This window comes from Megascapheus bottae, chromosome 7, assembly GCF_031878675.1.
Source record: "Megascapheus bottae isolate mThoBot1 chromosome 7, mThoBot2.hap1, whole genome shotgun sequence".
Lineage (NCBI taxonomy): Eukaryota > Metazoa > Chordata > Mammalia > Rodentia > Geomyidae > Megascapheus > Megascapheus bottae.
In genome coordinates this window covers 43,590,372-43,662,460 of record NC_143515.1, presented here as the reverse complement: position 1 = coordinate 43,662,460, position 72,089 = coordinate 43,590,372, and positions in this window count along the sequence as shown.

Genomic DNA, 72,089 nt, shown 5'->3' with positions numbered 1-72,089 from the left:
GGTATGTGGTGGGTGCCATGTATAATAGAGGAACTTTCAGCTGAAAATTCAAACCATTTTTCTCTCATCAACCTCATTCTAATTTTCTCTAAGCATTAAGAAGAAATCTAGTTGCCATTTTCTGGTGTCCAGTGCTCTGCTCACTGCATAGCACATTAAAAAGCCCCACCTTCTCTGATTTTCACATGCCTCTGTGGACTTCTATAACCGGTCCCCTCGAGTTGCCAGGCTCTCCACACTCTGGCTACTTTGTGTTATTGCTGAGCAGACTACAGTATTTTTCCCCCAGACCTTCTTTATTGCGTAAATGGCTACATGATCACTGTGTACACATTAGGACAAGCCAATGAGCCCCTTAAGGCAAATAAGGGTTCAAATAACCCAGACAAGGTAGCCCAACTGAATTGAGGATTCACCCTTGTTACAACCTTATTGCTTTATGGCACATAAGCTAGTGGAAGGGACAGAGTGCTTCAAGTGTGTTTCCACTGGTCCTGCTGGCAAATCACAGCTTTATTACAGTAATGAGCCTGACCATATTTCTGTGCTTATGCATATTAGGCACCAAATGCATTTTCTGGCCTGCCAGCCTGTGGTAGTAACTAACACAGCAATTTGTCCTGGGTTACAGTGTGTGTGCATGCATTAGGTGTGAGCATATGAGTTGCTCTGGGTTATAAAATACTACATGTTTTTCACTGTGCACATATTTTTATATGCACAACTTAACTATATGCAAAATAGCCTGGCAATTAACCAACACAACTTATTAGTTGACTGTGAGATTATTGCATAAATATGTAAGTTGGAGCTAGCCACAATTTCAATTTAGTAATATTAAACATTTCACAGGATTATTAAATATCTCAAAGAAATGTTACCTCTTCCCCCTCACCCCCCATGGACTAAGTGCTAAGATTCTTTAAAAATACAATGGTTCTGTTCTCAGTTTCATTTTCATAAATAACCCTGAGCAACATTCTTTTTTTTTTTTAGGAGGCAATGGTATTTTAGACTATGTATCCTCTCCCCCAGTTGTGATCTGGCATTTGGCTTTTGACCGAAAGAGCTTTTAGGAATAGGTGAATGGTTTTAACCTGGGATCCGATGACCATTTTTTAAAATGACATCAGCTTAATTCAGCTTCATCACTAAAACAATGTATGTGTATTTCTCCCTCTTTCTGTTAATCATCGGAGCCATAAAGCTTGGTACTATCTTTCTGAGTGTAGAACAATATAGGAGGTGTGATAATTTATACCAAAATCATCATATACAGGTGGAAATTTGTTCCTTTGACCTCTTAATTAAAATTAACTCTTTCTTCTACTCCAATACAAAATCAGTCATTAATAGATAAGCAAAATAATAATAGATTGGTAAAGAATCAGCACCAGTGAGAAAGCCTTGGTAAAGGAAGCATGGCTGTTACTTCCACACCCGTCACTAGCTTTAAGTTGTCAGAGAATTACTTTCCTCATCCAGGTTGGATTTATGTAAATGACCACACAAGCCAGTTGCCTTTATTTAGTTGCTCCCAAAGCTGGAATCATGTTGTACAAGAGCTGATAACATGAAATCACACAAAATACGCGTGCTTATCCCTTCTGAAGCTTGTTTTACCGTAGTGGTATTTCTCTTCAGCAAATCCTGCTGCGTTTTTAAGTAATACGATAAAACAACATAAATGTCTTTGTGGCTAAAACTGATTGTTTCAGAAAACACACGGCTGTTTTATTCTTGTCTTTTATCTCTTCTCCATTGGATTTTTGAACACATGACCAGTTTCCTGTGCCTGTGTGTATATCATGGGTTATTTCCTTATGTACCCCACGATTATTCATGCACCAAAGAAAAGCACAGGAGGAAACTGGCAATAGAAACACCCCAAGTAAACAGAGAAGTGACACTGAAATGTAGCTTTTTGCAGTCCTGTCACAGATTAATATGGCTCATGATAGATACTTAGTTCTCTGACAGTTTCCCAGGCACCTTTGCTGGGAAGTTGAGAGAAATTACTCCAGCTGAATGCTTAAAGCAGATGTTATCCCATTAATTAGCTCTGGACCCCAGTACACTCGAGACTTTCCCATTTTCAGGCCGAAAGGAATTGGTCTCAGTGAGCCTGCTCTATATCCACATTTAGTATCATCTCATAAACAGCAGTGAAAACACAGCAGGCCCTTGATGAAGATACATTAGCTTATTTCTAATTTAAAGTTATGTTGCTTAACCTTAATGTAATTGGTCACCGGTGGCCAACTGTTTGTATAGCGTGTTGATGACCAAAGAGATGTCATAAATTATAAAACTCTCTGCTTAAATGGAGGGAACGACTGTTTTGTTAAAAGCCTTGCATGTAATAATGGTAAAATAATTACACCTCAAGCCGAATAACTGTGAAGCTGTTAATATTAACAACAGAGTTGTTCTCAGGATAGCTCAGTGCATCCCATTTAAAGCAAGTGCACAAACCTGGCTTGTGTATTTTGCCACAGAGTGGCTTTGCAAGTTCAGTCTCTCATTGTTTAAGATGCATAGGGTATCCTGTTTTCTCACCTAGGGATGATCATAAAGGGAAGTGAGGTGCTGGTGTTAATAACATAGGTTACCTATCACTATAGTTAACAGGGAGCAAACAGTGCACTTCACAATTCTATTGTATATACCATTGTTCTCTGTCATACACACACACACACACACACACACACACACACACACACATAAAACTTGATTAGCTGGCAAAATAACTGGGATCATAATCCAATATGAAAGTAATTGACACAATTTTCATGCTTTGAAATGAATAGTGTGCCAGGAGTAAAGAGGGGTGGGGAAGGGGGGAGGGAAAGAAAGAGGGAGAGAGGGAAGAAGGGAAGGGAAAGAGAAAAAGAGGGAGGGAGATAGAGAAGCTATCTCTTTTCTATGACTGAGTTAAAGCTTAACATTTCTTAGACAAAATATAGTGATTCCTTGAGATTTAGGATCTCAGGATTATAGTTAAAATAACCAATTTAGCTAAAACTTAAAACCCATTGAATATCAGTAGTCATGTTATTGATGTTTTGAATGTCATTTCCCCAATGTATAGGCATTGTGACTTGAGTTAAAAATGAAAATAGAAATAGAATAAGCATATTCATACTTTTTCCTGCTTTTTTTTTCCTGTTTTGGTTGGCTCACATTCACCAGCTTTGCTGTAACAAGTACAAAAAGTACAGTATTTGCTTTTCTCAAAAGATAGTCCTTTCTTCTAAATGTTTGCATTCTGAATTTGGATCACCTCCAAAGGGCACTCACTTTACAATAGAGAAAAAACATTCCTCTCCTTTCTCATGTTACATTTCTTAGAAAGTCCTTCCAATAATTTAAACTATTTACAGTACCTCTAGGTTATTATTTCCCCTGACTCCATCGAAAATACCCTGGGACAGTATTTACGGCTGACTTCTGAGTTACCTCACTGGATCAGTTTACAAAACGGAGACTTCGCCATATGAAAGTCATTATTTTGTTTAACACAGCTTGCCCTGTTAATTTTCTTCCTTTCTTGCATTTTTCTTTCTTTTGCTCTTCCTTCCTTCCTTCCTTCCTTCCTTCCTTCCTTCCTTCCTTCCTTCCCTCCCTCCCTCCCTCCCTCCCTCCCTCTCTCCTTCCTTCCTTCCTTCCTTCCTTCCTCCCCATTTACTTTCTCCTTTTTTTGCGCGCTCTCTCTCTCTCTCTCTCTCTCTCTCTCTCTCTCTCTCTCTCTCTCTCTCTCTCTCTCTTTCTCTCTCTCTCTTCTCTCTTTCTTGTTTACCACTTCTATATAAACATGGGCTTGGCTGGAAGCATGTGATATAAAAACCTCAGAAATTTCGCGTGAAGTTATCAATCTCTCTAGGGCCAATCTATCAATATTAATTGGAGCTGAACATTCATTTAAAAAATACTGATGGGAAATAATATGAAATAAATATTGCTGATGGGAAAACAGATTTTTTTTAAAGGGGATTTCTTATGCCAGAAAGGGAAAAATGAAAAAAAAAACCTTTGCAACTGAAAATTATTTGTTATGAATACTAACCCAAGTGAAGTTCTAAATGATCAATTGTGGGTCATCCCAAGAAGACCACACTAGTTGCGGCTGCCAAAGAGAATGCTGTGAAGTTGGTGGGGAGAATAGTGGGACTCTGGGAAGTGACTTCCTAATGGAAAAGTGGCTCTGTTGCTATTCCAACTAAAAATCAATGTGGCTCACAATTTTAATAAGGAACATGAATCTGAAAACGTGTTTAGTATCAGGTTATATAAACATACCCTAATGAGATACCATAAAATCCATCACATTAAAGGCTGGTTTCCTGCAAGGTATATTAGCTAAAAATGCTCCATATATTAGGTCACTTTATAACAGTACACATAATAAAGCAGCTCTGTCAAGATAAGATGCATGCTTTGCCCCTTAAAACTGTTATGTTTTGCACATTTTATAAGGTTCCTTGAATACATGAATAAGATAAGTTATCCCCATCTCTTTCTTAAGCAATCTCAGAAATGGCTATGACCTGAAATTGGAATTCTTGTAAACACCCATCCGGAGAAAATGTGTGCCGCTCTGTCTTAAAGAGACGGTACATGTTTAATTATCCCAACTTCTTCTAGCAGAATACTATTAACATGCACATTAGCATCATCTCATCGGCTCTCCCTGCTGCTCCACCTCGGGGGCAGCAGTAGGAGCTAATCTTATTGCTCCCATGCGCATAATAATGAAATTTGGTCTTGTCTCAAGGCAGCGTTCTTTGGTCGAAAGTACAGCTGGAGACATTACTGATCTGGAAAATTTCTGACCAATTCATGGCAGAAAGAGGAAGAAATGCAATAAAATGTCGTCCTAAACAATGCTTGTGAAACATTGTTTTACCTTGAGTCTCAAATATGGAGCAATGGAAGACACAGATGACTCTATATGTGAAGAAAGACAGGACGTGGAATCTGTGTATGTACCCATAAAGATGTTTCACATATAGACCTCAGATACGGGTGCATATCTTAGGAAAGTTCTGCTTCTGAGCATTACCTAGGGCGGCTTATGGAAAAGAGAAAAATAAACCCAAGCCCCAGAAAAAGTCCTTTTCTTATGTCTTTTTCATCCATTTCCCAAGAAACAATGACAGGATCTCATGGAATATATAATACCTTTCTCTTTCTGCATGCGATATTGGAAAGCGTTAATAAAAAAATACTCTGCATACATCGCAGAGCACACACTGAAATACATGTGAATTCAAGGCTACTGAATTAAGGGATGTTGTTCCAACATTTCCCCCACTGTACATTATTTGTATTCAAGGTTTTTGAAATGACATTGTAATCTGATGATGCACCAGCCTATTATATTGTCTAGCAGGACAAATATCCTTGCGTTTTCTCTGTAGAACTAACACAATTTTTCCATGTCAGAGGTGCATAATATCCTGGCGGTCATAAGGAATGATGCTATTAATCCTCTTGGGCAATCTCCAGGTCTGATTATTAGGGAAATAAATTTGCATGCTGCATATGAGCTAGGTGAATCACTGAGAGCACAAATTATATTTCCTGACAGCAAGTTAGAGAATGGAGCCGTGTCGCTTTTTTATCTTCCCCCCCTCTGAAAGCTATAGAATTTCAATTCATTACATGAGATTGGTTAGAATTCAAGTCTCTTTTTAAGTTGATATTAAGTTGAGTCTGTTATCTCTGCGAAGGCTGGTAGGTTCCCCAGAGTATCCACCTAATCACTACTTAAAAAAATCGAAACGTATAGTTAGTGTCATGATTTAGGTACCAGAGCTTCTTTATTTATCAGCACGGAGTGAGATAATTTCAATTTGAGCCTCCCTAGCCCTCATGAATTTAACTGGCCTGAAAGCTTTTCACCCTAACTCCTTGTCTCCCTCCCCGCTTTGCTGCATATTGGAATAATAGTTATTCTGGGCACCTTCATTGCTGCTATGTCAAGCATCATGCTAGGCTCCTTCCTCTCTCCTCAAGACCTGATTCTAGCCAAGCTTCTGCAAAACATCCCCGAGTTTCCCTCTCCACATTTGACTGCCTCTTTCCCAGCAGTACTGCCAGCCGTGTCTGCATTCAATATCCATGATGAATGTATTTTTATTATTTCCAGGGGTTGGCATCACAGAAACCTTTTTGCATTATTAAATTTGAGCAGGGAGAATGATAGCAAATAAGAGCATAATAAATTGCTTTATGTCCTAATGTATTAATTAAGCAGACATTTATTATAATGGTTGTTTTATAGACCCATTGTAAAAATGTATGATTGTGTGGTGATACCCTTAGCTAAAGCCACAGACGGCAACTTGGGTGAATGGGTTGTGACGTGTGTCAGACTGGAAAGGGTTCACCAGGTCTAATGTGCAGATTCACAAGAAAGCAATGAATCTTGTTGGGGTGTGAGTTTGGTGAAATAGTATTTTGATGGCTAGCTTGCAAGCAAGAATCCTTTTATTATTATTGTGATTAGACAGAGAAATAAAAAAATACACATACTGTGAGTGATAAACACCTTATATTTGTGCAGCATGTTACAATTTTTAAAGTAGGTTCACAGATAAATGTACGCACACAAACACACACACACACACATACACACACACACTCACACACATAACCCTAGCAGCTTATAGAGGCTTCTTTCATTTCAGAAAGGTGTGTCATTTTCCATGCCTGAAAGAGAAACATGTATACATTTCAAAATAATAACAATAATGGCAAATTCAAGAGGTAGACACTTTTGGAACTGTAAATTTAGAATATCTAAGTGTTGTACATAGTATTATGAATTCAACATGAACCAAAAGCTCCACAGTTCCCACGGACACATTCTGGCTTTCTGAATACTTAAAACAAGCCTTCTTTAAGGAGACAGGGTCTCATTACATAACTCAGGCTATTCTGGAACTTGCAATCTTCCTGCTATAGTCTCTTAAGTGCCAACATTTAAAGGCATGGCCCACTATGCCCAACCAACAATTCTTTCTTTACATTGATTCCTCCCAATAGATCAATGACCCATGCATGTTGTCAAAACACAACACAGCTCAACTCAACTCAGCCAGACTTTACTTTTCCGTGCAGTCAAATAGTGTGGGGCGAGTCTCAGGACTGGGTACTTTTGAATTGTAGGTACACCCTGTAGACACATAGCTTGGGATTCTACATAAGAAAGGGATCTTCTTTACATTTAACATGAGGAAATTAGGATCAGTAAGAATTCAGAGCATGTTTAGGAGATGGACTGTAGGATCCTTAGGGCTATTTCCTGTATCTTACTAGAAGCCTAGAGCTATGTTTGGCTTCAAATGACAGCACTTCTCAGCATTATTGACTGATTCTTGTCCAAGATGGGACACTGAGGCTGATAAGAGAAGTGTTTGATAGCAAGATCAGAAAAGCAGATAGGGCTACAATCTGAGAATGCCTGAAACGAGTCCCTAAAAATAAAGTAAACAAAATCTATCCTCATAACAATCTTGAACTTTCTCTGTAGGAATCCTGTGCTCTGCCAGGCTACCAAGAAAGTATTGGAGTAATTAAGGAAAGGGTGAGGAGAAGAAAGTAGTGGAGTCAACTGAGCACTGAGTGCACTGGAGAAGTCCTGTGTCTCACCACTGGCCAACCGTAGAAAAGAATTGTAAAGGCCACAAGACATGCACTTCAGAAAGCAATAATCAAATGACATATGATGCAAAAACTGAAAAAAGGATAAAGAAAAAAGAAGGCTGCTTCTCTCAGCACCATGTCAAAACAGTCATTGATTTCAGTAAAAAGAAACATCAGCTTGACAAGCACGTTCACATTTAGAACATAAATTTGGAGTAATTTGAGTTTGTTCTGATATTGAGGGTGTTTAGATATGATGACTAGCTTGGAGGAAGCCATTTCCATTCCTATATGACACATGTTTTTCTGAGCTCCACATCTCTGATATTTTCCATGAGTTCTAAACAGCGTTGCAGTGGAAGAGGTGGATGTTTATTTCAGAAAGGATGGTATTGTGATCAGAGTGGTAAGTCAATGTTAATACCCATGGCTGAAAGTTTATTTGAATTCGGGAAGGAGAACAACAAAATGAGTAGACAAAGGGCAAAGGGTGAATCAATATAACAGTGATAATCGCAAGACAATATGTTGGAAATAAACTTTACAACTTGGGGAGGGGAAGGGAAAGTGGGAGAAAAACATGGGAGGAGGTAACAATGTTTGAAAAGAACTACCTCATGTATGTAACTGTAAACCCTCTGTACATCCTCTTGATGATAAAATTAAATTAAAACTATGCAGCTCTGATAGCTCAAGTCTCTTATTGTTAGTATTGGGTTGATCATTGTTTTAGAGAAAAGGAAGTGTGATTGAGATGAAAATGGGGGTAGAGCTTGGCTGAAAAAGGTAGAGTTAGTAAGAGAGAGAGAGAGTAATAGAAAGATTAACTGGGAGCTTGGGAGAGAGGGAGAAATGGAGGGAGGTAGATAGAGTTTGAGAAAACTACAGAATTTATTTTTATTTAAAAGAAGAAAAGGTAAGTATGGTTTAAAATATGTCATTTTTCCCCACCAGTGGATTCAAACTTGATAGTAGGAATCATATGTTCTGTTAAAAAAATTGCAGAATGAATATGGTGTCTGGAGATTTGTCAAGGTATAGACAGAGTAAAGGCTTAGGCCTCTGGATTATACTGTTTGGACACAAAGTTAGAATAAAATTAATCCTTGACCCTTTATTTTCTACGTGTCCTAGAGTAAGCCTTTTAACCTCTTTGAGTGCTTAATTAGTATTGTTGTCATTAGTACTTTACTTAATAGACTTAAATGTGAATTTCGTGAATATAGTAAATCCTCTCACATCTCTGATCAAAATGTAAATTTGCATATTACAGACCATAAACTAGACCAGATTCCAATGCTCCTGGTTTGTTATCTGCCCAGTATAAAAAAAATCCACTGATTGACCAAGAGACTGAATATAAAACTTATTCAAAGATGTAATGGCCATGATTAGCTTTCTACACATCCTAATTGTGCACAACTTGATAATGCATTTGATTATAATAGTAGTAATTCTCATGCCTTATATTTTCTTGGCCTTTGTACGGAACACGAAATATTTACTTCAGTGTCCTCTATGTATCTCATAATTACCTCAAGAGATAAACAGTATTTACATTGAGCAGATGTAGAAACTGACTTTCACTGATTTGAAATGACTGACCCAATGCCGCGAATACAACCCAGAACAGGACCCGAAGCTCAGATTTTCTACATTTTTTTCCCTTCCTATGCTAAATACTGAGGCTTGAACTCAGGTACGGCATGCTGTTTCTTAGCTTTTTTTTCCCCGAGATTAAAATAAATAATACCAATAGAGCCACAGCTACACTTCTGGCTTTTTGGTGGTTAAGTGGAAATGAGAATATCACAGATTTACTCACCCAGGCTGGCTCTGAAATGCAATCTTCAGATCTCAGCCTCCTGAATAGATAGGATTACAAGCCTGAACCACTAATGCCAGGCAAGCTGTTTTCTTGGGGGACTAAAATTTTGAATCTGAATCATGAGCAAGGACTGTTTCCAAGAGGGACTCAAATGTACACCACCAAATTATTTTTGCACTAGAAATGCAACTGAAGGATACTTTCTGTTCAGGATTGCCTAAAGTAAACCTTTTATAGGGCCTGAATTCATAAGGCAAGTTGGCTTGCAAATCTTTAAAAAACTGCAGTTACAATACTAATACCTCTCACATTTATTGAAGGCTTGGATCCCAGCATCATGCTTGTCCTGGAAGCAAAGGCCAGCTTTTCAGGATTTTGCCCAGGGCCCTGGCTTACACCAGGGAGATGGCAGTGTACTCTGAGCTTCTGTACAGTGACCTATCATGACAAAGGAGAAATTTCACACAGCCCAGGCAACTGACAAAACATTTCACCTTTCAGGGAAAATGTAATATTTTCTGATAAGCAGCTTATGCTAGTTTTCCTAGCAAATAGCCTGGAAGCATTTCTGTCTGTGGCATTTCTAGATGTGATAAGTTGAAGGGAACCCATTCTGACCATACTATAGTAAGGTGGGGTCCCTTTGCATTCAGGGGACAGCTATTTGGAAGGATGTAAACATGAATCAATTTGAAAAATGATATAAAATAATTGATCACAGAGACATCCCAGAGCATTCATTGTTAACAGAAACACATGTCCCCTCTTTATGTAGTTGTAAACAGAGATGGGTGTATTTATTGTTGGACTTGGAGTCCAAAGCCTGGGGCAAGGTGAGGTCAGAATGCTGCTGCTATTGCACAAGGCCACGCAGAAGAGCAGCACATATTCTTGGTACCAATATGTTTTTGTTTGTTTGTTCACCAATGTGTGTTCAAAGAACCAGGGACAAAGTGCTAGGTATTCCTCTTCTAGAGCTCATTTGCTCATCGCAGAGATAAAATGAGGCAAAAATCTCTGCTTTTGTGGGGTGCAAAAAAGAGCATCAGGAAAATTATTTCCTTTCCATCAGAAAGCTAATTAATACTGGAGTTCACATTTTAACCCATTTCAGACTCCAAGTCCAGCATCTCTATCTTACTACTTACTTTTTTCTCCAAAAGTGAAAAGGGACAATGCGTTAGGCAGACCTTGCTTCTTGCTGTGGAAGCCCGGGGTTATGCTGTCAGACTGCTCCGAAGACAAGGGATCTTAGTATTTCCCCTCTGTCCAATTATACACTAAAGAAAACCAAAGGAGGTGCCATACCTCCTCCCATAGCTGAGTGCCAAGAGGCTGGTCAAGGACTGGTGAAAGATGAAGATGATGCTTTGGGGAAATTTCCAAGTGACTTACAGCCTTTGTGTAGCAAAGAACTCTACTGTGCCTACAGTTTGCTTTCATAAATTTGGTTGCAGGCTATTTTGAGGGAAAATACATCCCATCTTCCCTTTACCTTGCAGGTATTCGGTAACTATTAGACCACATTTTAAAATGAATTGTGTGCACTGATGTTAGAGAAGGTTAGACTCTCTGAGCTGCCACCAGTGACATATGACTACAGTGACAGACAGTCAGCGGTATTCAAACTGAATTAATCAGAAAACACAGCCTACTTCAATGTGACGTTTAGAGGGAGGAGGAATAGCTACTTATTTACCAAAGGGATGTCACTGAACCATCTTTCTATGTGGAGATAGCCTATGGCTACATAATCCTTTCAAACCAACAGCAGAGCAATAAACTATACTGTGAGCCAGGTCTTTTAGGCCTGTTCCCTCTTGTTCTTTCCTCACATATCTCAAGCTTGCTCTGGTTATTTTATTTTTGGCAAGGCCACAGATGGAATGGGGGGGGGGTGGGGTGAGGTGGCAAGGGCCTTGTGTGAGGACCATAGGGACTGAGAGATCCTTAGGAGATGAAGGTGTTTCCTCTGATCCTTCTGGAAAATGAACACGCCTCTGTATCAGCCCCTGGCAGGGAAGAAATATGGTAATCACGGTGATAGTGGTACCTTAATTTTACAAATATGTAATGCTAATTATGTAAACAGTGGAGAACTCTGAAATCTCTTCATCATGTGTGTCATACAATGGAAATATTATGCAGCCTAACTCGACATTATACAGTAATAATGTTATTTCACATTGGCTAGTTGACAAGTATAGGCCAATGCTGTCTATCAAACAAAACTGTTGTGCCAGATTGTATCTTGGCGATAAGTAGAGGAAGAGCCATTCGGAGTCTGTTTATGTATTAATCAAGGCATCTGATTCAGGCTGCCTCTTTAGACACATCCTCTTAAAAATAAAACTGAAAATCTTCCAGTTACCAGGTGCCTTAGCTAGGGCTGCCATGGCAATACACCTCACACAGGCTGCCTTAAAGTGTGATAGGATATTTTCTCACAATTCTGGAATCTGAAAGGTCTGGGAACAAAGTGCCAGCACAGTCAGGTTCTGATGGAAGCTATCGTTCTGGCTGGCCTTGTGCTCTCAAATAGTAAAGAGAGATAGAGAGAAAGAAGAGAGGGACAGGGAGAGGAAGAGGGATGGAGAGAGGGAGGTGAAGAGGGTATCTCTTGTATAAGAATACCGATACTAATAATATAAGGAAGACTCCACCCTTCTACACCCAACTAAACTTTTATTTTCTCCCAGAAACCCCTTTTATCTTCAAGTGCCATTAGACCAGGGGCTGGGGCTTTGCCATATGAAGTTCAGGGGAACTGCAGTCCACAGCTACAGGTTGTAACTGGAGATTTGCTGTTGATGGTTGTCAAACCTCAGCCCCTCTTTGTTTGTGAAACATTTATTTCAACATGAAATTAACTATATTAATGAGATATTTTATGCGTAATATAATTGACAGATAATAACTATATATTTGCAGAGCAGAAAGTAATATTCTGATATCCATTCATGAGAGCTTAAGAAACAGTCTTACTGTAATTCCCTGAATCATAGTATTTCTCACACTGAGACAAGAACATAGAACCACTTGAATTCTACCATGAAAGAAAGCAAATGACTTTGCATATAGGTACAGTCAGACTTGTTAAGGCTTTAGGGAGTGACATAATTCTTTGGTTCTAGGATAGACTCATCTGGTCTCTCTTCCCCCGCCCCTCCCTCTCACACACACCCATCATATGCACATTTTTTTTTTAAACTTTCCTCATTTTTACCTAAAGCCTAACACATCTTGTTTCCATAATAACCATGATAGACTAAGGATATCCAGGTCTACACTGATTTAGGGCACCAATCTGAAGTCAGAATCACAGTACTAATATCCATTGGAAACCCAAAAGCAACACCAGTTAATTTCTTTAGATGAGTTGTCAAAATGCCTTTTGTCCTTACTCCTTATGATATATGTTCTACCCGAAATAAAACGTCAAATTCTTTATTCTTCCTTTTTTATTTTCAGAAGCTGTGGGGGGGGGGAACAACTGGAGAAGCTTAGACCATTAAAAAAAGAGATTGTTGAGCAATTTCCAGTCAGGACAGACTTGTCAAAAGCCTGGTGAAACTTGGAGGCTGAGACTACATAGCATCAAATGAAGAGGATATTTGGTAATTATTATTTAATTTGAGCAATCTTTGCCAAGAGGTCCTTTTACAATTAATTAGTCTTCATTTAAACACAATTTCATAAGTGGACCTCCAAGTATCACCTCAGGAGAAAAATGTAGTACCAATAATGACTATTTCAAGAAATGTCATGAAGGAATCTGTAACATAATATAAATAATTATCCATGAGCCAAACAAACCAGTTGTTAATGCTGAAAATATTTGCTTTGTAATATTGTATTCCTCTCTCTCTGAAAGAACAAAATTAAGGTACTTACAGAAAAAATTATTTAGTAAAAATGCATCAAATGATATATACTAATTTTGCTATGTGATTTTACTTATGCTCTTAAGTAAATGCTTCAAGATTTATACAATAATTTCTTCTGTGACTTTATGACTCAATCAAAGGCTGTTGCATTTGATTTGGAGGTGAGGCCAGGATAGGAAAATGTATACACTTATGATTTACATATAATGTACGACTTACATATATACTTATTACTACAGTTTTCATAGTCATATATGTGTATATTTGTACATGTGCATATATGTTAAATATACATTTAAATATAAAGATAGGTATAAATTTACCTGGATTTAGCTTAATTGCTTATAGAGTACACATACATAAGACATATATTCTGTTCTACACACTTTGTTTTCTGCTTAATGAGCTCTTGTTAGATATCAAATATCTCACAGGCAAAGATCAAATCGAAATAGAGATTGTATCTCCATGCATAGTACTGATCAGGATTTGATCACAGGTTTGAGAGAAATGCTGCATAGGATAGGACTGAATGATAAGAAGTGTCATGGTAGTGGTACTAGGTGCCAGAAAATAAAGGTACTGAACACAGTCAAGAGAGAGACCAAAGCATATGCCTGAGTTATATATTTTACCTCACATGTATTCTTGTCATTATCCAGTACAGTGTTTGCATTTGCTTTTGATGAAGAAAAACAGTAAATATTTTAGTTTATGGGTTACAAAGCCTTTGTTCCAGCTCTTCAAACTTGCAAACATTATGACAGGGGAGGAAGCAGCCATAGAAAACGTATTGGCATTTGTCCGCTGTATGGTTGGTGAAGATCTTCTCCCACTCTGTAGGCTTCCTAATTAATTTACTAGCTATGTCCTTTGCCATACAAAAGCTCTGCAGTTTAATGCAGTCCCACTTATCCAATCTTTCTCTGATTTGTTGTGATTCTTGGTCCTTATTAAGAAAGTTTCGACCTGTGACAAAGAGGCCTAGTGTATCTCCTATTCCTTCTTGTAAAGTTTTCAGTGTGTCAGCTTTTACCTCCAAGTCTTTGATCCATTTGGAGTTAATTCTAGTGCAGGGTGACAGAGAAGGATCCAACTTTAGTTTTCTGCCAGCACAATTTGTTGAAAAGGCTACATTTCTTCCATTCTATTTTTTTGGCTTCCTTGTCAAAAATTAGGTGGCCATCGGTCTGTGGTTTAATATCTGGGTCTTCAGTTCTATTCCATTCGTATTCAGGCCTGTTCTTGTGCCAGTACCAAGCTGTTTTGATAATTATAGCTCTCTAATACAGTCTAAAGTTTTGTATTGAAATTCCTCCTGCTTCCTCTGTTCTTTCTGCTAAGAAGTGTTTTTGCTATACAGGGTCTTTTATTATTCCATATGAAATTTTGAATTGCCTCTTCTATTTCTTTAAAGAATGACATTGGGATATTGATGGGTATTGCGTTGAATTTGTAGATAGCCCTTGGAAAGATTGTCATTTTCACGATGTTGATTCTTTCAATCCAGGAGCATGGGAGGTTTTTCCATTTCCTTAGTTCTGCTTTAATTTCCTTTTTCAGGGTTTTAAAGTTTTCATCAAAAAGGTCCTTTACATTCTTAGTTAAGGTAATTCTTAGGTACTTTATTTTCTTTGAGGCTATTGCAAAAGGAGTTGCTTTCCTGATTGTTGCCTCGTTCCTCTCACTGTTGGCATAGAGGAAGGCAGTTGATTTTTGAGGGTTAATTTTATAGCCTGCTACCCTTCCAAAGTTTTGAATCAGCTCAAGGAGCTTGGGAATAGAGTACATAGGATTCTTTAAATACAGAATCATGTCATCTGCAAAGAGGGATAGTTTTACTCCCTCTTTCCCTACTTGGATCCCCTTTATGCTTGCTTCTTGCCTTATTGCACTGGCTAGAAATTCTAATACTATGTTAAAGAGGAGTGGAGAGAGTGGGCATCCTTGTCTCATTCCTGATTTTAGCGGGAATGGCTTTAGATTTTCACCATTAAGTATAATACTAGCTGTAGGTTTGTCATACACAGTTTATTATATTGAGGAATGTTCCATGGATTCCTAGTTTCTCCAGAGCTTTTAACATAAAGGGGTGTTGAATCTTGTCAAATGCCTTTTCCGCGTCTATTGAGACAATCATGTGATTTTTGTCCTTGCTCCTGTTGATGTGTTGAATTATATTAATTGATTTGCATATGTTGAACCAGCTTTGCCTCCCTATGATGAATCCTGTTTGATCATAGTGTATAATTTTTTTGATAAGTTGCTGTAGAGGGTTGGCCAGTATTTTGTTGAGAAGTTTTGCATCGATGTTCATGAAAGAAATAGGTCTCTTTCTTTGACGAATCTCTGTCTGGTTTGGGGATGAGGGTTATACTGGCTTCATAGAATGAGTTTGGTAAAGAACCTTCATTTTCAATTTCGTTGAAGAGCTTAAGGAATATTGGTGTGAGCTCTGCTTTGAAGACTTTATAGAATTCAGCTGTGAATCCATCTGGCCCTGTGCTTTTCTTAGGTGGAAGATCTCTTCTTGTCATTTCTATTTCAGTGATTGAAATAGGCCTGTTTAGTTGGGTTAGTTCTTTTTGGTTCAGTGTGGGTATGTTATTGGCTAGGAATTCATCTATTTCTTCTAGATTCTCGAATTTATTGGCATAAAGGTTTGAGAAGTAGTCCCTCATGAAACTCTGGATCTTGGTAATTTCTGTCGTGATATTACCATTTTCATCTGTGATTTTGTTTATTTTGGTATGCTCTCTTCTTTTTTTGGTATGATTTGCTAAGGGTTTGTCAATTTTGTTAATTCTTTCAAAGAACCAACTCCTTGTTTTGTTGATTCTTTCTATAGTTTTTTTGGATTCCAAATCATTTAATTCTGCTTTGATTTTAATAATTTGCTTCCTTCTACTGGGATTAGGGTTGGTTTGTTGCTCTTTTTCCAGGAGCTTAAGGTGAGACATTAACTTGTAGGTTTGCGATTTTTCCAACTTGTTGTTATAGGCACTCAGAGCTATAAATTTTCCTTTGAGTACTGCCTTTGCCATGTCCCAAAGGATCTGGTATTTTGTGTGCTCCTTATTGTTAGAATTCATAAACTGCTGGATTTCTGTTCTGATCTCTTCGATGACCCATTGATGATTCAACAATGTGTTGTTCAATCTCCATGAGTTACAGGGTTTTCGTTGGTGGAGATGTGTGTTCAGTTCCAATTTGATGCCTTTGTGGTCTGAGAGCGTGCAGGGAATAATTTCAGTGTTTCTGAATCTGTCCAGGTTTGTTTTATGGCCTAAGATGTGGTCTATTTTGGAAAATGTTCCATGTGCTGCTGAAAAAAACATGTGTTGTTGCTGGGTGGAATATTCTGCAGATGTCTGTTAGATTTAATTGGTCTATATAGTTGTTCAATTCTAAGGTTTCTCTGTTGAGTTTTTGCCTTGTTGATCTGTCCACAGGTGAGAGTGGTGTGTTAAAGTCACCAACAATCACTGTGTTTTGATCTATGCATGGTTTCAGTGAAAGTAAAGTTTGCTTGATGAAGTTCGGAGCTCCGGGATTGGGAGTGTAGGTATTTAGGATCGTTATGTCTTCCTGGAGGAAAGATCCCTTTAGTAGTATGTAGTAACCTTCTTTGTCTTTTCTCACTAATTTTAGTTTGAAGTCTATTTTATCTGATATGAGGATGGCAACTCCAGCCTATTTATGGGGGCCATTAGCTTGATAGAGTTTATTCCAACCTCTCACTTTCAAAAAATGTTTGTTTTTTTGGGTAAGATGTATCTCTTGAAGATAGCAGAACGATGGATCTTGCTTTTTGATCCAACTAGACAGACTATGCCATTTAATTGGAGAGTTAAGTCCATTGATATTGAGAGTTAGGATTGAGAGCTATTTATTAGTTACTACCATTTTTAAAAGCTTTCATTAGGGCCTGTGTGTCTTGACAGTTCTTGTGGTACTTAGATGGTATGAGTTTTAGGTGCCATTTCTTTCTCTGTATTGCATTTATGTTGGTTTTTCTATGTGTAGAACATCTTTGAGAATTTTTTGTAATGTTGATTTGGTTGCTACATAATGTTGCAGCTTTTCCCTGGAATGGAATGTTTTTATTGTTCCCTCAGTTATGAATGAGAGCTTAGCTGGGTACAGTATTCTTGGTTGGTAGTTATTTGACTTAAAGGCATGCAAACATTATGACAGGGGAGGAAGCAGCCATAGAAAATGCATAGACAGAGGAATTAAGTTGGAATTACCCATAGGCCATAGCTTGGCAACTTCTGATCTAGTTTTAATGTGTATATTCATATGTATGAATATATATGTATGCATAACTAACAAAAAACTATTTGGCTGACATTTTCAGAATGTCCACAGTAGTTTTAATAAATAGTGTTATTACTGTTTTTGATCAAGCACACTGTATGTGGAGCAACCAAAAACAAATGACAGTATAACTCAAAAGTCATTGCACCTTTAAAACATGTATTTGTAATCTTCAAGTTGAATTATAGTTGTATGGATTGAGTGCTGAATAAATACTGCAATGATCTTACCCCAAAATAATGTTCAAATAAAAAGTTGGATTTCAGTGACCCAGTTAGACTCATTTAAAGTCCGAATGTCAAAAAAGCACTCAATTCCGCTGAAAGATATGCATTTGCTGCCAGATGACTCTTTGCAGGATGACAAAGTCAAGCCAAATTCTTTGATCCATGCCATGTTTCCTTTGATTTGAATCACACAAGGTGACCGATCAGATTCTAAGGTCAGCCTTCTGCCATTTTTTTCTCAGGCTATGAAAGAATTTTAAACATTTGATTATATGTGGCTCCAGTCATTGGCTGAAGTTTTTCCATAACCAATGGCCCCTGAGAGTCCATTGTAAGCAAAACATTCCCTATTTCTATCCCTTTCTGAATACCTTACAAGACGTTGGTACAGCAGAAAATCTGGTGGTAATAATAACAATAGTCCATGTGGGAACTGTCACTAGCCTTTGGGGTGAACAAGATGAAGAGACATTTCCTTCACTGTCTTCATTGCCTCTCCTGGCTCTCTGAACTTCGCTTCTGCCAAGGCACGATGTGTCTCTTTCACTCAGTAGTTTTCTAGTATTGGAATGGTGGATCACACACCTTTAAGGCTGTTATTTTCAAGTTTTAATAATGTTTTGCAACTCACTTCCTGTTTCCTAGCTGCCAACCTTGCCAAAAGCATTCCTTGTCAGGTACTAATTTGGGTGACGTGACGACCACTTGATCTAAATTTTTGGTGGGTAATTACGGAGTCAGAAGTGAGTAATTTTTTGATATCCAGTGGCAGTCAGAAAGGTGGGTATTTTACTAACCACTCATTAGAGATTCTCCAGTAGTGAAATGTCCTGAATTTTGCTCTGTTTGCAGACAGAAGAAAAATCCAACTGCTCAAACGAAAAGTAACTTCCTGCTTATTTTGGCAGCACATATGAGGTGTGTTGAGGGGTTTACTGTGAACTCACTCCTGAGTTTCATTGTACCAGCAATATTCATTTTGTATTGATCAAAATCTTATGGAATGCATTTTTCATCTGTTTTTTTTTTTACTTATATAGAGCTTACATTTAATCTAGAAAGTAGCCAAAGATATTTCACTTGTTAAGGATTTCAGAAAGACTAGAAATCCTTGGTTGTAAATTTTAGGGTTTAGGAGTCAAGTTTATCAACCTTTCTCTAAAGCATTAGTCAATTTTCATGTAACACTTTTGGGACAAAACATTTTCATATGTCTCTAAAAATCATTTACTTTTGCTTTTTTCCAGAAGAAATAATAGAGTTTTTCAGATGAGAAATTAAACTTAGCACTTAAACTTGATGCAGTGAAAGTAAATGTATAGTTTTTGTCTAGGGAAATTTCTACGTAAAGAAACAAACATCAGCACATAGTACCACATTCTTTTAACGATAAAAAGGAGATGGAATTGAGTTTATGTAGTCAGGCTCACAGACTTTTTCTTTCATAATGTTTAATGATTAATACTAATTTTTTTCTCAGTCAAAACAGTACTACAATTACATATTTGTAATGTAGTTTCATTGCTTAAAATACTTTATCCAGGGGCCGGGAGTTTGGCCTAGTGGTAGATTGCTTGCCTAGCATGCACGAAGACCTGGGTTCGATTCCTCAGTACCACATACATAGAAAAAAGCCAGAAATGGTGCTGAGGTTCAAGTGGTAGAGTTCTAACCTTGAGAAAGTCCAAGGACAGTGCTCAGGCCCTGAGCTCAAGCCCAGGACTGGCAAAAAAAAATACTTTATCCAAAGATAGTTTAAAGTGAAAGCAACAAGAAAAGTCTATGAGACCCTTACCTCCACTAAACTACTAAAAACACCAGAAGTGGTGCTTTGGCTCAAGTGGTAGTGTCTTAGTCTTAGTCTTGAGCAAAGCAGCTCAAGGATACCATCTAGGCCCTGAGTTCCAGCCCTAGTGTCAGCACCAAAAGAAGTGAAAAGATCCAGTAATTTGAATGTTATTTATCCTCTTTATATTTATCTTCAAATACTTGTACAAAGGAGTTACAATTTAACATATGCATTTCTGTGTACAAAGCAACTTTTTCAGTGTCAACCCTTCTGTAATCCACACTTCTGTATTTATTCCACCCCATTCATCTCAAATTTCCTAGTTCCTTTTTCAGATATGTGTATATCTACCCACTATTTCTCCTTCCATGTCATGAGTTAAATATATATATATACTATATATATATTCAATAAATGCTGCATGTACTACTTAGTTACTATAACGAATTACCACAACTGATAATTCAAATCAAAGAATTTTCCTATAGCAGAGGAGCACAATAGCTCAAAAGCTATGTTCACATGACCAAAAAGAAAGGTTAAGGGACAGGAATGCCAGGATAGGGGAACAAGAGATTTATCTTTGTTGCTGTGTTCAATGTATTATATGAACTTATTTCTTCATTCTTTTTTCCCCCTTATGGTTTACCCTCTGTTGCTGCTATATCTGACTTTGGTACCTATTGTATTATCTAACCATTTATTTGTTTATTTGAAACTGGGAAGGGAAGGAGAAAAACAGGATGATGAGACAAAGGATAAAAGATGAACCAGTATAACAGCGATATGCATAAAACAATATCTTGGAAATGAACTTTCCAACTTGGGAGGGAGTGGGAGGAAGGAAAGTGGGGAATTAAAAGATGGGAAGGGGTAAAAATGTTCAAGAAGTGGTAGACTCACTACCTTATGAATGTAACTGTCACCCCTCTAGACATCACTCTGATAATGACATTCAAACAAAAAGAAAAAATAAACAAACATTCTTTCACAGTTTTGGAACCCAGAAATTAAAAAGAAAAATTTTATGACTGAGCTTAAATCGTGATGTCAGCGAGGCTAATGCTCCCCCCACCCCCAGACTCTATAAAGAAAAGTCTGTTCCTTGTTTTTCCCAGTTTCTGGTGTTTGACAACAATCTTTAACTGAGTCTACATCAATCCAGTCTCTTTTGTCTACAGTCTCTGCTTTTTCAGCCTCTGTGCATGTGTGTGTGTGTGTGTGTGTGTGTGTGTGTTCTCTCTTATAAGGATGCATTCAGATAGTATTTAGGTCTTATACTGATAATTCAGTATTCTCTCTCTCTCTCTCTCTCTCTCTCTCTCTCTCTCTCTCTCTCTCTCTCTCTCTTCTCTCTCTCTTTCTCAGAGTCAATCATATCTCTAAGAATACTAAAGATACATTTCCCCCCCTCAATATAAGGATACACCCAGGATCTAGGAATTAGAACGAGGATATCTGGAGATGTTTTTCTCAGCTAACTAGAAATACGACTGAAACTTTAATTGAAGAACAATCTTTTGCAAGATTTTGGAAGGAAATAAAATTTAAAACTGCTTAAGAATAACAACAATTGATAAAGACATAGAAGTAGTAACATACTCGGAAAATAGGTGTGAATTTGAAGGCAATTACAAGGTAAAAAAAATTCTTAATGAATGTAATCTCTGAAGACACGCTATAGCAGGGGACAAACTTGGCAGGTGGATTGTAATGCTGTGTGGGCAAGTTTAATTTAAAACAAAAATTTCCAGAGTTTGAATCCTCACTGCATTTTGTCTAGTCATGCACCTCTGCTCATGATGAAATTCAAATAATACATAAGTTTGGAATAGATAATGTTACTAGCTCAGAGATTTTGGTAACAATACTTAAAATAGTTAGAATATAATTTGCACATTCGCATGTTCCATTACTTAAAATGTAAACCCACAGTAAAAAGGATATACAGTTAGTTGAAGCTCCAAGAAATGCACCTACCCACCTAACAGCTTAGTCCACCATTCTTAAATGAACTCAGAACATTTACATTAACATAGTTGCACAAAATCATTTAACACAAAGCCTAATTAAAAAATTGTTGAAAATGTCATGAAATTTATTGAGCATGGTACTGAGTGTGGAAAACAGAATGAAGGAGTAGAATTCTGTAACATCCGAAAGCTGAAAAATCTTACTATTAAATCAGAGTCTCTTTAGTAAAATGTAAGTTCTATGGTCATTCCTATTGTTTTAGTTCTTATGCTTATTGCTTAATTGTCTCTATTCCCTTCAGAAGTTGGTAGAAGTGCATATATCTTCCATAAATTACTGGGAGAAACTAGTTTCTCAAATGAATAATTCTCTGTATTCTTCATAACCCAGACCTACCAACCTGAATAACAAATGGTAATGGTAAGATTTCTCTATTTATTTTTACCTACAGCATTTCAGGTAAGGATGAGCAGGTATTGCAGAACTGTAGTGATTCTAACGTCAGTATTTTTTGTTATTAGAATTATGTCTTATAATTATGTATGCTGGCTGATTTGGCAACTGTTCTCTTTCCTTGTGATACACAGTATAAGTTTTAGGATCTATGGCACTTGGAGTTAATGAGTTACTAGTTTTTGTCTGAAGTGGAAAGACTGAGGCTTTGTTTGGAAAGTTAGTCAACAGTTTAGGATTAAGAAGAACCTTCAAATTAATTCACTTATTTTCTGTTTCAGATCAATCCTTTGCATATCTTTAGAAATCCTTTTCTCGTGTCTGTTGTATGTTCCTATAATATCAACTATCGGGGGGTAGACATTTGGACACAGTTCAATGCCGATTTGGGAATGAAGTTAGTAAGAGCTTATCTCTAAATCCAGGAAGGCTTGGTCGTATAAGTCCGTGATCTCAACTATGTGAGAGAGCGATAGAGAGAGAAGGTTTGTGGTCAGAGGCTAACTCAAAACAAACTTGTGAGACTACAAAGCAATCTGAGAAAGCAAAGGGGCCTGGAGTATGGCAAAAGTTTGCTAGATTGCTTGCCTAACCAGCACAAGGCCCTGAGTTCAATCACCAATACTCTCTCTTTCAAAAAAAAATCACTTTATGCTGACAAGAAACATAGCAAACTGCAAAGTGTGACTACTGTGTGACTCTCAGTAGAGTTTTCCATCTGTTAAGATAATGATAAAGTATTTCTCATAAGGTGACAGTAAGCAGTTCATATGTTTCTTCTGGCAGGTACAGAATGGCTTACCCTCTATTTTACCTGCTTTTTTTTTGTTTGTTTCATTTTTGACTTGGCATGAGGCGGCCTCATGTAAGTGGTTCTAGGGACTGAATTACATGAGCCCTTCTGAATCTAAGACTGTAACTCTTTAGGCAGCTTGATTCTGAAAACATGTTCTGTAAACATCTGCCAGTCACCTTGTATCTGAAGAATTCTTGGGAGCATACCCACTCAGTACGAGGTATTAACTTGAGATAAACAGCTAGAGCAAGAAGAGGCTTTGTGTTTGGCTAAATAGCTGAGATATTGGGATTATTCCTTAGTGTAGCATAGCAGACATATACTCATTGTTCTGTGTGATAGTGGACCTCAAACTATAAAAGTTTACAACAAAACACTTTTATTATTGTATACTTCGTTGGTGGGAAGTAGTATTCGGCAGGGGTATATTCTCTGCATATGGTTTTCCAGTCTTAAAATGAAAATGCTTATTCAAATGGTGAATCTCACCGGAGACTAGAGGATCCTCTTGCAAGCTTCTTATAGTTGACATAATTTGTTAAATCATGGGCTGCAAAGACCAGCAAAAAGCTGGAGTAGAGTTGCAGTTCAGATGGTACTGCACCAGAGAAAGAACACAGGGCCCTGAGTGTAAGCTCTAGTACACACACACATACACACACACACACACACACACACACACACACACACAAGAGTTCAGTCCATTTGTTGTTATTGTTGTTGTTGACCAGGGCCCTTCTTGGATCACAATGCTCCCATTTATATTTTCTAACTAGCTGGGATTACAGACACAGGCCACCGCACGGGGCCCCTTGTTTATTTCCTTCACTTTTAAGATTCCACTGTACTTATACTGAACAGTACATCTGATGCAGACTTTGTCTTAAATGGCTTAAGTTTCTGGATACTAACTCTTTACCCTTCTTTTGCAATCTAAGCACGAATCATTTCTCTTGGTATTTTCTTATATTCTTGGGCTTTCTTTGAAGTCATGAGCATGTTGGTGGTTTAAGTGGGTTGGATTTTCTTTCTATTGAAAGAAAAAAGGGTAGGGGAACATAATAGGTTAGAAATATTAACAATAAAGTACCTTACTGTTCTCTGCTGAAGGTGAGTCTAGTATGTCTAGCTAGTCATTCTGCTCATATGCATGGGCAAGGAATTTCATAAGGAGATCTAGAAGAGCAAGCCCCGAGCACAGGTTAAAACTTACAGAATAGGAACAATTCCCTTTTTCATATCCATCAAAAGCAGCATTAGCCGGGTCAGTTGCTAGTATATCTTTTGCTATCTTCAACTAGTAAATCCACTTTAGTGAATATGAAACAAATGGGGAAAATATTGATTTGAGCTGTTAATTTGCTTTCAGAAATTGGGTTAATACAATCTTGGTAGTATAAGTCTTAAGACATAACTGTTTATCCATTTGTTCCTATTAAAATGGCACTTCTAGAAAATATTATCTGGTATTAATCTGGTGACTAGTGTTATAAATGCCAGAGTTTATGTTTATTATACTTATTAAACTGGCCCTGATATCTCATAAAAATAAAATAAATGGCATGGTTGGAAATTTAATACTTTGTATAATTCTTCAAATCTTTAATATTCTGTTTATTAAGTTTTTATTGAAATACAATACATGGAGGACAGTGTGAGTGAGTGGAATCTCACAGCTCTGTGGCAGCATTCCAGTAGAAAAATCGTCACACTTCCATTTCTTTTATGAAAACCTCTTAGTCTTCCAAACTCAGTCAGTGCCTGGGAATTTGTACTTAAGAACCTAGGTCTTTTCCTTTAGGAAGTGCTTATGTTGAAGAAAAGGGCTAGATTCACAGCCTTTCTACTTATTCAGAGTTGACTGCATTTACTGTTGTTGCCTTTGTGTCGGGGATAAAAAATACAAGTGAGAAAAATTAGTGAGGAGACGAACCAAGATAGAAGCTCAGGGAAGCACAGAGGTGGAGATAACATCCAGGGAAATGATGGGGTGAAAAAATAATATCATCATCCCTCTACCTTCAAGTAAGAATGATAAGTGTGGAGCATGAGTCTTGTTCTGCATCACTGGGGGACCAGAGAGTAGCGACACTGAAATTAGGGCTGGAGGAGGAATTCCATGGCTGTCTAGTTTAATTGCAATAGAGAGGCAGAGTTGGAGCAGTGTCTATACTTTTGAATGGTACAATAGACTAAATGCTTGAAATGTGTACATTGAAATCCTAATTCCAAATTGAAACAGGAGCTTTCAGGTGATGATGAGGTCATGAGAAGGAGACCACTACGCATGACATCAGAGCGGATAGGGGAGGAACCCGAGAGCATCCTCTGTGCCCTCTGTCTTGTGAGGATGTGAGATGGTCTGCATCCCAGAACATAATGAATGATCTTCTCCTGAGCATGACTACTGCAGATACTTTGCTCTCATATTTCTAGCTTCCTTACTGTGAAAAGTGCATGCCTGTTGTTTACCTATCATTTTGTAAGTATTTTGTGACAGTATCCTAAGACAACTGGGATATATTGATAAAGAGATGTCCCCGTTGCTAATTCGAGTAATACTTCCAGGAACCAAGGATCTAATGACCTCCTTTGTATATGTTTTCACAACTGGACATTGATAATAGGAACTTAAAAATTCCTTAGCATATTAAAGAAGCCAACTATGTTTAAGTGCCTTAAGGGTTTTTTGGAGTAAAGCAAGATATGAGTATAACAATCTTGAAGTATTCCATATGCACTTTAAATTTGAATGGTCATATTTCTTAATTCTCTTTAATCTTTGTGTCAACTTGGACCTAGTCAGAAGAGTAACATGTGAAGCCGGCACTGCATGTAATTGCTTTTGTAGAGCAAATTGAGACTTCAATAAATACCACCAGTGACTACATAGAGTCCTTTCTGAAGGAGAAGCAATTGGAAACATAAGAGGAGAAAAACATTGTCTAAGACAAAATATACAGAACTGAAGCCATTAAGGATGGACCTGGGTCTAGCAGCAGCCAATAAACTTTGTATAAAGACCTAGCCAGTAAAATACTTTAGGCAAGTGCCAACCACATAGGCTCCTTATCAACTATACAGTTCTGCCATTGTAGCAGGAAACACCCATAAACACTACATAAACAATGAATGGTGGTTGTATTCCAATAAAAGTTTATTTGCCAAAACATATGACGCGTAAAGGTTGGTTTATAGGCCATAGTTTGCCAACTCTTGCACTAGAGTGGAAGCCTTTTGAAGACAAATATTCTATTACTTGTTTTTGTAGTTCAGGATCCTGTTATACACTGTAAAAAACTAATTAGAATTCACTTAATATTTAATATATTTTGACTTTTCCTTTTACATCCATTCAGATTCTGTTTAATGCACTATTTGGGGGATGTCTAAAATATATCAGACTCTGAGCATTTTATCTGACATGTTTAACTTTTCTCCCTCTTAGTCTAGTCCTTTTTTAACTTTAACTTTTTTTTTTTGCTGTGTATCTTTTTCCGTTTGCTTCTGTTTAGTTACTTATTTTGACTGTGAGGAATTCCTCAGTAGAAACTGAAAGTACAATAAACATATGTGACAAAATAAATAATAAATGTTTTATATAAATTTGCATTTTTGTGTATTTATTTCTACCCTACATAAGAGACATTTCTGTATTGTGCATGCTATGTAATACTAGTCCTGAAATACAAGTCCTAGATAATACTGTATCTGTATGCATACCTTAAAACATTTTCTTAATCCAAAGAAGGAAGCTTGGAGATCTGTGTATTATCTCCTTTGGAAAGTCAATTCACTATGATATCACTTTAATATATTCCTGCTACTATAACATAAGCATCTATATTAGGTGCCTTGAAAAAAAAGTAGTTATTCCTTGAGGACTTTGAGATCAAAAGTATGTCCTGGTCAGCTCTGTTTTCCAAGTCCAGCGAAAACTAAGTAACAGATATAATAGTGTTTCAGTCAGAGACCAGTCAGATTTTAAACTGACTCTCAGAAATTTTTAAAAAAATAAGACAAGACTAGTAAAGTTGATTATTCCACCTGTCACTGATCAGAGTAAGCTCAGCAGAGGTTAGAACTAATCAGCTTTTCTAGACTTGTGGGCAATAATAAATGCCTATTTTGAGCCACTGAGTTTTGGGGTTCTAGTAGCTTTGGGCTATTTTAACCTACTGTTAGCCTCTCATACAGCTCTTAATATTCTTTTTACCATTTTTATTTTTACCATTTTTATTATCAATGTTAAGAAATGACTTTATGAAAAGAGCAAATTCCATCACCCACATACATAAGTAATCAATGAGTATCAAATCAAGGCAATAAGTGGTCACAATGGATTATTAGATATGTATTATTTTGTCTCAATGTGGGGAACTTTGTGCAATCATATATGGTAGTCAAATCAGTGTGGAGTGAATCATGGTGATATAGGAAATTAGATATATATATATTTTTTAAATTCTCTACTTGGAGTTTTTTTTTTTAAATGAATGTACCAGGTATCAGACAAAAATGCATATTCAAACAGACACCAGATTTTGAGATTTATTTCCATCCTGAGTGTTGTCTGGGAATAATAAGTAATAGCGTGGAAAAATTCTGTGGGGGTGGGAGAGATGGGGAGTTGTTTCAAGCTTGGAAGGTAGAAGAATCTTCTCAAATAGTGAGAGACATCAAAAGAGTAAAATGACACAGAATTTCCCTCCTTCCCTTACATCAAGTTTCTGTCCAGAGGGACAATGTTGAAGCATAGAGGCCTCTCTCCTCTCAAAAAAGCATTCATGGGTAAACAAATTGGTGCCATCTTCCTCCCACCCTGAGAAGCCCTGAGTGTAGCGTGGGGAGAAAGAATTCATCTTCCAGGGTGACAAAGCAACTGCTGAGCTGTTCTAGGAAATCAGGAGCTCGCTGGACCAGTGGAATTCCCATGCCACACACTTGAGGCACTTAACTAGCCGTTTGCTGAGATGAAGCCAGCTAATTGAATTTAAATTAATGATGTACATTTCTTTTCGTTTAACTTGTTAAATTGTATTTCCACATTTGATAGTCATTTGTAAATCTTGGGAAAACATTGCATATATAATAATGTGCTTAAAATTCCCTGTAGCATTAAAGATGGGGTTGGGGAGAGGAAAAGCTAGCAAGTTATGTATGACTTACTCATTTGAAACATCTGTATTTTAAAGAACCATTAGTATAATCCAAAGAATGATTGGGTTATTGATTTGGATTCCAATTCATATATTATTCAGGAAGATTATATCACAAATGATGGACTTCTTCATTCTATCTTTCTCCAAATTGAGAGACTTTGACTCATTTTTCTTTTCTTTTTTTTTTTTTTTGCCAGTCCTGGGTTTGAGCTCAGGGTCTGAACACTGTCCTTGGACTTTCTCAAGGCTAGAGCTCTACCACGTGAGCCTCAGCACCACTTCCGGCTTTTTTCTATATATGTGGTACCGAGGAATCGATCCCCGGTCTTCATGCATGCTAGGCAAGCACTTTAACCACTAGGCCAAACTCCCGGCCCTGACTCATTTTTCTTAACAAAGAAAAGTAAGAGATGTTGAAAAGCCAGTAATTTGTTCCTGACACAAGTCCTTTTGTTTTTTTTCAAAAAATTAATTATTTCTTTTGCTCTTTATACAATAGAGGTAATAAAAATAATCTTTTGCTTGTTAGGCACTGAGAGTTCAAATCTGTTATACTAGCTACTCAGGTGTCTGAGATCAGGGGATCAAAGATCAAAGCAAGACAAGGTTTTGTGAGACTCTTTTCTCCAATTAACCCCCCAAAAGTCAGAAGTAGAGCTGTAGCTCAAATGATAGAGCACCAGTCTTGAGCAAACAAAAACTAAACAACAGTGCCTAGGCCCTGAGTTCAAATGTACGTGGGGGCACATGAGCTCACACACATACACACACACAAAGGGAGAAAGACAGAGACAGAGAGAGAATTCTTTCTTCACAGGCAACTATTAAAAAAACACTATATAATCTCTTCACAGAATAAATGACTGGATCCTGTATTCTTTGCTAATTTGGAAAAAATATAATAAAGATTACTCAATGCATATTTTCAGGGAGTTTTCTTTACTATTTATAACTGTAGTGAGTGTATCAGAAAACTATTATATACAAATTGTGAGGCTTGGGTTTGTCTTTATAGGCGCATGCTATTCTGACATGTGACATAACAACCAAGAAAGAAGAGGTGGATTCTAGTACCATCTGTAACACATAGGAGCCAGGGAAACTCAAAGTATCTCTATAACACCTGTACACCTTGGATCATGGCGAACTCATGTAATATTCGCTTGAAATCCATAAAATTGTTAGTCCTCAATCACTTTTGGCCAAAAATAATGGTAATATCATATGATTCAAGCTCAAGTTCCTCTGTCATAAAAGGTGACTGTACCAAGTCACCTTTTTTCTGTTTTGCAATAGGAAAAAATAGATGTAAATATGAAACTATCAAGAAAACATGTAAGTATGCATGTGTGTTATTACCCTCAGGAACACAATCTGGTGCATCTGCAAGAATAATTGATACTAATCACACATTCATTGATCAAGGAGGCCAAAAGGATAGAAAGCATGACCTGGCATGCAGTAAGGTCTATGATTGTTTTCATTTCCTTCACTGGGATTTCGAAAATGTGGTCCTTCCATATGAAATGAGATAGCATGCAAACAATCCATAGCTTATCTGAAAGTCTTTGTTTCTCCTCTCTATCCATCAATTAGCTACAGAATGTATTAAATCTGGCTTAGATGTGTTCAGGTATGGTCAGACATAAAAAATGGCTTAGACACAAGCCAACCTTGGAATTCTCTGTCCTCAAACACACTGAGCCTCCTCTGCTCCATGCTCCATTGTTTCTGTCTGTATTACAGAGCACTTACCCCATAACTTGCCCAGAGGAACACAGTTGCTTCTCTTTCTTGGGAATTTAGATTGTCTACTTTCAATTTAGTTTCAATGAGTTCTCTGAATTGAGATGCTGAGGCAGAGGTCACTAGACCTTCAGAAAGAGACAGAGGGGAAACATGAAAGGCACTGCTGGGACCCATTGCTCTCAAGAAGAACAAGTAAGGTGATATGCAGAGGGGTTACAGTTGCATAAGGCTGGTATTGAGTACATTTCTTGTTGAACAGTGTCACCTTGTCCCTCATTTTCTCCTTTCTGCAACAAGTTTTCAACATAGCATAGTGAGTATCATTATGCATTTGCATAAACTTACATACAAAGCACAAGGTAAGGAAAACAAAAAATAATGACAAAAGAAAAGCAAAGAAAAAAAACAAAAAGCAAAATAACAAGAAACTCTTGTTTCCATTTCTTGGAATTCATTTTGATGAACATCATTTTCTATGATTATATGCACATATCTATTGAGCCTTTTTGATCCTCTCCTTAAGAATACCCTCCTTTGGTCTCACTGTGAATGTATACAACTTTTTATTAGATTTATATTCAAGTAATTTGAGAACTTTATTCAAAATGAAATTTATTCCAACTTACAAGAGATAAAAGAAGAGGATTCATGATTAAGCTCCTCAAAGGCATATACTATTAGATTGACATTTCCATTTCCAGGAAAGCTTTCTAGGGATAGTTTGAGAAACTATAGCACTGTGAGAGTACAATCTTGACTTCCGGTGCTATCTCAATGGACTTAGTAGAGAGAAATTTACTTCATAGAGGTGTACCTTGAACTGTAGCACTGTGGGAGTACAACCTTAAGTTCCTGTGCTGTCTCAATGGAGTTAGTATGGGGAAATTCACTTCATAGAGATGTACCTTGCACTGATTTGTAATGATTAGTATATAAATTAGGCATGTTTGTACATAACTCTAATCCAGTTACTTGGAAAGTTGAGATTTTTACGTTTGAGGTCAGTCTGGGCAACTTAGTGTGATCCTGTTTTAAAAGAAAATTAACAACCAAAGAGCTGGGATGCAGCTCAGTGCCAGAGAACTTGCCTAGCACACATGGAACCCTGGCTAAAATCTCCAGTACCACAGATAGCAAAACAAAGCAACAAGAACAAATTGTCATCTAACAAATGTTATAATGACAAATGCAAATGACATTATCACTAGGTGGTAATATAATTGCAAGAGGTATTCATATTTTTCCTCATGAACTCCAAAGCAGTGCTTTTTAATGACTATGAGATTGACAATGTAGCTCTCAGTAGTTTAAAATAAATAAACATAGACAACAAATAAAGCAAGCAAATCAAACATTTCCTCCCAGTTGAGATGTTTCCCAAGGACATAAACAGCAACTAGACCATCGTGGGTATTTCTGAGTTGATTGTGATGAAGCCACTTAAAAATATATTTTATATATGCATGATACTGCATGCCCTGTTGCATTTTGCCAGTAAGAGAATCCTTATGTTGTTTTACTGAAGGGCAGATGTAATCCTGTACTCTGGGTGATATTTCTTATTTAAACAAGTTACAAGAAGATTATTTGAAGGGTAACATCCAGGTTATGTATCCCATAAAAGTACAAATGATTTACAAATATTTAACAAGGAAAAACTAATTATGTTGCTCCTGTCACAAAGGAGGCCAGCCTCAGAAATGGTATAATCAATACGGCAATGTTAGCTGTAATACAGTCTGTCAGCTTTTTAGCCAACCAAATAAATAAATAAATAAATAAACCACCAGAAAAACTATAAATAAAGTAGTGTCTTCTCATTCAGTGCCCTGAATTTTATGAATCTGATCACTTGTGCTTTTTTTCACACAAAGGTTTAAGAATAAAGACTCAAAAGTTATTTCACTCCAAAAGTCATTTGGGGAGCCCATGTAGCCTAAGTGGAAGTGGAATTCTAAGAGAATCAGGCAGCTTCACAGTGAATCACTAAATACAACCTAAAACAGTTCACCTTCTGGGACCTGGCTCATAATTTTTAGAACATTTCCTTTTTTTCAATATATTCTCAAGAATTTGACTCTGAAAGACACCCCCCCCCACACACACAATCTTCTCCAAATCTAGGACTCCAGTAATATTTACAAGGCTCTTCATGTATGCCTATGTACCTCCTCTTGCCAATCTTGGTGTTGGATCAGCTTAAAACCTTGGAGAGTTTCCTTTGTTGATGTAGCTGCTGCCAAGACAGAGGTTCAGGAAAATCCATAGCCATCAGCCCAATTCCAAGGGCTCTGTGCATTCCTTTTGTCCCAGTCAAGGTGATGCTATTTCCCCTGTAGCCCTCACTACCTACATGGCAGTCCCTCTGTGAAAATGTCTCTCTTCTACAGTCCATGATAGCCTTTTTTTTTTTAACCACAGAACTAAAACTTTTGTGGGACTCTCTCCACTAAAAGTTGTTTATTAAAACATTCTTCAACTGCTTTCTACAACTTCCTCCAAAAAACAAAACAAAACAAAACAAAAACAACGCTGCAGTTATCCATAAGGACCTAAATAGGATGATGATAAAATAGACAATCCATGATTTACTTTCTGTTTCAGGCTTTCCTCTCAGATACCTATATTAGAATATCTTTTCCCAAGCCATCTTTTTTTTTTTTTTTTTTTTTTTTGCCAGTCCTGGGCTTGAGCTCAGGGCCTGAGCACTGTCCTTGGACTTTCTCAAGGCTAGAGCTCTACCACTTGAGCCTCAACACCATTTCTGGCTTTTTTCTATGTATGTGGTACCGAGGAATTGAACCCGGGTCTTCATGCATTCTAGGCAAGCAGTCTACCACTAGGCCAAACTCCCGGTCCCCCAAGCCATCTTTTTTTTCCTTTTTTTCATATATTTTTATTATAATTAAAAGAAGGGTTACATTATATTTTGCCAGATAGGAGGTGCATTAATTCACATACATTGATACCCTTTCTCATGTCTTGGTCCCCATTTCCCTCCCCCGCCCCACCCCTCATCTTGTTTTCCCCCTTCCCTATCCAATTTCAAATAACCAAATACAAATATATCAAATAACAAAGTGAGATACTGTCACAATATAAGATAACCAAGGACAGCAAAAGAGATGAGAGATAACATAGTACATTAAGGACAACAATCACTCATTATATGGCTTTTGTTTCTATATCCTAGAGATCCTTTCATTTAGCCTCATACTGTATGGCCTTATGTATCTAGGTTTTGCTCTATTGCAAATCTCTGCCAAGCCATCTTTTTTTTAATTTTTTAAATATATTTTTTATTGTAATTAATAAAAGGGTTACATGATATTTGCCAGATAGAAGGTGCATTAATTCACATACATTGATACCCTTTCACATGTCTTGGTACCCATTACCCACCTCCCAGCCCCCCCACCCCCGTCTTGGTTTTCCCCCCTTTCCTATCAAATTTCAAATAACCAAATACAAATAAATTCAATATATCAGATAACAAAGTGAGATACTGTAACAATATGAGATACCCAAGGGACAGCAAAGGAGATGAGAGATAACATAGTACATTAAGGACAACAATCATTCATTATATCCAAGCCATCTTTTTAAGGACAAGTATTTCTTTAGATCCTGACCAACATTTTGATAGTGCTTTACCTGCGCACCAACTTAGGCTCAACACAATCTCCTCTAAGTGGTGCAAATAAAGTGAACATTTTTTACAGGCGCTTATATTTGGGGGAAAACATGATGATCAGACCTGTGTCAAATGTCTAAGTTGTCTAATAAGAATGGTTCGGACAGGGCTATGACAGTGATGACAAGAGCCATCATCACTGCTGGCACATAAAGTTCTCAGAGTTGGACTGTCTCTAATTTGTGGCTGTGCTTCAGTAGTTTGGGTTGGTTACCACATTTTACATTGTAGTAACTTTACTTTATTGCTACTGTCACAACAAAGCAAAGCAGCTATTATCTTATAACAAACTAACGCTACATTTCTAAACCACCGCATCTAACCAAACTACAGTGCTATAACACCTAATTTACAGTTTATTCCAACTGCATGGACACAAAGAGCATAAAATAAAAATAAAAAAATATGTATCAGTTTCCATTGGCTCATTTGGGCCCAGTGTTTTGAAATTTGGGAGTATAGTTATAAAATAGCTGGGCTTCCGGTTGCTCACAAAGCTTCTATTTCGAGCTGGGTGGCTGAGTACACACTAGGGCTGGCTTAAAATCATTTGCATGGTAGTCTGCCATCACACTCCACTCCTCAAACTTTTAGGCACCTAAGCCTGCTCCTGTAGGCTCATGCAGAAATCCCTCTTCTGAGCTGCAGACATTTCTGTATGAGGGATTCTTACCCCTCTGGAAGGTAAAGAATTTTTCAATGATAATTCAATAGGCCAACCAATGAAGGATTTAGAGGGGCATAAACACAAAGGCAGGACTGCCAATTGGCTTGTCAGTGTTAGTAAGGAAACCTGCACTGGCTAGTTCCCATTGCAGAGGGTACTTCTGGCTAAAGTTAGGGATGACATACCATAAAGTCAATGAGATGCAGATTTGCTTTTTCCTTTTCCTCTCTGGGTCCTTGAACAAGCTCACAAAGGCCTTGCATTTCTCCACCCACCCAAGCCTAGTTCTTTTTTCAAGATTCAGTCTTTCTAAATGATACTATGTGTAAAAACAGTACAGGTAACAATACAATCACCTGTGGGGTAGTCCCTTATCAAGCCATGATGAATCTCTTCCTTTGAGCTTCCTGAACCCTTTTCTGACATATCTCCAGAAGGGTAGCAGAGTACATAGGGTAAGTATTGGATGAAGAGGTATTTGGGAGTCAGAGTATAGTAGCCAAGGAGTGGAAGACCTTTAGCGGACTCTCAGATTTCTGGTGGCCATGGGTAAGGAACCTGGGAGAGTTGGCAATTTGTGAGGTCCCCCAATTTATGGGGGAAAAAGTTTTTATCTTAAGCATTTATCTTTACAACAACATCCCCCTTTTCACTGCTATTCCTATTTCTCAGTATAGCATTGTGGTTTCCACAGGTGAGAGCTTGAGAAATGTAAGTTAATGGTTATAGGTTACTGTTCCCCCTAGACCAGACTCCAGTGTGCTTTTAGACATCTCTCTGCCCGCTTCTGGCTATCTTCTTTGTAAGAGGCTGAAATTGTAAGGCTAAAGTAGTAGCTCCAAGTAAATGCCCTCACTTCTACGCATATGGCATATACCCTGAGTCTGTTTTCCAAGCCTTCCTTCAGATTCTCTTTCTTGACATGTCTTTCTGTGGGCAGACTATACTGTTGGTAAGTGAACCTCTAGGTCTAGGGAATGTCTTGGATCACCTTCAAGAGGCGACTGTAGGGATAGGAGGTGAAGAAGCTGCATAAACAATGTGAAAAGCTGGGGTGTTGTGTCTTGAGCCAGAATCTGGGGACTAAAGACTTAAACTTTCTCTCTGCTGCTATGAGGGAATGCCAGAGAATCTCAGAGTTTTCATTTTCAACTTGAGTCTCTAGGTTATTGAAATTGGGTATCCAACGAAGAGAAAAAAGACATTTTCTTTTTTGATATTTCATTAGTGTTCTATAACTTACATATTTATACTCATAGTACATGTGTCCTGGAGTCTGAGAGCACCGTGTACTCAGGAAGCATGCCCTGAATATAAGTTCTGGGATGGGCATGACAGCTTCAAATAATGAGCTCACAAGGATCTGTCACTGGAGAGGCTCAATGGCAGAGAATCTGAGACAGGGAATGACAACTGTCACAGATTCAAGAAGCAAGAAACAGTTACAGGAATTTGGAGAACAGGGGAGATGTAGTTCTTTTCTTCTCCATCATTTTGATCTCTCAGCAACTCAAGCTCAGCTCCATTGTCTTGAAGCTTAATCTATTCTCTCTGATCATATCATACTAATTTTCTTTCTCAGTAGTTGAAAGTACTTGATTTTGTTTGTCTCTCCCAAACCTACCTCCTGGGTATTATAGTGAATTTCTTTGTGTTTGCATAAACTGTAATACTCCCCCACGGTCTGTCTATCATTTTATGAATCAGAATGCTTTATGTCCCTTCAATTTTTAGGTGCAACTCTTTTTTTTTCAGTGTTTCTTATCTCTCTGCTCTCTCACAATATTCTATTTTCCTTCTATATTTCTTCTTGCAGTTGTGGTGATATATACTAGGGGTAGATGGATATGTAAGGACATAGGAGTTCCCTAAAACTTGCTAGACAACATTGTGTAAGCTGGAATATAGAAAAGAGATAGGCAGAGGGAACAAGAGAGAGGGAGGCAGACAGACAGACAGGCAGACAAAGACAGAGAGAGGAGAGACAGAGAGGGAGGGAAAGAGATAGAAAAAAGAAGAGAGAGAGACAGAGAGAGAGACAGAGAGGAGAGAGAGAGAGAGAGAGAGAGAGAGAGAGAGAGAGAGAGAGAGAGAGAGAGAGAGATCTACATTAGAAGTTAAGAATACACAGATCCATGCCACATACTTTAGGAGGGATATAAAGGGAGGGGCTTGTCAGAAAATTAGGTGAAGCTGTGAAAGTAACTGCATGAGAAAGGCAGAGAGAACTTGGGGAGAAGAACCCATCGGTCACATACAACTGAGCTTCGTTAGTGATTCATTGAACTGAAGAATTCTTCTTCTTATACTCTATGCATGACTGCTTAGTTCCTAAAGAGGCTGGAGGTAAATGGCCATTCTAGGAACAGCTTCTACAACAACAGTCACAGAAAAACATCTGCCCTCTCACAAGGTGCTTCTACAAAGTAGTGAAGGATAGCCTCTGATCTTAAGATGCCTAGTGTTTCAGTGATACCAACATAATACCTACCTACCTACATACATACGTATGTACATACATACATACGTACATACAGAGGTAACATAGGTTGGAATTGTTTTCTCTGAGGAAGTAAAGGTCAAATCCTAGCCTCACTTGCCTAATGGTACTTATTGACATTAGTCTCACAGGGAAATGAAGGTTATTTCTCTAGTGCTCAGCCAGGCCAATACACAGAAATATAAGAACAATTTTCACTAAGCCTTCAGCATGCTAGAAAACTTAATCTTCTCCCATTTTCCCATGTCCTCTTCCGTTCTACTGAGCACAGGGCTTCGGCACATTCTAGAGAAATACCCTCAGCTCTCACACAAACTCATACACAAATTGCAGGAACCAGCCTGTCTTCCTTTCTCCTTGTTTTTGGTAAAACATTTAGTCAATACATACCACTTTTTATCCTACTCATTGTGGAAGAAGTGATTTTTCTTTGAACTGGTCATGATGCCATGGCATGTCTGAGACTTAAGCTTATTGACTGGTTCTTTCTTTTGTCTTTTTTTTCAATACGAAAAAATAAAAATAGTAGTGAATTTAAGAACTCTTAAGAAATTTCAATAATCTATTTGCATTCCTGTATCAGAAAAAAATAATTTGAATGTAACAAAAGGTGCCATCTATTTGGATCCTGTGACTCACATTCATATTAAAATGGAACAGTGGCTCTTATTCCAAAGATTGCACATGATCTTAGGGGGGAAAATGTGGATTTCCTGCAAACAATTCAAGTTCAATACCAGTTCTCCACTTTTCAGCTGTGTGACTCTTAATTTCCTCATTCTTTTTTTTTTTTTGCCAGTCCTGGGCTTGAGCTCAGGGCCTGAGCACTGTCCTTGGACTTTCTCAAGGCTAGAGCTCTACCACTTGAGCCTCAGCACCACTTCCGGCTTTTTTGTATGTATGTCGTACCAAGGAATCGAACCCGGGTCTTCGTGCATGCTAGGCAAGCACTTTAACTACTAGGCCAAACTCCCGGCCCTAATTCCCTCATTCTTATGATTGCCATAAATCAGAAAGATAATGTCAGTGAACACTGTGTGAAATTCTTGCATAATTTTTACACTGTAAACTAGTCTAACCACCACAAGAGTAGGCATGGCTGTGTGTGCAAATCAATAGTCTTATGTCCCTGACATTGCTAGCACAGCAGAGAATTTCTGCAAATATGGAGGTATAAATTCTGCAAATTTGGGGATATAAACTTCTGCAAGTTTGGAGGCATCTTTCTTGCAGAATAGATCTTGTGATACAGAATGACAGATCTTTCTGTTAAATTTATCAGGATCAAGATTTCACCAAGCTTGAGTTTCTGGTGTTATCTAATCACAAATAAGAGGGAGGGGATGCTGTCACACAAAAAGCAATACCCACAAAGTTGAAATGTTATGTCATGTTCAATTGACCTTATGGTTATGAGGGAAATAATATACAAATTTTATTATTTGAAATATGGTTTTTGAAAGAATACCAAAATATTCACTTGTCTCGATCCAGCCTTGCATACAAGTAACATTGAACTTGGTTGTTAAATCAAGGGCAAGATTATAAAGCACAAATGATCAAGACAACAATAAGGCAAGAGAAATTAACTTCTGGCAGGGAACGTTTGTGTCTGGCTGGACATCCACTCAATAATCCATGAACTTTGGGCAGTTCGCATTGAAGTGCTTACTGGTTCATTTCTCAGACAGAAAAAAAAAAGCCTTAACTCATATAATATCTTTCCGAGTAATTGAAAATACAAAGATATCTGACAGCTAGGCTTTCTGTATCCCCTAGCCAGCCTCCAGGGTAGAGTATGAGGCTAAAGAATCTGAGCTGTGAAGTCAGGCAGGCTGGGGTACAAATGCTAAGCCCATCATTTATTGAGTGGGGGCCTTTACTGAATTTATCCATCCATTGTAGTAAGGTTGTATTGTTTGAGATAGTAAGTGTAAAGCATCCATCACCAGGAGAAACTCAATGAGAAGTAGTTCCAATCACTGCTTCCCCACTTCCGTCTTCCTTACTGCAAAGCTGACAAGAAACAGTGTCCATTCCTTCTGTAACTGAGCTTTGCTGCTCTCTGGTTTTGAAGATAACAGAAAGAAAGAAGAAGGAAGAGGGAAGACAGAGAGAAAGTAGGGAGGGAGGAATGAAGGAAAGAAGAAAGGAAGGAAGAAAGGAAGGAAAAAAGAAGGAAGGAAAGAAATCTTTGTGATTTTGTTGCAGAATATAATGGACCATCAAGTTTATCTTCCTAGCCAGGCACAGATCTGCATTATAATTATTAAATCTATAGGTCAGGAGGGTCTTTTGCTGGAACTTACTAAGATAGCTACAGTCATTATATAACTAATTCAAGAGGACACAAAATACGATATAACCAGATGAGATTCAATTGCTGGAATTGTTTCCTGATAAAATAAATTTAGGTTCAGATAAAAAGTTCAGTGACTCTTCCTCTGTGACAAAACCAGATAACACACCATGGTCTGATAATTCACCAATCTCTCAGCCTTAGATGATTCCCCCGTGCCTTCATAAATGTGGAGTTCCAAGAGTCTGAATCAATTGCTATGCTAGAAAATCTACTTGTACAGTTTTGTATCCTGTAGTGAACTTTGGTGACTATTGGTTTTTTGGGGGTGTAATACTGGTTGTGAACTCAGAGCCTAGTGTTTCATGAGTAGCTGGCATCATGTCTAGTGTTGGCTACTGATTTTGCTTTCCCCACCATGTTTTTCCATCTCTCTTCTTTCCTTTAGTCACAAGACCATATTGTGACCCCCAGACCGACCATTTCACCACATTTTCTCCTCTTAAACACTGTATATTTATCAATATACCGTGATGCTATGACCGAGTTGGATTGTCAGTGTGTTGAGAGAAATATAAACAAATTATTAGTGCCCCAAAATTAGTTAGCTCGCTTTAGTGAATGCCAAGAGACATTTCTTTCCTGGTTGAAGGGAAACTAGCAGCAAGAGGTAAAATGTATTGACTACTAACTGCACTTGTTTTAGTACTAAGAGCTAAGATTAAATGAATGGTCATTGCATTTATTTATATTATTTAATTTGATCATCACAGTAGTCTTATCCTCTATAATATGATAATATACTAGCAAGATGAGGAAATTCAGGTACAGAGAAGAAAGGAAACTTATCCAGTGTCACACAGACAGAAAACAATAGGAAAAATATCTGAATGTATGCTTTTTTGTAGTTTCACTCTCAATGGAAACTATATTTTCCTTGAAGAGATAATTAGAAATGCTTAGAGGGAGACTGGAGTGGTTACCAGAGCCTAGGTGATAGGTAAACTGGTATGGAATAAGCAGAGACTAGGGGAATTGTTAAGCGTCCTGAACAGTACAGGAAAGCACCCAAGCAAAGCACCAGGTAGCCCCAAATGTCAAAGTCTTGACCTTGAGAAATTCTACTGGAGACTGCTTTCCAAAGTTCTGATGAACGTTAAGTCCAGGAGGTGTGGAAATCATTCTAGTGCCTGTCCCTGGGGTTTACAATGCTGTGCTAGGCTCAGAACCTACCCAGATTCCTATGCCAAAAGATACCCTTTATGTTTGAATGAGGCTTGAATGGGGTCCTCGCAGATTGAAGGTGGGATAGTTCTGATAATATACAAAGTCTATTTCATTTCACTGTATCCAGAGGTACTTGACAAGATAGGCAAGATTTCCACTTGCACTCTTAGCTAGCTGTCCATTTCAGTCTAAGACTCCAGTAAATGTTTTTCTCTATACATATCAAGATGCTTAATTAGCGCTTACAGGAAAAAAGTGAATGCAATGAGCTACAAGCCCTCTCACTTATCACTTAGGTCACGGTGGAAATTATCTTCAACAGTAGTTTTCTCTCCTCAAATGTGGATATTATGATTCAGCGAGAGATATATTCACCAATATTTCAGCTTAGAGTCAAAGGCATATCTTATTCCATATGTTTGAGGAACTGTTTCTTTCCATCATTTTCCTTTTCTACTCCTTGTGTCCATGTTGGAATTTACATTCATCCAGTGTGTTGTAGGGACACGTCACAGGTCACTTAGTTCCTTTTTCTTTAAAATACAATGAACTACCAACACCTAGAATTAACTTGAGAGCTGTATTTTTTTTAATCCAAATGCAAAACACAGTAAACCTGCACATACAGGAAATGTGGGAAAGTCCTGGTAATATCACATAATCACATTTCTGAGTATTTCTGAGCAACCACCAAGATGTGAGATGGCAATGTTTTACTTAGAATACTTGTACTGAAGCTAGTTGATATCAGGCCTATCTCTTGCTTATAGTAATGAGGAATGCTTGTTGATATTTACCAATGATATCTCAAAGGAAACACCCTTGTCATATGAGTGTTCCATAGGCACGAATCCTTCCCTTTTTAGTACTAAGGTTTGAACTCGGGGCCATGATTGTTCAGCTAAGAGCTTTGCCACTTTAGGTATGCTGCTAGTCAAACATTTTGCTGATTAATTAGTCTTGTAGTCATTTACTTTTGTTCCTCAGTCTTATAGATCTCAGAGTCCTCAGTTACAGGCCTGTGCTACTAGTCTTAAAAATACACCTTTACAAACCCTTAGCCTAATTGTGAGTAAGTTCTAAATACTAAGTCCCAGTGATTGTAAATAGAGATTCCCTCCTTGAACACTTGTGTGTTAAACTTGTCATTTAAAATATGATGTAAAAATCAACATTAATAAATTTCACAATAATCAGAGAAAGGCTGGATAAGTGGGACTGCATTAAACTGCAGAGCTTTTGTATGGTAAAGGACATAGCTAGTAAATTAATTAGGAAGCCTACAGAGTGGAAGAAGATCTTCACCAACCAAACAACGGACAAAGGCCTCATATCTAAAATATATCAACAAATCAAAAAATTGAATCACTACAAAACTAATCTCCAAAGTAACAACCATCCCATTAAAAAATGGGCCAAAGACTTAAAGAGAGTCTTCTCTGAAGAAGAAACAAAAATGGCCTATAGATACATGAAGAAATGCTCAACATCTCTGGTCATAAAAGAAATGCAAATCAAAACAACTCTAAGATTCCACCTCACTCCAGTTAGAATGGCCAGGATCAGGAAAACGAATAATAACAGATGCTGGAGGGGATGTGGCCAGGAGGGATCACTACTACACTGTTGGTGGGAGTGCAAACTTGTTCAACCACTATGGGAAGCAGTGTGGCAGTGCCTCAAAAGGCTAAACATAGAACTCCCCTATGACCCAGCAATTCCACCCACTACTTGGCATTTACCCAACCATCCAGAAACAAGGGCATACTAAATCCACTAGCACAACAATGTTCATTGCAGCACTATTCACCATAGCAAAGATATGGAACCAACCTCAGTTCCCCCAGTTAATGAGTGGATCAACAAGTTGTGGTATTTGTACACAATGGAATTCTATGCTGCTGTCAGAAAGAATGACATCGACCCATTTGTTAGGAAATGGGAAGACTTAGAAAAAATCATATTAAGTGAAGTAAGCCAGACTCAAAGGAACTTAGGCTCAATGGTTTCCTTCATTCATCATAATCAGTAGAAACCTTGGGCTCTACTAGCTGAGATCTGCAATAGATACATAAGGTCATATAGTATGAAGCTAATTGAAAGGACCTCCAGGATATTGAAACAAAAGCCATATAACGAATGATTGTTGTCCTTAATGTACTATGTTGTCTCTCATCTCCTTTGCTGTCCCTTGGTTATCTCATATTGTTACAATATCTCACTTTGTTATCTGATATATTGAATTTATTTGTATTTGGTTATTTGAAATTTGATAGGGAAGGGGGGAAAACCAAGACGGGTGGGGGGTATGGGGGGGAGGGAAATGGGTACCAAGACATGTGAAAGGGTATCAATGTACGTGAATTAATGCACCTTCTATCTGGCAAATATCATGTAACCCTTTTACTAATTGCAATAAAAATGCAAAAAAATAAATAAATTAAATGTCTTAATGGATTAAATTGTTTTAAGATTTTTAGATACTTTGAGCTGTCTTCTGTAGAGTCTGCTGCTTTAGAACATGTTAAATTGTTCATTGAAGGTAAAAATCAACTTCGATTTTAACATTTAAATCTTTGATGGGAGAGATGAGTTTATGGTTCAAGCATAGAGTGGATACCTAGCAAATACAAAATCCTGAATGTGAATCCTAGCACTGCCAAATACTGTGAAGAAAATTTAAAAAATCATACATTTAAAAAACCATTTGTGTGATTAAATAACTTTTAGGATACCTGTCATTTAAAGGAGATATTTAAAATTTCCAAAATAGATTCATTCGGGAGACAAAGAGAGTAAAAGGCAAACATGCAGTTATGGTTATTGCCACGAAGATGTAACAAAACCAGAAAGTTCTCACCAATGTCGATAACTGATTGATTGTATTCTGTGGGTGTTTTTATGTTTTCTGTCTGTGTTTTAGTTATATTTCATGTAATGGTCTTCCTCTGCTAAAACAATGTTGCAAAAGCTTCTTTTGACTTTGTTAGCAGAGATTATGAAATTCACTGCCTTATCTTGTTTCTTGGGGGATATCTTTTTACTCCAATTAGCTAATAAGCTTGAGGGGATGGATTATAAAACATATTTCTCTTAAATCTAGCAGGATGTTATCAGGTGTCCACTAACCATTGGCTGAATCTGTTGAGAGGCAGCAGAACAAAGTGTAAAAGCCTAGCTGGGGGTCATATTTATTAGTTTGTTCACGGGAAATATTAAATCTCCAAGTCCCAGCTTCTCCCATTTGTAATGTGACACTAATGTTTCTGACCATGGCAAGCTAACTGGGACTCCATCTACCCTGTCTGCAAACAACTGGCAAATGGAACCAACTACATAAAATAACTATTTTCAGATGTCTGACAACAGAGAATATACAACTATGATCTCTGAGAAAAAGGAAATAGGCGAGGTAAAACCTCCAATCACTCTGGCATTCTGCCTGGAAGCATGTAATGAGCCACAGGAAGAAAAGGGAAATCAAAGAAGAAAGAAGTCATTTCACTGATAGAAAGAGACAAATTTTGGAATGGAGAAAGAGGAAGTGGATAGAATTTATGGTGCAGATCCGAGAAGAGGGTTGCTACACACAGAAGGCAAATCACCAGGAACCTGGTAGGGGTTTCTGGAGTCTTTGTTTGGGTATTGTAGAAGGAGAACTTAGAAAAGATCCAGAAGAGAAAACCATTGAAATACTGCAAGATGAACTATCCCTAAAATCTACACTGCTATGAAAATATTCATCTTTGTAGCAGCCAGATTGTAGAGGAAACAAATTCTACAGCAGGAAAGAAAGAGGTGATATCACTGTAGACCTTAGACACATTTAAATACACATTAAGACAATATTATAAAAAATTAAGCCCAAAACTTGACAGCTTAGATGAAACAGATAAGTTGTTTGAAAGACAGAAATTACCAAAACTGACACTAGAATAAATAGAAAATATAAATAGCAATATGTGAATATGTGTTAAACAAATTGAATGTATAATTTTTAAATGTTCCTCAAATAAAATACTCTAGGTCTAGGTAGCTTCTTTGGTTGAATTCTGTCAATCATTAAAGTAAGAAGTAATGCATACAAAATTTACAGAAACTCCTTGAGATATAAAAGTAGAGAAATCTTCTCAATAGAACAATGAAAACAACACTTTAATTACACCAAACATGACAAAGCCATTATAGAAGAAAACTCTGAGATTAGACTCTATGAAAAAAATGTAGATGCAAAACTACTAAGCAAATGTTGTAAATAAAATATTGATATCATAGGAAATATAAGATATATGATGAACATGTGGACTTTATTCACAGACTCAAGAGCAACCGACAATTTGTTAGTAAATTAAAAGCCACTGTATTACTATATTAAATGAGACAAAGCATGTGTGCATATATGATAATTGTGGTAGATGTGGAAAAAGCATTAGCAAAACTCAGCCTCTATAGGCAAACAGCAAGCTAGGAATAGAAAGAACATTCCTTCATCTAATAACAGGTATAAACCGGTAATGGTACAGGTAATTTTTTATTTAAGGGGGACCAAATCATCTCTTAAGACTGTGACTAAGCAAGAATACCCATTCTCATTACTGGCATTCAACATTACCTTGAACATTCTAAATAGAGCATTACAAAAGCGAAAAAAAAACCACTTCACCCTCATTCTCATGCACCCCTAAGAAAGTATAAAAGACATACATACTTTGAAGAGAAAGTAGAAATTCATTTTTAATTCACATCTTATTCCCAGAAAACCCTAAGGAATATGTCAAGAAGCTATACACCTGAACTAAATATATGAATTTAGTAAGGCTTTAGAATACAAACTCAATATACAACAATCTATTGCACTTCTAAATATATGCAATGAAAATTTATAACTATAAGAATTTAAAATAACTAGAAATGGGTTCATATGCCCATGTAAGACTTCACTATGGAAATCTAGAAAATATTGCAGATATGGATGAAGGAGATCTAAAGAATGGAGAGATATATCATGTTCATGCTTTAGAGTGGTCAGCAGGATTTATATGTCAAATATCCTCAAGCTGATTTATATAGCGAGATTTACATAGTCACAGTCAAAATCACATCTGCTTTCCTTTTGGTTGTAATAGATAAGCTTTTCATTAAAGCTACAGAGCAACACAGAAGACACAGAAAATCAGTACAGTATGGAGTAGAAGAATATTGGAGGCTGTGCTGCCTTCCCTCCTCCCTCAGTGAGCCATAATAAAATAGCATAGATTTGGTGACTTGAGGAACAAAGATGCCACAGTTCTGGGATCCAAGATTAAGGTGGTGACTGCTTCAGTTCCTGGAGATGGCTCAGTGGGTGGTAGATGGCTACCTTCTTACCACATCCATATGAGTTGGGAGAAAGAGCATGTGTTTGTGTGACTGTCATATTCAGTGTCCACCTGAAAGGACACTAATCCTATTACATCAGGCCCCATGCTCATGACGCCTATTAACCTTAACCAGTTCCTTGATCCAAATGAATTGGGAATTCAGGCTTCAGTGTAGGAACTGGTGTGTGTGTGGGGGGGGCAACAATGGCGGGAAAATTCAGTCCATAGCACACAGCACCTGATTTCACAATTTAAGACTTCCTGTAAAGTCATAGTAATTAAAGAATATATGATATTATTTTACGGATATAAATATAGATCAAAAAAGCATAGATCAAAGAAACAAAACAATGCATAAATAAGTTTACACCTATAGGTCAACTTAATGTTCTCATTTGTCTACCAAGTTAATTTAGTGTTGAAGATTCACTTTCACAAAAATGCTGTGGGAACAACTGGATGTCCAAATTAGGGGCAGGGGTAGGATTTGAAGGAAGCACTAAATTTGTCATGTTGTATATAAAATTTGCTTCAAATTTGCTAAAACCTATGAGTTTAAAATTTCAAGAAAGCAGCATAAGGGAATATCTTTAAGACCCTGGGGTTAAGTAAGGTCTTTTTAGATTGAACCTACTCATCTGTGAAAATATTACATTTTATTTTAATTACAAGGCATTTAACTTAGGCCACAAGACCCTACTAAGAAAACAGTCAAGCCAAAAAATAAAGTAGAATAGTTTTATTTAACATATAAGTAAAAGACTTATTTAGAATATATGAAGTACTTTAATCATCTATAACTACCGAACATATTTTTTAAAAACTAATCAAAAACTTGCAAAAGCTTTGAACAGATACTATATGAAAGAAGATAGTCTGTTAAGTGTGAGAAAAGTTATTCAATAGCATGATCATCAGAGAAATGCAAAATCTCCATAAATGTGGCAGCATTACATGTCCACTAGAAAAGCTAAAAATAAAAATAAAAATAACTGACAAGACCAAATGTTGTCGAGGATGTGGAGCAACTGGAATTCTTGAACATCAGATGGGAGTGTAAAATTTTATCATCACTTTGGGAAACAGTTTGGCAGTTTCTTAGAAAGTGAAATATACATTCACCATATGACCCAGCAATCCCACACTTAAGTGTTTATCCAAGAGAAAATGTATCCACACACACACTCACTCACACACACACACACAACTTGTGCATGAATGTTCATTGCAGCTATATTCATCACAATTAAAAACTGGAAGCAATCCAAATGTACATAAGCTAGTGAGGGATAAACAAATGGTTGCTTATTCATACAATGGAATACTACTTGGTAATAACAAATAATGAACGATGCAAGGTAAAATCATACATGAATCTCAGGAAAAATTATGCTGAGTGACAGAAGCCTGAGACCAAAGCGTGATTCTAGGATGTGTGAGAATTGGGAAACTAGTGCAGTAGACACTGACATGCAGCAAGAACTGGGTTGTGGCTTCAGAGGGTGAAATGACCCACGATATTTTCAAGAACATAGGAACTGAACATGGCATTGCTCACTTAGATATATGCATCGACCCAGTCTCATTGTATTACATCTAAAATGGGTGAGTTTTAATGCCTGAAGTAAATTCTCATGAGAGTAGCAATATCAACACATAAATAAGACAGATTTGGAAGACTATGAATGAGTATGATGAACAGTATGGTGAAAGATGTTTTTCTCCGAATCTACTTGATGGTGGTTAAAAAAAAGAGAAAGAATCCAATCTCTCCTATCTCCTAATCTTCCCTTTCAGAGTAAACACTGATATTCTCTCTCTCTTTCTCTCTCTCCCTATATATATTATATATAATACATATATATACATATAGATAGATAGATATACATGCATATACATATATATTTATTTATTTGTCAGGGTGATGCATAGAGGAGTTACGGTTTTAAACATTGTTCTGTGAAGGATAGTGATTGCTTTAGAACAAATAGATTTAGATTATTGAGTATTTTGAACACAGATGATTTCAAAGCCCAGGTGCATTCTGGTCACCACAGGCTGGTCACAGAAGTCAGTTGCTTTATCAGAGCTAAAGAACTGAATGTGGAAGTTGAGGAAGTACTATTGTGACTAGAAGAGAATCATCTGGGAAAAAGGTAGGGTTATCTTTTTAAAATAAATAATATTTGGATTATTAATCTGAAACAAAAGCAACATTTCTTTTTGCCAGTCCTGGGGATTGAACCCTGGGTTAATCTGTCTTTGAGCTTTCTCCAGGCTAGTGCTCTACCACTTGAGCCACAGCATCACTGTCTTTTCTCTGTATGTGGTAAGGAATTGAACCCAAGGCTATATGCATGTTAGGCAAGCACCCTACCACTAAGCCACTCTCCCGACCCTGAAAACAATATTTTATAAATTCTTGCTTCTGAAAAGTACAGGAATTATATGTTATTTTGAATACATTTTAATAAGATACCCATGAGCTTCAGGAACAAATTCCCATTTTATCATTTCTACAGGGCAGCCCATTTTTGGCATTCAATGCTGACTATGTACTTCACATGTCAGAGAATAATCCATTTGTTATTGTCTCCTTCTCCTCATTTCCCAGACTGTTTTTCATGCTGAGTGCTCTCTTTGAATTAGAGAATCAGACATTGGAGGCAGAGGGGCACAGGCAGGCACAGATCACATAAACTACCACATAAACTACCGCATTCCCAACAAAGGAGCTCAATTTCTGTATCCTGGCTCATCTCTTTTTATCCTTACCCATTTAGTCATTCATTCTCCCAGTTTTCTAGTATTAAATCCTTTAGAGTATCTCTTTTTTTGTGTGGGGGGGTGGATGTGAGGTTTGAACTCAGGGCCTGGGAGCTGTCACTAAGCTATTTTGCTTAAGGCTGTTACTCTACCACTTTGAGCCACAGATCTACTTCCAGTTATCTGTTGGCTCATTGGAGATGGGCATTTCATGGGCTGTTCTGCTTAAGACTGGCTTTGAACCAGGATCCTCAGATCTCAGCCACCTGAGTAGCTGTGATCACAGGTGTGAACTACCAGTGTCCAGTAACTTTAGAATATTCTTAAATTACTTATTTTCACCACTCCGTAACAAATGTGTAGGTAAGTCTTCCACAACTTTTCTTGGATCAGCCCTTAAACTTCAATTTCCTTTAGCATCTGTTGAATTTAACCTTCCATTAATCTCTGGTAAATCAACCACCAACTTTATTTCCCAGTCTCTGTACAATTGTGTGTTTATAGTATCACACAGTTCACCTTTTTTCTCTATTACCTAGTGTATAAGGTACTCATCTTACTCTGACATTTTACCATCCACAGTAAACGCCCATTGACTTTATTTCTCACTGCTTACTTTGTGAATCATCTACTTCATTCTTTTTTCTTTTAATGTTTACTAAGTATATCACATACAATTTGGCCTCTACTCTTGTTCCTAAGGCTTTCAGAACTCTACTCTTAACTCAGTTTTGCCATTTTTTTGAAGACATGTTCACACTGGTTTATTCTGCAAAGGCTTTCATTTGAAATAATGTTTATCAGTAGTTACTTCTTGATATAAAAGCCTGCCTGACTCATACCCCTATATCATTCCACTCTCAGCATGCAGGGGTACTTGTACCTTGTTTTAGATTAATGTCTTAACAGACTTGCTGATGTTCACATTTTCACCTTGTTTTCAAAATATGGAAGCACAGGTCTCATCATGCTGAACATTTATGCTTTGGCTTAATATTGCTATCCTGAAAGACATTTAAGGAAGAGGATTCTTACATAAGAATCCTGCTCTTCCACAGCTATGCTTCATTCCAAGTGCTGAGTGTTCCATTAAAAATGGTGATTTTTAAAAGTATTGTCTGCTGGGGTTTTGACTCAGGTCCTAGTGGTTCATGGCTAGCATTCAACCACTTGAGCTATAGCTCCACTTCCAGCTTTTTGTCAGTTCCTTGGAGATAAGAGTCTCATAAACTTTCAGGTCCTGAGTTGGGTTCCAACAGTGATTCTCAAATCTCAATGTTTGGAGTTGCTAGGATTACAGGCATAGGCCACCACAGCCCTATTGGTGACTGATGACAGCTTTCTTAGGCATTGCCTAATAATGGATTTTCTCCAGTGTAAATGCTATCTCTGTATGAGGTCTGAATTTATACAATTTGTCTAGGCTCAGATCCATTTAACATACAGCCTCTACCAATAGAATGTTTATGAATGGAAAGAAGTTGCTCATTACGGCCAATTTCTACAAATAAATGGTTTGAAAAGGTGTGAAGTATGCATGAGAATAACATTATTTAAAACAGGTAGTCTTTGCAACAACTAGTATCATAAGTGTTTATAAATGGTGTGCTGGTGTTGATAAGGGTGATAGTGGTTTCAATAGCTATGGCCAATAGCAATGGTTTGGATAATTATGGGCATAGACTACAACTTTATTGCTGTATCAACCATTCCAGAAGTTAAAAGAGCATATAATCTTATTGAATGTTCATAAGAAAACTATTGCAAGCCCATAGTCATGAATTGGGTAAGCGTGGGACTGCAGCAAAAGAAATGGTCATTAGTGACTTATAGCATGAAATACACAGTTTATATTCATAAAACATGGGTTATTACAGAATATGCAAGTTATTAATGTTATAAGCTGATTCACATTAGTATATGCTGCATAATCTCTAATTGTTGCTCATTTCCAACAGTCCCCCTAAGAAAATGAAAGCTACCACTTAAATATGCCTTCTCTGTTTGCCAAATACAATCATAGGTTCCAATTCTGTTTTCATTTTCCTCAGCATATTGTTGGAAAGTGATATTCATACCCATTAGACAAATGTAGTCGGAATTGTTGCAGTCATATATAACACATCAACACCTGCTTGTTTCTTCTCATTAAAAATGTGATATGTACTGAGATCTGGTTGCATTTGAAAGGGTGAAAATGCATATCAGAAGCAAATCAAAGATTTTGTAAAAGAGCAGCGGTGCGAACCTCGGAGAGCATCACTTCTTGAAGATGATGTATTGAAATCTGTCCTTTCTGTGAATTTTAGTGTGCAGCCTCTTTAACTGGTGAAGTCTCCCTCTCCTAACCTGATGGGTTTTTAATGGATGTGTTGGGGAATGAGGTATAGGGCTTTCATTTATGCGACCTTTCTAGTGGAAGGTGAATAATGAGAGTATTCAACAAACATCTTTTTGACTGCCACATCTTATTTTGCATCATTGTGTGATTCATTTAAAGGAGACTTGGGCTGCATTGGCTTCTCAAATTTGCGGAAGAATCCATGTCTCCAAGTACTCTAAACCTTCTTGAGATTTTTTCAAGATGATGTAGCTAAGATAAAGAAACCCACTTCCAAGCAGCAGGGACATGTCAGGAGCTATGTAAGAGTTTCACATTTTAACAATGAATTTAATTGTGTGCTTTTAAGAAATATATTATCTGATAATGCACACATATTAATGTGTGAAATATACTTATATAGGCATATTTACATAGTTATATATACATGTATCGCTATATTTGCACTTATATAGCCATAAAATGATATATGTATATATAGTTATATACAGAAAATGTTTAGCAGAATAAATAAACAAAAGATATTTTTGAGGGGTCATGGGGCTTGAACTCAGCCTGGGCATTGTCCCTGATCGCTTCAGCTCAAGTTACTGCTCTACCCTTGAGCCAAACCCCACTTCCTGTTTTCTGGAAGTTAATTGGAGATAAGAGTCTCAGGTCCTTTTGTGCCGGGGAGGCTTTGAACCTTGAACCTCAGACCTCAGCCTCCTGAGTAGCTAGGATTATAGGCATGAGCCACTGGCCTGGCACAACAGAGATTTTTTTTTTTAAATAATGCTTGGTTATCTTTCTTTTTATTTTTTCATATATTTTTATTGTAATTAATAGAAAGGTTACCTTATATTCACCAGATAGAAGGTGCATTACTTCACAAACATTGATATCCTTTCTCATATCTTGGTCCCCATTTTCCTCCTCCCACACCCGCCCCTCATCTTGTTTTACCCCCTTCCCTATCCTATTTCAAATAACTAAATAAACATATATATAATATATCAGATAACAAGGTAAAATACTGTAATTATGGGATAACCGAAGGACAGCAAGAGAGATGAGAGATAACATAGTACATTAAGGACAACAATCACTCATTATTTGGCTTTTGCTTTTATATCCTGGAGGTCCTTTCATTTACTGTCATACTATATGGCCTTATGTATCTAGGTTTTACTCTATTGTAAATCTCTGCTAGGAGAGCCCAAGGCTTCTACTGATCATGACAAATGAGGGAAACCATTGAGCCTATGTTCCTTTGAGTCTGGCTTACTTCACTTAATATGATTTTTTCTAAGTCCTTCCATTTCCTTACAAATGGGACAATGTCGTTCTTTCTGACAGCAGCATAGAATTCCATTGTGTATAAATGCTTGGCTATCTTTCTAGATACAAAGAAAAAGAAATAAGTGATCACAAAACTGGGCACTCAAGGCATATTTTCATACTTGAATTATGTTTGATCAAGTAAGAGTGTTTTCTCTTTTAATCAGTATGTATTTCTTACATGTTGTTTTCTCCAGCTATCCATTTCCAAACCTGCCAACAATATCTATGATTTGTTCATGTTTAAAATAGTCTTGAGTATGGTTTTCCAAAACTTGGCTGCTCCTCCTTTATCTTACACTACTTCATAATATGAACACTTCTTTTTCACCTGAATTTATTTTATTTTTAAGGCACAAAAATATGGGCCAGTTAAACCTTTCATTAAGAAGGAAAAGCACGTTAAACAGACCAAGGAAGGATTTTGTTAGGAAAAGTCAGAGGGGTAGGGATACGAAGGGAAGCACCTCAAGTCTAAGGGGCTACATAATGAAGATATTTTGTTACTCATCCTTAAGGGATAAGAAATTATTGTAGTTCATTTGGGTTCAGATTTTTCTATGTGGAGGCTCCACTACCCTTTTACGGTCGTTGAAGAGGTTTCCATTCAGGAAGGAGATGGAGATTTAAAGTAAGGATCAATTAGGAAGAATTTATTCTCTTTATTCTTTGGCCACAAACTAATCTATGATGTAGGCCACAAGATAACTAGAAAGTAGCCTGAGAAACACAGTGTGATGGGAAGGAAAAGTAAGCGTATTCTGGGGGCTGAGAGTCTGTATTAATGGTAGAGTGCTCCCTAGACTGTGACAAGCCCTGGACTGGATTTCTTGCTACTACAAACACAGAAAAAGCTGTAAGTGGTGTTGTGCTCCAGTGGTAGAGCGCTAGCCTTGAGAAAGCTAAGGACAGTTCACCGGCCCTAAGTTTAAGCCCCAGGACTGTCAAAAAAGAACGAAAGAAAAAGAAGACCCGTTTGGTAGACAACAGTCAGTGCTCCATGAATTGACAGGACAAGTTCAGAACTACAAAGTAAAATTCAGGGACAGAGTTAAAAATTTCCAGCCTAGCAGATGCTCTGCAAAGGATAAGTAGATCAAGAAAATGAGGTACCTACACACAATGGTATTTTATGCATAATTAGAAAGAATAATACTTTGTCACTTGCAGGGAAATGGATGGACCTAGAAAAAAATTATGTTAAGTGAAGTTAGTCAGGCTCAGAGATTATGTATGTTTTATCTCACATGTGGAAGCTAGATCTAAAACACAATCATGCATGGTAAATATATATATATATATATATATATATATGTGTGTGTGTGTGTGTGTGTGTGTGTGTGTGTGTGTGTGTGTGTGTATCCAAAATCTGACTAAAGGATGGTATCTGTAAGATAAGAATCCAAAGCTGAAATTCATTTTACAATTCCTAGGCAGTAGAAACCTGTTTTAGGTGTTGGGAAAAGGGGAGGGCATGGAAGTAGATGGAGGAAAGGTGAGCAAACATAGTCTTTATATTCAACATATATATTTTGTAAAACTGGACTAATAAAATTGATTCAGATGCATGATACTCAAAATGAGATTTAGGGTATTGTAAACTCTTTGTATATCTACATAACAACAACAACAACAAAAACATTTCCAGTCTAACAATACAATCTACCATGAAAAACTTTGGGATGAATTTAAATACTTGGCCAGGGAAATAAAATGATGTCTTCTCCCCACAAATGCTAGATGCATTAACAAAAGGATCAAAAGGCACATGAGCAAATTTTCATTCATACTCTCCATATGATTGCTCATTGGCAATTGATTGGCCCCAGCTTGCTGAGTCTATGAACTCTCAGCCTTAAAAATCTTACTTTTCTCCAGGATGGATATCTACCCTTCAATTCAATATTCTCAGAGGGTCAAGCATATATAATTAAATTATCTCCCATATAAACATCATGCTATATTCATAGTAGTAAGTAAAGCTATAGAGGCTAGATAGAGTTGTGGGGAAAAATACAGGTCATTCTCCTTTAAATAAAATGTGGCATATTTTCTCCTAAAAATGAATTTTTTGAAATAATAGGTAAGCTGTCCTTGTTATTCACAAACATCTTATTTATGCATCTTCACTGTTGTGATAAATTAGCTGGGTTTGTTTTATATTTCCCTACAGTTTACTTTAAATAATCCTTCACAGTCGTTCACCACAAGACCACATAAGGTTCTTTTTTTAATACCTAGAATGCTGAAATAGCATTTTGAGCACAGACTGTAATGCATAAAAAGTGTATTATTTTTTCCTGGGAATGCCATGTAAAAACTTGTTCATCTCACATTGTCTGTTTTTAGTTTGGTTTTTTTTAAAAGAAGCCCTGTATTTTAGAGGATGATACACTTTGACCTTAAAACCAGACACAATCCCAATTTTCCTTCCCCCACTCAACTCATCACCCATAATCTAGTATAAATGTCTACAGATTTTTAGTGAGCATGTAAGTAAGATTTACAACATAGAACACGGCCCATGACTCTTCCTGCTGTCACCACCTCTTTAGTTGTTCCACACATCTCTCAAAATCTGTCCAGGAAGCTCACTCATCTACCTTACCAAGTCCATGGACTTGAGTGTCATCAATAGATTGTGACCTTTAAATAAAAACCCTAACTTCTGGTTTCCAATTCTAACTTGCAACTGCCTACCTCAAAACGACCTATCCCAATACCATAACCAGTATCTCTGTATGGATGGCAGATTTTAGTCATGATTGTTCATGGCATACTTATTGAAGAGAAAGCATTTCACTGTTGGTGTCTCCTCTCAGGGATGCCTTCCATGCTGCAGAGCTGGCCAATTCTAAGGAGCACAACAAATATGAAAGTGCTTGTTTAGAGAACGGTATGAAACATTTATCCAAAAGACTATTGAATACTGGTTTGATGAGGGTGAGATGGAAGTAAGAATCTCATTCATTTAGTTCAAAGTTTTCATGTCCTATACTTTTCACAACATTACATAACTGTTTCAGTTTTCCCTACACTACATCTTAAGTTAATAGCTATATGGTAAAAAAAATCAGTCAAGATTAGATATGCAGAAAGATTAAGTTTAATATCATTCCATGTGGAAAGTTCCTGGGAATAGAATGTGGAGAATGTTCTTTTATGGAATTTTCATGTTGTCATGCCAAAGTTTCTTTCATTATCAAACTCATTTAGACCTAGCAAGGAATGAAGGACAGATTTACTATAATCACTTCTAAACCTCTGGGAAGAGAAATCTGTACCAGATCTTTATAGAAATGTCCTGAACTTAGTGAAACTCAAAATAATGACCTCATTCATTCAGCAAATACTTGCTTAACAATTTAGTATTATAATACATGTGTATATATGTATGTACATGTGTGCCTATGTGTATGTACATGAATATATAGCTAATTGAGTGAAACTATGAAACAGAGGAATAGAGGAATTCATTTAGTAGATGTGCCTGTCAAAGAAGAAGTTATAGAAAGGAGAAAAGAAACTGGAAGAAAAAAATACTATTATTTGTGGTAGCCTGTGAATGGCTCTGCATTATAGAAACTTACAGAGAGCCCCTATCAGATCCTGAGGGGAAAAAGTGATTGATATAGTTAAGTAAAAGTAGAAATTATTCTTTTTTTAAAGAAATTATTCTTATTCACACATTTTGTTGGAATAAGTAAGAAGAGCCTTTAAATTATGAATTTTTGCAGCAACAAAATTTACTGAGGCAGTTTCTTAAACCCCCAGAGAAATTATTGTGGTTTTCATCTTCAGGTCGACATTGGCTTTGAATACCACTGGACTTAGAGAGTTTGAAGATTCTTCTCTGTTCTTGCATTCTTCCCTCTAGCCATCCAGTATTAGAAACCTTTTCATTTCAGAGACCAATTGAGTATGTTTGTCAGGGAGAAAGATTTTACTAGACTCAATTCTCTCCTTTCTTCCTAATGCAGAAAGTTGAAGTCAGATCTTTAGCCAAGAGGAGGACATTGAGGAATCCTACACTGCCTAGCTCATAAAATATTAACACGCAGAAAAAACTAGACTAAGTAGTCAGCAGAGTACTTTGCCACAAAGAAGCCAAGTGTTTCTCTAAAGGAATAGAGCACGTTCAAAAAGCTCTTTTCATAGAAGAGTAAACTGTGATTTCCATAGTGCAGGCTTGCTTGAAGTTCTTTTGACTGGTATATGTCATGCACCTTCTTAAATCATAAAGGTTGTTTGATTGAAAAAGAGGGTACATTTTGTTTGTTGTGTTGTTTATTTACTTATGTTTTTTTCCCATTATCAAATGCATCAATTTCTGGAGGGGTGGAGTAAGTTTCAAATTATAGGCGAGAGCTTCCTCTCTGAGGAATGAAGTCATACACTTTCTGGTCCCTACCATGACCTTGGCTCTGAGTTTAGATCATAGCCTCAACAATGGTTGGAATTGCGGAAAGAGTAGCTGAGCTTTGATGTTGAAGACACTCAGAGGAAAGCAGAAGACAAGGAGAAAAGCACAAGGAGTGTAGCACCGCTGACCCCAGACAATGCTTGACTGGTCCTCTTGGCCTAGCCTCATAGGCATGGCCTCTCCATCAGCAGCAAGGGGGCAGGAAGGGCTTTCCTTTTAGTTGAAAGCAGAGGGTGAGCAGAGCAGGCGGTTCAGAGGGTCATTAGAAAGCATCAAAGGAGGCAGCTTCATGATGGTAATAAGACGGCGGTGAGGAAATAAAGTGGGCATTGATCTGCACTATCGAGTGTGACATTTTAACCGAAGCTAAAAGCCAAGAGCAAATCTAGCCCTCTTATTCATCTGCCTGCCTGTTTTAGTAAATTGTCTTTCCCCTCCCCCCAAACCACTGGCCTCAGAGGTCACTTCATATTAGCTGGCTTGTTAATACCGAGGCAATCAATACTTAATCAACAAGTAATGGGATTTTGCAGTCATCCTGTATGATCTTTCAATAAAGCCCCGAATCCATCTCGGCCCATTCCAGGCCTGACGAAAGGTGCACAGTTGCCACAGCCCCTGGATTTGATGGTCTGATGCTCTTGGGCTGATCTGCATCTTATTAAGACACCAGACAGCCACTGTCCTTCACCCCTTTGTTTCCTGAGCCCCACAGAGCACAGCGAGGCACGGAGTCCAGGCTTCTACGATTTTACATGCATCAGTAAGAAAACTCAGATTTCCTTACTACACAGGGATTAGGTCTCCTTGGCTGTACTATACAATTAAAAAAATGAATAACTACAGAACAGGAGCGGAAAGAATGGCAGCAAAAATGAAATTTAAAAGGAGAAAAAATGACTTCTTAAGTATGTGACATTAATCCAGGAGCTGGAATCCCCATATGTCCCAATTATTGAACACTGGGCTGCCCAAACACTTTGCTGAATGAACTCAATGAATGACGAGGGGGCTGGGACAGGAGGCTTGGTATTGGCTCTAGGCATCCAAAGGGAGTTATGAAAGAGACGTCTGGATACTGCTATTTGGAGAGAAATTGGTTTTGTGGCAAGAAACTTAGTTTTCATTAACTCCGTGGCTCCTTAAATATGGGTGTTTTGTGCACCTGAAATACAACATTAGGCTTTTGTAGATGTTCAAAAGGGGAGTCCCACAGTAAGGGGGAGAACGCATCCCAGGGAAGGCCTTGCTGTTTGATTTAGTTCCTCAGAGTAGATTTCCTTTGGTGAATTAACCTTCTGCTACCATCTGACATTCCCACCCTCAGACTTGGAGACTGAATCAGGACAGTCTTTGACTTGGTGGTGGCAATTCAGGCTAATAACAGCCAATGAGGAAAGAAAAAAATAAAACACAATTATATAAGTCTCCTCGTTATTGCTATCACTTGCAGAGTAAGTAAGCTCTCACGCAATTCGACAAACAAAAGTCTCTCATCAGCTATCTTTTTCTATCAGGAAAAAAACCCTGCATTGTGAAAAGACTGGCAATCACAGAGTTAGATCCAGGGAACTTAGGAGATGATGTAGACATTTGCTGGCAGTAGATCTCACACTGTGAGCTATGCATCTCCACACTGCACTGTGCTTGCCCTTCTGCATTAAGGACCAAATGTACTATGCATGTGAGTAGCCTTATTCTATATGCACTATTTTATGACAACCTAACAAAGCAGTTATTATCAGTTTCTTCAGTGTACAGACAAATAGATTGAGGTTTAGAAAGTTGTTGATATACCAATGCATTGTATCTAACATGTAGGAAAACAAACATTTAAATCTACACAGAGTCCAGAAATTCATCATCCAACACTGAGTATGACATTGACCACCTCAATTCTCTAAATCACAGTGGGAATAATCATCTCCCCTATGCCTCTAAATAGAGGATTAAGTGACTTGCAATAAAGCCCTAAAGCTCTCTCTAATATTGGTTACATCATTGCTACATTGTCATAACCAAACCAGCTTTCTATGCTATCTTCCCTTTTCTAATCCACTGTGACGGAGCCCTATGAATATTTCCTCCAGAGCACTGATGTGCTTAGGCTAAGGGCTGACCTTCTATCCTCTGACACTCATTTACCTATATTGATAATCTCAGTTCTATAATATGAAATTGTGGAAAGTACAGAATATTTTCTATCTCTTTTTGTTGATCATTTATTGGCAGATATGTAGTTAACAGATACAACAGGGAACTGTTTGGAGGAATTATGGTGCTGAGAATTTAATCATAGGTACTCTGAAACCAAAAGTAGAAAACTTGATGATATAAGTCAATCTAAGTACGATGATCTAAGAGCTAGAGAGGCTTCAGGTGTAGGAGCTCAAATATAATGTCTAAAATTCTGGGGCTATGAGATAAGAAAGTCACAAGGAGTTGGATATCCTGAAAAAAGAAAGCATGTTTACCCTTTCTTTACATTTTTACTTTATTTGTGGAGAACATTTAGCCCTTTGGCTATGATAAATTAAACATGCATATTTCTGGTATGCTTCTCATTGTTTAACTGTGCCAATTTCCCTGTACTGATAATTTTGTATAGCCTAAAAATAATGTTATAAATATCTGCATGGTCCTTAGCAAAAGAATGGTTTCTAATTTGTGCCAGGTGATATTCAGTCTACTGATTAAAATGCTAATCTTACTCTTAGTTTGTCATGAGATTACATAAACCTTTAACCTTTTCAAAATACTAATCTTTGAAAAAATAAAGCACTCACATAGGGACTTTCAGAAATCATATTTTACCAGCTGTCTGGGCATCCCTTAGCCTACTGAAATTGACACATAAAAATCAACAGTTGTAACTGTTCTCTGATTTTGTTGAGTTTTCACTATTGGTTCCTGTTTTCAATTTTATTGTTTTATATCATTGCTTTATTATTGCTCTCTTTTTACATGATTTCTTTTGCTTGGCTTACTTTTGATTTAATTTGTCTATTTTGTGTTGATTCTGTAAAAAATTCTTGATAATTCCAATTCTTGGCTCTATAATTGACTCTAGTGATGGCTCTAGTCTAATCTCATCACACTGCGTTTTTGTGTTTTAGTATCTTTTCTCTTTTATTTTTGTCCCAAAAACTATACTTGCATTAGAAAAAGGGAATGTGGAAGATTTCTTAAAAAAAATAAAGAATATGTGAAAAGGAGGAGCACTCCATATTCCTTGATCAATTCTCAGCCTCTTTTTCAGCCTGTGTACAGATTTTCAGCACTTAACTAGTTCCTCTACTTATTTTCCCCTTTAGGCAATGACTAGAAATAACATGAGTAGAAAGATGACTAGAAAGAGATTGAGTTAGGAGTTTCCCTTTACTGGAGCCATTTACATTCTAATTAAACTCCAGTAAGATGGGCTCTGGTGGAACTCTTTGTCCTAAAGACAATGCCAGTTAAGAAGAGAATGTTCAGGGCCGGGAGTTTGGCCTAGTGGTTAAAGTGCTTGCCTAGCATGCATGAAGACCTGGCTTCGATTCCTCGGTAACCACATACATAGAAAAAAGCCAGAAGTGGTGCTGAGGCTCAAGTGGTAGAGCTCTAGCCTTGAGAAAGTCCAAGGACAGTGCTCAGGCCCTGAGCTCAAGCCCAGGACTGGCAAAAAAAAAAAACAAAAACAAAAACAGAATGTTCTAGCATATTTTAAGATAGTTCATTTCCCCTTGCCCCGGCCAAAAAATACTGGAAAGTGTGTCTCTACGATTAGAAGGACCTTGCAAACCTCCTCGAGTCAGTCAGTAGACTGACTCACGATAGAGAAGAGGCTGCCCATGACCAGGCATCCATTTCGGAATTTTATTTGCACCATCATCAAACAATATCTTTAAAAATTTCATTGTGATAGGAGCACTTAAAATATAAACTCTCGACAAATACTTTAGCAAATCATTCTAAATTTAGACCTAATGTTGTATTGCAAATATCTCATACTTATTCTATTGCAAAACTGAAGACTTTAACTTTTTATCCTTCAGCGTCTTCAGCAACCATCACTTTGCTGTTTCTACAAGTTTGCTTATTTTAGATAACTCACTTACATTGAATCCTTACAGACCTTTTCCCCTAGGAGTTTTTAATTCTTGAGGTTGTATGCCATAAACCTGGAGGCCTTCAATGAGCATTCAGGTTTTGCTACTCTGGCATTATGATGTAGAGATTTCTTCTCCAATAAATTCTGATTCCCTGCATCCGTTTATCTCTAGTTTTGAGAGCAGGATTTTGCCTTGAGACTTCCCTTCTCTGATGGACTTACAGAGCTCCTGGTTCTTTTCACATTGCTCATTTCTTTTTTTTCTTTTTTAATATTTTTTATTGTATTTAATAAAAGGGTTACATGATATTTGCCAGATAGAAGGTGCATTAATTCACATACATTGATACCCTTCCACAAAGGAACTTAGGCTCAATGGTTTCCCTCATTCATCATAACCAGTAGAAACTTTGGGCTCCAATAGCAAAGATTTGCAATAGAGCAAAAACTTGATACATAAGGCCATATAGTATGAAGCTAATTGAATGGATCTCTAGGATATTGAAACAAAAGCCATATAACGAATGATTGCTGTCCTTAAGGTGCTATGTTATCTCTCATCTCTTTTGCTGTTCCTTTGTTATCTCATATTGTCACAATATCTCATTTTGTTATCTGATATATTGGATACATTTGTATTTGGTTACTTGAAATTGGACAGGAAAGGGGGGAAAACCAAGAGGGGGGTGGGGAGGAGGGTAATGGGGACCAAGACACATTGCTCATTTCTTTCTTTGTGTTAGGAGAGAGGCCAGCTTCTAAGATGGTTCCATGCAAGACAAGAAGTTAGAAGTGCCAAATATCCTTTTCAGTTGTATGTTTTTAGAAGAAGTACAAGTCAAGCAAGCCACTGTTATGTTTATTCTCTTGTTTTATAGGTGTGAAAATATAACTTGTACATCATATAATTAAAAGGTACAGTCCAAGTTTACAATCCAAACCTACCATATCTAAAGTAATGGTTTTCTAAGATGTCCAGTCCTGGTAGATATGGAACAAAAAGTGAATATATCCATTATTTATTTTTCATATTTGAATTACAAGCTGAGTTCTCCACTGAAGATGTAAAAAAAAAAGTCCAGCAATATATTATCTAGACCCCTCTTCATTTTTTTTTCTAGTCCTGGGCCTGAGCTCAGGGCCTGAGTGCTGTCCTTGTTTTTTTTTTTTTCCCTCAAAGCAAGAGCTCTATCACTTGAGCTACAGCACCACTTCTGGCTTTTGTAATGTATGTGGTACCAAGGAATTGAATCCAGGTATTCTAGGCAAGCATGCTACCACTAGGACAAACTCCTGGCTCCCCTCTTCATTTTTAAAATTTAATTTAATTTTGTAATTAAGATGATGTACAGAAGGACTACAATTATTTAAGTAAGGTAGCTATTAAGCTATTGTGAACCTCTTCTAGGAATATCCTAGTCATGTACTAACTATTACAAATCAGGAAAACTATTCAGTCTATGTTTCTTTGGGTCTGGCTTACCTCACTTAATATTATTTTTTTCCCCCAAGTCGTGCCATTTGCTAACAAATGGGGCAATGTCATTCTCTCTGATGGAAGCATAAACTTCCTTTCATGTATATACACCACATTTTGTTGATCCATTCATCTCCTGAGGGGCATGTTGGTTGGTTCCATAATCTCAGCTATGGTAAATAGTGTTGCAATGTTGTGCTGGTAGCTTTAGTGTGGCCTTGTTTGCAATCATTTGGATAAATACTCAGAAGTGGGATTGCTGGATCTTACTTTTAAGGAACCTCCACACTGCTTTCCAGAGTAATTGAACCAGTTTGCATTCCCACCAACAGTGTAGTAGCATTCCCTTTTGGCCACATCCCCATCAACATCTATTATTATTAGATTTTTTGATCATGGCCATTCTAACTAGGGTGAGGTGGAATCTCAATGTAGTTTTGATTGGCATTTCTTTTATGGCTAGAGATGTTGAATAGAGAAGTCTGTTTTTAATTCTTTAGCCTACTTATTAATGGGATGGTTGCTTCTTTGAGGATTTTTTTATTGGGGGGTTTAATTTTCTGAGCTTTATGTATATTTTTGATATAAGATCCTTGTCTGTGTAGCTCCATCTTCTTCAAATCAATGTCAACATTAATTTTTCCTCTGCTCAATTTCCCAAAATTATGGGGTGTTTTTTTTAACTCTTTGGTCAATTTTAAGTTTTTTTCATTTTATTTTTTATTATTGAGGTAATATATAGAGGGGTTACAGTTACATTTGCCAGATAGTGTGTGCATTTCTTCTCACACATTGATACCACTTTTAATGTTTTTGTCCCCATTTCCCTCCTCCCACCCCCTCCCAAACATCTTGTTTTCCCCCTTCCCTTTTCTATTTCAAATAATCAAATAAACATATATACAATATACCAGGTAACAAAGTTAGATACAATAACAATATGAGATTAACCAAAGGAGAAGAGAAATAACACAGTAGATTAAGAACAACAATCACTCAAGATAAAGCTCTTGGTTCCATATCATAGAGATACTTTCATTTAATCTCATCCTGTATGACCTTATGTATCTACATATTTTGCTATTGTACTCCTCTGCTAGGAGAGTCCTAGATGTCTAATAATCATTACAAATGAGGGAATCCATTGAGCCTAAGTTTCCTGGGTCTGGCTTACTTCACTTAACATGATTTTTTTCAAGTCTTTCCATTTCCTGACAAATGGAGCAATGTCAATCTTTCTGATGGCAGCATAGAATTCCATTGTATATAAGTACCACATCTTTAATTTGCCTTTTATTAAACTATTTCTTGATTCAGATTTTATCTTTCTTTCTGAGAAATCCAGTGTTGACAGGTATATTCAGTATAGGGGAACTGGAGATCTTAGAACCACCTGTCTTCTACTAAATAATTTCAAGATGGAATAGTACATATCAGCAACTACAGTGGAATTTACATAGAAAAGTATGACTTAACTCCTACTCTGCCTGTCAAAAATATACAATCAGTATCTAAATATATTATCCAAGCCTTTTCTTTTTGAGCAACTATCATAATCATTAATAAATAAGGCATTTTCTTCACTAACTTTCCTAAAGATTACAAAAAGGAAATAGTGAAAAGTCCTTTGGCTAAGTTTGGTTGTGAGGAGAGATTACAAGAGAAATCAGTGAATAATTTAGCTCAATAAGAAAAAGAAAACTCTAGAGGCCAATTTAACAAGTTGATTCAAGAAAAGTGAGCTTTAGAAGGCCATTTACCAGATCCACTTTTCAACCTTCTCTGGCTTGCAGTAAGTTGAAATAGCTGCTGACAGAAAGCTATTTCACTTTATTTCTCATTTTGGTTTAAAGTTAGCTGAGACTACCAAGAGGAGAGTTGAGGGTAAGATGGGAATAGGGCAGATATTTATTTCTTCAGCCTTCTCTTGCTGAGTCACCGTGAACTATTCTTTGCTGAAACTCATAATTCATAATTTGGCATGATAAACAGCTCTCACCCAAAAGTCAGCCTAACTGGGTTTAATAATCACTCCTTTCTTTTGTCCACTCAAGCTTGGAAGTGGTAATGGTTCACAACCACTTCCCACCATTAAGTTATATACAAACCCTGACGTTTCTAAATACTGCACTTCGAATGATCCTCTACCATTAAGTTCTTAAAAAAATCATTATTCTGCTTGAATGTGCTAGCATTGTCCCTATCAAATAACCATGTATAATGACACAACAACAAGGACATGCATAAATGCTCTTAAATTCTAAATTAAGTTCAATATTTAGAGGACTTTCTAAAAGGAAAAAAAGAAGCTAGTCTGTACTGTAGATTACCTTCTAACTGACAAAGTGAAGCATTGGAAATATATGTTTATATTTTGGATGGTGATGGTGGTAAACTTAGAAATTAGGATGAGCACCACATGTGAAAATAAATGAAGCTATGAATGGCATACTTCTCTAGTGATTATGATAAAGCCCCAACTCTTAATTTGGATAAATTGCTAACAACTCAACTTAGCGCACCCATTTGCGGTAATCATTATTTTGCTGACTTAGCTCTATGTCTAGATTGCATTTCAATGGTGAATGCAAAGCCTATAAGCATTTAAGGATTTTCCTGCTAAACATCTCCCTCATCGCAGAGAACCTAAACCCAGATTCAGAATGTCCCAATTCATAGACTGTATTTCTGGTTGAACATTGAGGACTTCTAAAAGATGGTTTAATTTTTAGATGCTGTACAATGTTTTCAGGATCAGGTGCCAAAGCTGGCTATAAAACCCCAATGCATTTGTTTCACAATTAAGTCCATTAATAAACTGTCTTATTGTTACAATGAATTATATTCCTTTTGAATGCTTAATCCCACTATGGATTCATTTTCTACTTTGAGCCCATGGAGTCTATTCTAACCATTATGTGTAGGTTTTCTGGAGAATCATCTGAAGTCAAAAGCTGTCATATACGTTCACTCACTGGTTACTCCTGAGAAATAGGAATCCATCAAAAATTTTAGAAAAAAAACAATGCTTTGGTCCGACAGTCCCAGTCCCGAGAGAGTCTGTTACTTGCTAACCGGATAGAGAGTTTTGACCATATAAGTGAGCCTCCATTAACTTCTGTTTCCTTATGAATAAAGTAAAATGTCTGTTAATGTTATTTTTCACACTGAAGTGCCCTGCCAGGGCCCTCCAAATGTTTATGGGCTCACTTTTGCTATCTTTTAAATTTTATCCAGAGTACATTAGGATATTACATTTGCATGCCTGGATGTCTCACAGTGCTTGAGAGTAAGAGCTATGCAATCTGAGCACAGATAGTAGGTTCCCCAAACACAGTGATACCCACCTCTGCTCTCCAGAAACCAAATTCATCTGCTGGCTTAATATCAGCATGACCCTCCATGTCCTTGTCTATGTTCCAGGCTAACTTTGATTTCATTTTCAGCTGAGTTGTCTATTTTTCTTTGATATGATAGTTTATAAAGCAAACTTGAAGGGATTCTGAAATTGGTCTGGGCAGTGTTGTTTTAGCAGGGGCCTTGAACTTCAATGGAAGAAGGCCAATCATACATTCTGCATGTATTTCACCAGAGATGACAGTCCATAGCTAATGCCTCAGAGCCTGCATTCCGAAGACACCTTTAACTGAGAGCAGCTCAGATGGAGAGAAGGGCAAGGAAAGGGAAATGAACATCTGGCAAGGTCAAGAGTGCTATGAGTTGGGCACAATACCAAGCATGTTCTGATTAAATATTTCATGCTTTTCCCAGCCAGACATCACCTGACTACACTGTTCCCTTCAGCAGGGATAAATTCACCTTTCCAGGAGGATACATTAGCATGGGGTATAATAAGTTCTAAGAAAAGTTTGTTTTCAACAGCTTGGAGAATCTCATGTCTCTTTCTCTCCTCCTTCTTGCCTCACTCTATTTCTTCATTCCACTGCCCCACCCATCAGAGATTGTACCTAAGATTGTATAAGCCTGGTTTCCTCTGAGCCCCAAGTTCCATGCTCTTTACAGGCTGAAGGTATAACCAAATTGATTCTCTACCTGTGAAGTCTTTCCAAAGTAGCCCTAAAGCAAATGTACATAAACATTCTTCCCTCTGTCACTACTTTTGACCTTATTTTCTTTTGTCAAGTTCATAGTTAGGTTGATAGGTGAATAGACTTTAAGGCTGTCATATCTCTTGGTGGCTTGCTCCTGATTAGACTTATACCTTATTTTCTTATACCTGTTAAAGCTTGTCTCCCTTTAGATGATATTTTGTCTAATATCACATTTCCATAATCTCTCTGTTTATTTATATTGCTTGAATTTTTGCCTTTATCTCATAATGTTGAGTTGTTTAGAAGATGCCTTTTAAGTAGGGAACATCTTTATTTGTTAATTTAATCTGATAAATCTGCATTTAAATGTACTTTAGGTACTTACTATGTATTTAAACTTAGTTCATTTACTATGATTACTGGTATATTTTGGGTTACTTTTGCAATTATAATATGCATTGGCTGCTTACTATGATTTTTTTCTTCATTTCAACCTTCTGTTGGAGCCCTTTGTATTCTTCTGGAATCCTCATCATATACTCTGATGGCCTGGAGTATATTCATTGCATTTTACTGTATGTCAATGAGTGCTATGATTCCAATATCAAAACTAAAAACAATAAGGAAAAAGTCCAGGACAAACTTTTTGCATGGCATTGAAATACAATATGTACTGGATGTCTATTCTTTTCAACAGTCAGCACTGGCTTAAGAGGGCCAGTATTCTTGTGTCAGGGACCAGCATGTCATGTATGCTGTAACAATGGAATATTAAACGATATTAAAATTTTGTTCGGGACTATTAGATGTGCAATAAAAGGGATCTTGTTTCTTGTTTAAATAATGCACAACCATAGTCAGGCATGCTACTTGTACCTGAGAAAACCAAGACAATGATTGTAAATAACACTGGAGGCTAATTTTTACTCTAGAACATAATTTAATGCTCATCGCAGATAATAGTTGACCTATAAGGCTATTATTATATTTTGAGGATCATAATTATTTAAAGCAATAATCTAATTTCTCTCTATTAGTGTGTCATAAAAGAATTGTAAAGGCTCTTAAGAGGGCCTATAACTCAGTATCTCATATTCATGCAGATAAAGTAATTGTAATAGTACTGTGGGATCAGGTGCAATTCTACCCTGATGAACAAAACACATGACCTCTCTGTTTGTTACTCCATAGTTTGACTCTTAAAAGTCCCAGAAAAGACCATGTATTGAAAGTTTGGTGCTACCCTGGGGAAATATTGCAAGGCCCCTAGGAGAGGCCTTGTGGAAGGAAGCTAGCTTTCCCTTAATGAGGAAATTGAGTCCCCAGTTCCCCCCTTTCTCTCTTTGCCTGTTTGCCACCATGAGGTGAATAGACCTCTTCCGCAAGAGTTCTAAAGCTAGGAGACCCAATCTTTGGAATTATTCTGAGCCATACATAAACACTTAGATTTCACTGAACTGAGATGTATCCTTCAGCCTAATTTTGCCAATCCTGGGACTTAAACTAATGGCCTGGGCACTGTCCTTGGGTTTTCTCAAGGCTACCACTCTGCCACTTGAGCCACAGCATCACTTCTGTCTTTTTTTTCTGTGTATGTGGTACCAAGGAATCAAACCCAGGTCTTCATGCATGCTAGGCAAGCACTTTACTGCTAGGCCCTGCCCCCAGCCCAAGACAAGAGTTTTTACTTCGAATTTTACCAACATTGCCTCCTAGAACAGCCACAAGAATCTCTCCACAGAAATATAAAAATCACATGTCTTCATTAAAAGTATTTATAGTGTTCAAAACATAGTTTAGAATTACTTGACATACAACTCGGGAAAAGTGAACCATTGTTAAGATGAAAGACAGTTATGAATGGACCCAGGGCTCACACCTGTTATACTAAGGAATTATGTGGCAGTGATAGGGCAGTTATAGGCTAGTCAGGACCAGAGGCTCAGAAACCCTCATCTTAACCAATAAAACCTTGCCATAGTAGTGTGTGCTCGTCATCACAGCTACATAGCCTGAACATTCTGCTCCAGGCTGGGACTGGCATATATGTGCAAGACCCTAGTTGGAAAAAGTAACTAAAGTCTAGGGGACAGGGGTTTGGCTCAAGGAGAAGAACATCTGCCTGAAAAGAGCAAAGCCCTAGTTCAAAACCACATTACTGCAAAAAGAGTAGACAAATAATGGGATGCAGGTATGAACAGATAATTATGTACCATGTCATACAGTAATACTTGTAATGAATGAAAAGACGAGATAGCTCACAAAGATACAATAACTTAAATGAACCAAATGGAAAGTCTGAAATTTATGTAGATAGGATTAACAGACTGGATACGGAATTTGAAGACAGTAAATAGAATTTGTTAATGTAAGGAAGAGAAGCACAAAATGATTAGTGCTGCAATGAACATAGTTATTCTGGCGTCTTTAGTGTGACCTCATTTGTGATCATTTGGGTAAATGCTCAGGACGGGGATTGCTGGATCATATGGGAGCTCTATGCTTAGGCTTTTGGGGACCCTTTATACGACTTTCCAGAGTAGTTGAAGTAATTTATTTTCCCTTCAGCCGTGTAATAGAGATCCCCACCAGCATCTGTTATTATTTTTCTTGACAATGGTCATTCTAACTGGGGTGAAGTGGATCTCAATATAGTTTTGATTTGCATTTCTTTTATGGCCAGAGATGGTGAACATTTCTTCATGTGTCTATTGGCTACTTTTATTTTGTATCCAGAGAAATCTCTTTTGAATTCTTTAGCCCATTTATTAATGGGATGGTTGTGTCTTTGAGATTTTCTCTTGGGCAACACAGATTCCATTGTTTTCTTCATTTTTGCTAATTAGTGTATGTCTAGGATAGTCCAGGCAGAGGACGACAATAGCTTAATAGCTATGTTCCTATGACTGTATAAAGGGATGTTAATCAAAATGAACTCCGAGATATGGAAACAATAGTGTTTTGGTTTTGTTTTTTGTTTTTTAATGTACTTCGTGACGTTGTTTCTTTTCTCATTTTCCCCCCTTGGTTTATCCTCTGTTACCACTGTCTTTTTTGGGGGGGGGCACTCTGTGTCTTCCTATATATCTGTTTGTCTGATTTGGGGAAGGGGAAGTGACTAACAAATTGATGAGACAAAGGACAAAGAGGGACCAATGCAGCAGTGAGGCTCACAAGACACTATGGTGGAAAGGAACATTGCAACTTGTCAGGGAGGGAAGGCAGGGAGAAGGAAAGGAGGGAGTAGTAACAACGTTCAATAAGAAATGTACTTGTTAGCTTACTTATGGAACTGTAAACCCTCTGTAGAGCACCCTCACACTAAAATGAAATATAAAAAGAGCATATAGAAATAGACATGAGAAGGGGTATCAATGCATGAGAAGTAAAGCACCTACTACGTGATAAATGTAACTGTAACCCCTCCCAACAATAAAAAGAAGAAAAAAAGAAATAAACTTTAAAAAAAGGAAAGATTTAAAACACAAGCCTGTCCTTATGAGCCCATGTTTCAAATATAAGGTCAAATATGCATATTATTCTCCAAGAGGGAACAAATGAGCTAGAAAGACTACTTGATAAATTAATGGCTTAACATTTTTAAAGTTTGTTAAAGACATAAATATACAATCAAGAAACACAGAAAATTCAAACAGGATAAATGTGTGAAGAAAAATGTACTTAGGTACGTCATTAAACTATGAAAACACCAAAACAAAGGAAGGTCTAGATTTTCAGCTGGCTGTTTGCTTAAAATGAAAACTACATTTCCTAGATTGCTCCTGTACGTGTGAGTAAATGCTGCTCAACTGTATGTTGATGTATGTTTCTAGGATTCATTGTATGATAACTTCTAGGCTGTGTCCCTTCCTGCAGAAAGCAGATGGGCTCTTTCTTCTCTTCTTGTCCTCTTGCTGATTAGTATGTTTTGATTATACTGTGAATAGGATTGACATCTTATAGACTGCTAAGTAACAACTGAACTGAGGACATCTAACAGAGACCACCGTTCTGGCTCTAGATGATTTCTGTTAGTTTATTTTGTGCTGTAAATGAATGTTGAAAAATATGGGATCATTCTCATAAACAAACAAATTAACAGCAAAACAAATCCAGAAATGTACTTCTCACCAGTCTGGTGGACAGAGATCCTTAATTACAAGAAATCTACAGGGTGTTTTCCCTGCTTCAGATTGTGCCTTGAACACCACACCCCAAAAGGAAAGGAATGGTATGGGCTCTCACATGGCAGAAGAGCACGCTGGGGCCAGTTCCTTCCTGCAAGCCGCTTTTTATAAGGGCACCTGTTCCTGTTCAAACAGAAAAAACCCTATGACCCCAGCGTAGTCTTATCACATTGGAAATACTTGAAATTTAGAGGGGACACCATTCATAGCATAATAAGTTCTTGGAGCAGCAGCCGCATCGTGCTTTATGGTACTGAATCAAATGAATATCTTCTTTCTTTGAAGAAAAATAAAAAGCCCTTTCTTTTGCTTTAGGGTTTCTGATCATACAACTAAATCTATACCTATGTCTACACCAATACCCCTAAGAACATCTTGTATCCATTTCAGGGTGCACTTACATTAGGGCAAAGAGCAAAACATGAATAAGCCAGAAGTCTGGCAAAGAGATAATTAGATTTTTTTTAATTCTACTTCAATAAGGTAAGAGGTTATTAGTGGAATCAAAGTGCTATTCTCTTTGGTATTTTTCTCTAAGCTTAATGTAACTAATGCTTTGTTAAATGGCTCAGAGGAGTTTTCAATCAATCAGTTTCAAAAAAAACAAAAGAAAGTCATAAACTTAATTGAAGGAGCCTATTGATATTTTTCCATATTCCTCCTATACTGGTTTTATTATAAATTGAAGTCAGTGCCTACTCACTGCTTCGAATCTATCCTCACCTAACTTTTCCCTGAGGACTTGTCTTGCTGTGAGACTTTCTTAGGTCTGTTTTGCTTTTGATTAGACTAACCAAGTAGGTTAATCAGTAGGTAGAATATGTAGCCTTGTTTGTCCACTTTTATTTCAATAGAGTTGACATATGACTTAGTACCCATTCTTTTGCATGTTCTCTTGGACTTCCCCATATTTATCTTCATAGGGTTTTCAACTTCTGCTACCAACTCTCTGGATTGAGGTAACTGCTACTATATGAAAAGGAACAGATACTTCCTATATAAAATTTCACTATAAAGGGTATACAATTGGGGTATAAAGGAGTCTTTAACAGTGAGTCTTGTACACACACATGAATGTATACACTTATGTAGATAGGTACATATATGGCAAGGAGCTTAGCAAATGAACTATGAATTTAAAGCAGGGCCTTAAAATGGAATACTTCATTGAGTTCCTTTTATATGGTCTTCTATGACTGAATGCTTCTATTTTATGATTCTTTTAAGATGTCTCTGTTGAAAGCTCTTTCCATTTCTCTGAGATAGCTTCCTTGTCAGTGGTTTTTGAAGCTCTAAGGATCAAAACTTTAGAGCCAAACATGGGACTGATTTAGTGTTAAGACTTCCCAACTAAATAGTCCTTCTAAACCAGTGTGTCTTGGCCTGATGTATGAGGACAACAGGCTTTCCACTCTGTTTCTGCTTTCAGTTTAGATTAAACCCACAAATGGGAGGATGGCAGCGGCCCAGCTCCCTTTACTTCTCATGCTTGCATCAGGACCAATCAGGGAAAATGACCACTTGGCAGGTCATCACCTGCTGACCTAGCCAATCATCACAGCCAGGCTAATACCCTTTGCTTTCAAACTGTACTTAGTGTTTCAGTCTATAGCTCTACTTCTAAAGGGGCCACATACTTTTTATGATTTTAAACTTAATATTATGTATTAAGGACTAACAATTTGAACAAGTTTCCTTATTTTATTTTCACACAGGAATGTAACATTCTTTGACCATACTCAACCTCCTTGCTTCATATACATACATATATACATACATACATACATACATACATACATACATACATGCTTTTAAATCCTTGCGATCAATCCATAAGTGAAGCTCTAC